This window comes from Panicum hallii, chromosome 1, assembly GCF_002211085.1.
Source record: "Panicum hallii strain FIL2 chromosome 1, PHallii_v3.1, whole genome shotgun sequence".
Taxonomy (NCBI): Eukaryota; Viridiplantae; Streptophyta; class Magnoliopsida; order Poales; family Poaceae; genus Panicum; species Panicum hallii.
In genome coordinates this window covers 45,765,197-45,831,710 of record NC_038042.1, presented here as the reverse complement: position 1 = coordinate 45,831,710, position 66,514 = coordinate 45,765,197, and the positions used below count along the sequence as shown (strand labels likewise).

General features: G+C 46.0%; 4 protein-coding genes across 7 annotated transcripts; 2 read left to right on the top strand and 2 right to left on the bottom strand.

The window, feature by feature from the left end:
* Nucleotides 1-14,199: 14,199 nt before the first annotated feature.
* On the top strand, nt 14,200-15,998 carry LOC112893725 (CEN-like protein 2). The gene is made up of 4 exons (XM_025961194.1): nt 14,200-14,502; nt 14,598-14,659; nt 15,010-15,050; nt 15,229-15,998. The coding sequence occupies exons 1-4, from the start codon at nt 14,302-14,304 to the stop codon at nt 15,444-15,446; spliced, it is 522 nt and encodes a 173-aa protein (XP_025816979.1). The 5' UTR covers nt 14,200-14,301; the 3' UTR covers nt 15,447-15,998.
* Nucleotides 15,999-25,385: 9,387 nt separating this feature from the next.
* LOC112896925 (probable sodium/metabolite cotransporter BASS4, chloroplastic) lies at nt 25,386-45,158 on the bottom strand. Of its 4 annotated transcripts, XM_025965083.1 has the most exons (14): nt 44,778-45,144; nt 44,592-44,682; nt 42,514-42,621; nt 42,369-42,436; nt 41,770-41,848; nt 41,556-41,614; nt 41,384-41,452; nt 40,662-40,775; nt 40,231-40,252; nt 40,071-40,138; nt 27,691-27,776; nt 26,635-26,764; nt 25,666-25,767; nt 25,386-25,585 (listed from the first exon to the last, which is right to left on the bottom strand). In XM_025965083.1, the coding sequence occupies exons 1-14, from the start codon at nt 44,952-44,954 to the stop codon at nt 25,517-25,519; spliced, it is 1,242 nt and encodes a 413-aa protein (XP_025820868.1). In that variant the 5' UTR covers nt 44,955-45,144; the 3' UTR covers nt 25,386-25,516. The 4 variants fall into 4 exon arrangements, 3 of the variants coding, with proteins under 3 accessions (XP_025820868.1, XP_025820979.1, XP_025821053.1); XR_003229566.1 differs by lacking the exon at nt 40,071-40,138 and having other exon boundaries at nt 26,522-26,764; nt 27,762-27,776; nt 44,778-45,158; XM_025965194.1 differs by lacking the exon at nt 40,071-40,138 and having other exon boundaries at nt 25,387-25,585; nt 27,762-27,776; nt 44,778-45,149.
* A 1,198-nt stretch (nt 45,159-46,356) lies between these two features.
* LOC112878973 (poly [ADP-ribose] polymerase 3) lies at nt 46,357-52,134 on the top strand. The gene is made up of 18 exons (XM_025943267.1): nt 46,357-46,946; nt 47,685-48,034; nt 48,129-48,321; nt 48,423-48,533; nt 48,619-48,676; nt 48,786-48,855; nt 48,968-49,142; nt 49,226-49,359; nt 49,447-49,687; nt 49,814-49,941; nt 50,127-50,203; nt 50,278-50,438; nt 50,525-50,734; nt 50,805-50,907; nt 51,013-51,095; nt 51,178-51,327; nt 51,413-51,595; nt 51,693-52,134. The coding sequence occupies exons 1-18, from the start codon at nt 46,944-46,946 to the stop codon at nt 51,762-51,764; spliced, it is 2,502 nt and encodes an 833-aa protein (XP_025799052.1). The 5' UTR covers nt 46,357-46,943; the 3' UTR covers nt 51,765-52,134.
* Nucleotides 52,135-54,670: 2,536 nt separating this feature from the next.
* On the bottom strand, nt 54,671-55,708 carry LOC112877883 (protein LITTLE ZIPPER 3-like). The gene is made up of 2 exons (XM_025942262.1): nt 55,564-55,708; nt 54,671-55,172 (listed from the first exon to the last, which is right to left on the bottom strand). The coding sequence occupies exon 2, from the start codon at nt 55,151-55,153 to the stop codon at nt 54,887-54,889; it is 267 nt and encodes an 88-aa protein (XP_025798047.1). The 5' UTR covers nt 55,154-55,172; nt 55,564-55,708; the 3' UTR covers nt 54,671-54,886.
* Between the last annotated feature and the right edge of the window lie 10,806 nt (nt 55,709-66,514).

The window sequence follows — 66,514 nt, the reverse complement described above, 5'->3', positions numbered from 1 at the left end:
ATCCACCTTGCGCCATGCTTCTCAAGGTCACAGTAGGTCCGGATCTTGAGCCCTCTGAGGATCTCAGCGTTGGCCCGCTCTACCTGGCCATTACTCCTGGGGTGCGCCACTGAGGCGAAACAGAGCTGAATGCCCATATCCTCACAGTACTCCTGGAAGTACTGGCTCGTGAACTGGGTCCCATTGTCTGTGATGACGCGGTTCGGGACCCCAAACCGGCATACAATTGACCTGAGAAAAGCAGTTGCTGACGCCTTGGTGATGTTGACCACTGGGGTTGCCTCCGGCCACTTAGTGAATTTGTCAATGGCAACATAGAGGTACCGGTACCCGCCAACGGCCCTAGGTAAAGGTCCCAAGATATCCAACCCCCATACCGCAAAGGGCCAAGAGGGAGGAATCATCTGCAGAGCCTGAGCTGGAGTGTGTATTTGCTTTGCGTGGAACTGGCACGCTTTACAGGACCTTACCAACTCAGCTGCATCCTGGAGCGCTGTCGGCCAGTAAAAGCCATGCCGAAAAGCTTTACCAACCAGCGTGCGGGATGAAGAATGACTTCCGCACTCGCCTCCATGGATCTCCGCAAGCAAGTCGCGGCCCTCTTCCTGGGTGATGCACCGCATGAGGACGCCGTTGGCGCCACGGCGATAGAGATCCCTTTCTACCACCGTGTATCGCTTAGCCATCCGGACAATGCGCTCAGCGGATGCTTGATCTTCAGGAAGGTAATTATCTTTCAGGTAGTCCCGGACCTTAGAGATCCATGCATCGGGACCTTCCTGAGAAACTGGGCGTGGCTCCCTGAGGTCTCCGGGTCCCTCAAGGGAGCACACGACCCTTGGCGGGCTCCACGGATGGAGCGCCACCGGGACCGCCAGCTTCGAGGTGCTAGCCCGACCCCCATCGCCCAGGTCGGCTGGCTGGGCGGAAGGCTTCAGCAGACGCCTTTGGAAGACGCCCTCGGGCACGGGTGCCTGAGTCGATGCACTCGCGGAGAGCGCGTCAGCTGCTGTGTTGCCTTCGCGTGGAACATGTTGCAGTTCCAGCACATCGAAGTCCTTCTCGAGCCTCTTCACATGAATGAGGTAGGCCGCGAGCTGGGGGTTGTTGCAGCAACACTGCCCTCGGACTTGCCTGATGATGAGTTGGGAGTCCCCTTTGACCAGGAGCTCCCGGACCCCCAGGGACAGAGCCGCCGTGAGTCCAAAGATTAAGGCCTCATACTCCGCCATGTTGTTGGTGGCCTCAAAATCAAGGTGCACCATGTACTTTAGCTGCTCGCCACGTGGGTCGATGAGGACCACGCCAGCCCCGGCCCTCCTGCTGCGGGCGGACCCGTCAAAGAAGAGGGTCCAGTGAGGCCTGGTGAAGACCGGAGCCCTGTCCTCCGGGCGTGGGGGGTCCGTCCCTTGGTCCGGTCCCCCGGAGGCGCTTGGTGCCGGCGTCCATTCCGCGATGAAGTCAGCAAGGATCTGGCTCTTGACGGCGTGACGCGGCTGGAAGTCGAGCTGGAAACCCGCGAGCTCTACAGCCCACTTGGCGATGTTGCCTGTGGCGTTGGAGTTGTGGAGGATGGCCCTCAATGGATAGGCGGTCACCACCACAATTTTGTGGGCCTGAAAGTAGTGGCGGAGCTTCCTGGACGCAATAAGTATAGCGTAAAGGAGCTTATGCGTCTCAGGGTACCTGGCTTTCGCCTCATGAAGGACCTCACTGACGTAGTAGACCGGCTTCTGTACGGTCCTGACTCTGCCAGGTGGACTGGATCCTTCGACTTGAGCTGGGGGCCCGTCGGCCCCCAAGCTGCATAGCACTTCTCCGGGTCGGAACTCGGCCGGGCCCTCCGAAGTAGGGCCGGTCACCGGAGCGGAGGAGGCCGGACCTCCTTCTCCTGCAGGGGGGTCCGCAGGGGCCCCCTGCGAGGGAAACTCGGACCTCTCGGTGACCAGCACCATGCTGATCACTTCGGTCGTTGCTGCAAGATAAAGAAATAGTGTCTCACCTGGGTCCGGTGCGACGAGGACCGGCAAGGAAGTAAGGTACTGTTTCATCTCTTGGAAGGCACGTTCTGCCTCTTCGGTCCATACGAATGGACCGGACCCCCTCATCAACTTAAAGAAGGGAAGCGCCCTCTCCGCCAGCCTCGAAATGAAGCGGCTGAGGGCTGCAAGGGACCCCGTCAACCTCTGTACATCTTTGAGGCGCGCAGGAGGTCTCATTGCCTCGATCGCCCGGACCTTGTCCGGGTTGGCCTCGATCCCCCGGTGGGAGACCAGGAAACCAAGGAGCTTTCCCGCCGATACGCCGAAGACGCACTTCTCGGGGTTAAGCTTGGTGGAGGTCGCCCGTAACTTGTCGAAGACTTGAGCTAAGTTTTCTAAGAGGGAATTCGACTCTCTAGTCTTGACAACGATGTCATCAACATACACCTCGACTATATCTCTAACCAAATCACCTAGAGTGATGTTCATTGCTCGAGCAAAAGTGGGTAGAGCATTAAGTAATCCATAAGGCATCACTATATAACAATAAAGACCATCCACTGTTACAAAAGCTGTGTGCTTCCTATCATCACAAGCCATCTTGATTTGGTGGAAACCAGAATAGGCATCTATGAAGGACAGCAAATCACACCCGGAGGTGGAGTCTACAATCTGGTCTATACGCGGAAGTGGATAAGAGTCTTTTGGACATGCCTTGTTTAGATTGGTGTAGTCGATGCACATCCGAAGCTTCCCATTGGCCTTTGGGACGACAACCGGGTTGGCCAACCATACAGGATGGTAGACCTCCTCGATGAAGCCAGCCTGCAGCAGCTTGCGGACCTCTTCACGGATGAAGTTTTGCCGCTCGATGGACTGCTTGCGTGGCTTCTGCCGGACCGGCCTGGCGTCGGGGTGGATCTTCAGATGATGCTCAATCACCTCCCTAGGGATCCCGGGCATCTGTGACGGTTCCCAAGCGAACACGTCAATATTTGCCCGGAGGAAGGCGATGAGCGCGCTTTCCTATTTCTCTCCCAGGTTGCCACCGATGCGGGTGGTCTGGGAGGTCTCCGCTCTGACCTGGACGATCTTCACGGGAACATCGTCCGTGTCGGACGGACGGACCTTCGGTGCCTTGGCCAGGGCCTTGGCTCGTGAGGTCGTGGGGTCGGACCCCTGGGTGCCAGCTGCAGGGGCAAGCCCCGTAGCCAGCGCATGGAGCTTTTCGACCGCTACAACAGCAGCGGCCCGATCGCTTTGGACGGTGAGGACGCCCGCCGGAGAGGGCATCTTTAGGACCAGGTACCCGTAGTGGGCAACGGCCATGAACCGGTACAGGGCCGGTCTGCCGATGATGGCGTTGAAGGGGAGGTTAACTTCCGCGACCTCGAACTGCACGTTCTCGGTACGGAAATTGTCCTCCGTCCCGAATGTAACCGGTAAGGTGATGGTCCCTACCGGGTACATGGGATCGGGGCCCACTCCTGAGAATGGGCGTGATGGAGCCAGCTTGGACTCCGGGATCTGCAGGTGCTTGAACGCCGCATAGCTGATGACGCTGAGGCCGGCGCCTCCGTCGATCAGCACATGGTGAAGGCGAACATTGGCGATGGTGGGTGCCGTGATGAGCGGCAGCACCCCTGCACCCGCCATGTTCTCTGGGCAGTCGGATGGCCCAAAGGAGATGGTAATGCCCTTCCACCGCTGGTGGGGCGCCGCCTTCGGCACCCCTGGTTTCACCGAGAGGACCTCCCGGCGAAGGGCCTTTACGTCCCGTCGGGAGACGAGCTCCGAACTGCCACCGTACATAACGTACAGCTTTTTGCGGCGCTCATCCCCGCCGGACTCGGAATCGGACTGCTGGAACAGTCCCTTGAGGTCCTTATTGGGGGTTTGATACCCCAACTCCCTCTCAGTCGCAGCAGCGTCGGCATCAGAGGCCTTCTCCTTACCGGACCGCCGCGGAGGGGAGGAGCCTTCCTTGGAGGCTTGGTCACGCCTCTTGCTGAGGCGTTCCGCGAGCTTCTGGATCTCGCGGCACTCAGCGGCGCTGTGGCGAGCCCCAGGATGAACAGGGCACGACCCGGGGTCGGTGCGCTGCTGTCGTGGGCGCTTGCCGCGGGAGTTCTGGCCCCCGGTCGTTGCAGCCGCAACGGCCGGACCCCCGATCCGTGACTTGTCGAAGCCACGGTTCTTCTTGTTCTTCTTCTTGCCGTTGCCAGGGGCAGCGACACTGGGCCCGCTCGTTTGAGCAGGTCCTGCCTGAGTTGCAGAGTGCCACGCACGGCCTTCTGCAGCTCGGGCGCATTTGTCCGCCAGAGCGAACAGGGTGGTGACGGCTTCCACCTGGTGGGTCGCCAACTTCTCTAGCATCTTCTCGTCTCGGACCCCCTGTCGGAAAGCCGTGATAATAGATGCATCGGAGATACGTGGGATGGTTCCACGTACCTTAGTGAAGCGGGAGATGAAGGCCCGGAGGGTTTCCCCGGGTTGTTGCCTCACGGCGTGGAGGTGGGCTTCCACGCCATGCTGTTGGTACGCACTGGCGAAGTTCGCCGTGAACTGTGCGCAGAGTTCTCCCCAGGAATGGATGGATCCCGGGGTAAGGTTCATGAGCCAGGTCCGGGCCGGCCCGGTCAAGGCTACATGAAAGTAACTTGCCATGACGACTTCGTTACCCCCAGCCGCCGTGATGGCGGTGATGTAGACCTGCAGGAACTCTGACGGGTTGGAGGACCCGTCATATTTTTCCGGCAGATGAGGCCGAAACTTGGACGGCCAGGCGACCACACGAAGGTGGTCTGCGAGCGCTGCACAGCCCACGCCCGATACCGGCGCCTGGGCGAGTCCTTGCGGGCTGGCCGCAGCCGCATCGAGCTCGGGCGCAAGGTCCCGACCCTCAATGTTGAGCCGTCGGTTGCGTGCTCGCTCGATGGAGATCCTGGCATCCTCTCCCGCATGCCTGCGGTTGAGCTCTGCCCGGAGGTCCTCAGTCCGTGCACTCCTTACTGATGGTGAGTGCACAGATCCGGATGCGCCGCCCTGGCGACGGCGCTGCCTGGATACCGACCCCCCCGCTGAGCCTGGGGAAGCCTGTGCCAGGTTGAGGAGGCGGTCGACGTCGTCACGCCACTGTCTGTGCGCGTCTGGCGACGCCGCCTCGCCAGGGGGGTTGCGGAGCAACTCCCTGGCTGCCATGAGGGGCCCGCTCGGTGGGAGCACCGATTGGGCCACAGAGGCTCGCACCGCCGCACATGGTGGAGCAGCGCGCGGAGCCACCCTGGAGGCGGGATGGCGCGAGGCGTGTGGCGCCGTCGACGCCACTTCTTCACCGATCAGGAGGTCATGGTGACCATTTTCCTGCGCCATTGAAGTCGCGAAAGTCGACCGAGCGCAAACCAAACCTAATCCCCCTACCTGGCGCGCCAAATGTCGGAGGAATTCTCCAGCCGGGTGGCGGAAAGCACCCGCCTAATCCTAGTTAAGGATGGGTTTGGAGGGGACTCAGGAACGCTCGATCAGTGGACCGATGAACGCAGGAAGGACACTAAGATTTAGAGTGGTTCGGGCCGCCGGAGCGTAATACCCTACGTCCACTTTGGTGTTAGTATTGGCAGCGTGAGCCTGAATGGAAAGCTGCATAAGCTTGTGTGTGTTTTTTCTTGTCCATTCTAACGAGAGCATTCTCCCTTTTATAGTCCAAGGGGAGTGCTTACACTGAGCGGGACCCCGACATGTGGGTCCGGCCAACAGGAGCTTGTTCTACGAGAGATATGGAGGTCATCTCCTCGAGCTCCTCTCCGTAGTCCTCTCGATCGGGAAGTTGATGTGCGTATCCACAGTCGGGATACGGCCGTGTACAGCCTTGTCTTGTACAGTGTTCGGTGTCAGCGTTGCCCAACAGTGAAGCCGTGCTGTCACTGTTGGGATGGAACCCCTAGTCAGGGGGCGTGCCAGCGCTGGCTCGTGCCATGCGCACTGTTACAGCGCAAGCCTTAGCACGCCTATCACAGACCATCATCACGCGCGCAGCACCGTGACGGGACTGTACACAGTCCGCGCACTGTGCGCGGTGATACGACGCGCCGCCTTCAGATCAGGCGGGCTTACCGTGGTGTCAGCTTACCTGCCCCGTGTGTCAGTGGCAGGCTGCACCTTTTGACCTTGGCGCGCCCAACTCAGCTACCGCATTAAATGCTGGTAGGTGGAGAGGCGACCCGTAAGGGGCCTCCGGCCGCAGGCACGCGGCGGGGTCAGCCCCGCTCCCCCCGCCGGGCAGCACATGGCGGCACCGGGCCCCTTCCCGGGGGAAAGAGGGGTCCGGGGGCCCCGTGGCCGGCCGGAGCGGGCTGGCCTGTGATGGTCTGGCCATCACACGTGGCGGCCCCGGACCTCCCAGGGGAGGCCGGGTCCGCAGGGGTTACCCGAGAGCTCTCCCGCCCACGTGGGTGTGCAGGGGCCCCGGACCTCACGGAGCTCGGGGAGGGTCCGAAGACCGTGGTCCCAGCTGTCAGGCCCGGAGGCCGTATGCCACGTGGCCCAGAGGCGAGGGGGAGCGTGGATTATGAGAAGTCTCAGGGCTTGGACACCCTAGCAGGAGGTACCCCTATCTGTATGTACCGACACTGGGTTTTATTGAACCAAGAAGTGGGGCCCACATATCATGGGCTCAACCATAACTTATGTAATGATATAAATATTTTATTTTACCATGTCTCATTGTATTGTTATTTTTTTATATCAATCAAACACCCAATTAGATGCGGTTCATGAAGGAACACTTTTTTTCTTCATTCCACAAGCACAGATATTTGCAGCAACGGCTAGATATCTTTTCCGTACTAGCCTACTAAAGGTCGTATGTACAGAGTCATATTGTTGCAGAAAATGTGCATACATGCGGTAAGAATTGTACCAACTGCTGTAATAACTACAAAACGAAGTGGTAGAAGTTTTCCAGTCCCAATCATTATTTTGAGGTGTGCATCGTACTCATGTTTTTTTAACGAAAGCTGTTCTGGGCACGAAAAACATTCAGATCCAGAAATAAGAAAGAGGAAAAAAATTATAGAAGAAAACCACGCAAGTCATGTTGTCTTGCCCCGTTAGCATCCGTCGACACTGGGTGCACCCTGCTCGTCTTTTTCTCCTGACATGACCACATGGGGAATTCCTGCCTGCAAACTTTCAAACTCGAAAACAGATTAATGAAAAGTTCAGCAAGAAAGCAGATTTTCGCATCACGATGCGCAAGCATCAAGGGTTTGTCTTTTAGTGAAAGCTGTGTCGCTGTGTGCAAGAAAGTCAGACTCGTGCATCATACTAGTGTTATTTTAGTGAAAGCTGTTCTAGGCACGACACCCGCATGATCTTAATACTCCCAACAGTCATGAAACCTCTTCTATATCGTCTTATTACTTTCATACCTTTACAGCTCAGTTTCCTTGTTGTTGTATGAATCAATGTTTCGTCATCAGTTGAATTAAAGAGCTGTATAGTCTCATTAGCAACTTTACCTTGCTTGCAACGAGGTTTTGAAATGCCTTGCTAGTTTGCTTCAACTGTCCAAATCTTTAATGGGCAGCATAAATCGAGATGATATCTTATTGTGGATACGTTGAAATCACAAGTATTGATAGGAATGCTTTATGCTCCCTCCAATCATGAAAACATGACGCTAGGACAAAATTAAATGATTAGTGAAAAAGACATGTGGTCATTAACTGGGCCTCCTCCACTCTTCTCTTTGGAAATTTGGCATTTCCCCTTTACCAGGTCTATTCTCTCCCTTCTTCCTTTTTAATCTATAGTGTCTAATATACAAATGCAATTACATATGAAATGTTAGTGCAAAAACTGTGATAATGTCAAAAAAATGGTAACACTCATCTTGTTATTCAGATTTTCGCAAAAAATATTTTATATATTACTAAAGAGAATTGATTGAAAGTCCATTCGTTGGTTTAATCATAAGCATGGTAGTAAAAGACATTTAAAGAAAAACGGTTTGTCTTTTTATGTTGATGACATGACCTTATTTCAGTTCTCCACAAGGCTGCCATATTGTGTGATAGAATCCTGAAAAAATCGATGTTCCTTAGAAAATTAGGAATTTTCCAGCCTTCTGTTTTATTTTTAAACCTCATTACACCTTGGTGTCGACCTCAGGGTGATGCTTCTCCCTTTCCATTGAAGATTAGTTCCTTGTATGTGGTGAAAATTGAAATACAAGTTCATCGATGATGTTTTGCCAATTGTGCAAGAAATAGATGCTGTTGCAAATCATAACCCAATGGTGAAGTGCAATAATCGAATCCCACCGTTGTCTGAAGAAATAAGAAGAAGAAAATGGAGTCAGCTTATTGGAAATATCATTTGGACAATTGGACATTGGGGTGATGCTGACTGGTTTGATGGATGATACACAAATATTTGGTCAATGGATAATGATAAGAGCCTTTCAAACTCTACACTAAATAAACTGAAGTACCATCTTGTGTGACTGCATGCTCCATGAGACTTATGCCTAGGAAGTTAGTAAACATAAAAGAGAGCACAGCGAACGCGCACGTAGCGCGCTGACGGTTGCAGCGTGATACGCATCCCCTGGATAGCCGGAGTTCGCGGCCTTTTCTCGATCCCGCGGACGAGAAGAACTTCTATCTTTTATGTCAGACCTCGAGGAGATCAATCCCCCAGGGATCGAGTCTTTTTCTTTATAAAAGAGAGCAAACTAACACAAGTGGAGCAAAGATAGAATTGTATATGAGATGTTGTCTGCTGAGGTTATACATAGGAAAGGGAGAGCACACCTAGATGCCGTTCATGTCTGAAAATTTTCTTTTTACTCCAGATCTTCGCAGTAAGGGATATCTCGTACATCACACATGTAACCTGCAAATTTTTCTAGGACTTCAGCTTCGATTATTGTTTTACCTAAATCCCTAGATAATATTGCGTTCTAAACAAATGCCGATGATTTGAAATATTGCACAACATTTGTAGATTGCTGCAACGACAAAAAAACACATCCGAACCAAGCCATGAAACATCCCCTACAGACTCGATCGTGTATTGTTTGCGTGGTATTTGACTACGTTTTAATTTGGAATTCAGAACTACGAGCCTGACACGCTGATCGTCTACAAACGAGATGATGAATGGAACGCGACGTCGCGACGTATTTGTTCCCTGCTCCATTCTGACAGTTCAGACTCGTTCAGGTTTCCTGCCATGCCTCACGGAGTCACGCTTGAGTGCCAGAGCGTTCGCCTTACGACTGCTGAAAAGGTCAGTTCTTTGCTCTGCTATGCCCCCAAACGCCCATTCTCCGAATACTAGTCATTAGTCAAGAACACAAGCTTACCACCAGATTCAACATCATTATGTCACCGCGATCGAGACGAGTCAATGCTTTCTTCTGGTCCTCTGTTACTACTAACCCTTAAGCTATAAAACAGGTCCTTTCCGTTTTCAAGTTGACCCGATCCCTGGCATGGAAATCATTCCTGATGACCGGCCAGTAACGGTCTGCCCTTAGGATTGATGCAGGTAACGGTCTGAACATGGGTCGTGCTTCTAGAAGAGGAGCGCGGATCAGTGCCGGTCTCAACTGTACCTACTGAAAGTCGCAGGGTAAGTAATATAGTCCTGATCACGGGGACAGTTCGTAGCATCTACGAATTTTGCGATGGAGTTCAGACTTCCAACAACTCAAGAGGAACCGCTTCAATGCCTGATAAAAGGAAAAACGACACGCAAACTCAGATCTGCATATCACACATTAAATTTCTTAAACACTCATTAAACTTTGATTATCAGTAGTTTTTAAAATACTTTAAAATACACACTTTGGAAACATAAACCAATTTTTATATTTGCCTTCAACAGTAGCTTTCATCATCTTATAAGTTCACCATGTTTCATTGAAAAATCATGAGCCGAAAGACAGTGAAAATTGAGGATTTCATCACTAGGAACTTTGAAAGACCTCCTTTTGGATTGAAGGTTTTCATCAATAAGAATTTTGAAAGAAGGAACGGATGTGTCAACGTTATTATGGATTTGCATTTCTATGACTCGATTCTATAGGAAAACAAGCATGGGTTCAAACCTCGTGTCTATGACTTTGAGAAGCCCAATGCATCTCTCTTTTTAACTCCACTCTGTACCTTTTCACTCCTCTAAAATTCCTGTATTTTGAAAGGTAGCACTGAAAATGTTTGCTGAACATTTGCTTCACCTGACCAAAAAAAGCTGTTACATTGCTCTAGGATCAAGCATCCAAAAATGGGAACAGAAAGCTAGCCAGCCAATTTCGGGCCTCTGCCTGTGTGGACTCTAGGACTGGATGCACATTGGCACTATCAATCCTGCCAACCATGGAGCCGGTTGGCATTGCACGCTTTGAACAGTGCCAAGACAACTTGCTCAAACAGATGCTAACAATTTTCTTTCATCGCAAGTCCTTTCATTTTTACTGGGCTTCTTTTACGGTGCACAATACTACCACTTGGTAATATGTATTATAAAAAAGATCCAACCGTCCATTAGAAGGGGTAAGATTGTCACCAGTAAGTTAATATAATTAAGAATAAATTTTATAATTTTTTACAATTTTATCTATTGCAATCATTTTTAGCATATTGCAACACTTTTAGGCTATTGCATCAGGGTGAAATCTTGCAGTGAAATAATTTTTCCCATATTATCTTTATACTATCTATACTACTTAGATATACTATTTCATACTATTAATCATATTTCAGTAGTATAGAAAAATTTGGACCGTCCGATATTTACATACGAGTCATAGTATATGGTTGTACTGTGAGTAAGTCTCTTTATTTTTCTTTCACAGGACGTCTGCTTTGATTGTCTTACTGGACGCACGGCCCAAATTAGAAAGCAAGTCTTGTGCTTACCAGTTAACAGGCCGAGAGGAGCCCAGCATGCAGGATGCTGAAAACAAACCTAAGCAGCAGAGGAGCCCGAAATCAAGCATCTCAGCGTTGATCAAGGAACCCTTTCCACCCTCTATATATGGTGGGGACTATATAGTACTCCACTACTATTCGCAAAAATGCATCCTAATCCTAAAGACCTTCAAGCAGACAAAGTTTCAGAACTAAACATCCCATGTACGGACCCTTCTTATAGTTTCGGCCCCGAACACTGGACGATTCTCTTGATTTCTAAGCCCTAAACTAGCTGAGAAGTGCAATGGGTGTCCTATTAACGCGGCATGTGCCAGTTACAAAACTCGTAATAGCACAGCAAAAACTACTACCATTGCCAGCATTGAAATATAGAAGACAGGATCAGGAATACCTCATATCAGTGTGCTGGCTTATGATTGGGTCAGTGGATCGATGCGTTCTTTCTGTGCAACTGCATAGGAACGCCCAGAGCAGGAACACCAAATGAGCTCTTCCCAGTTCCCACCAGTTTCGCCTTTTTCCAATTCTGAACAGAGACGATCATACAACCTGACAAAATTTCACAGAGAATGATTACATATGTATTGCAGATGCAAAGCCACAATAAAGCTTCTGCCAGTAAAAGAACCAGATGAAGAACGAAAAACAAGGATCCCTTTTTCTTTTCCAACTCTGAACAGAGCACATTCTGCAACCCAGACATATTTGCACATAGATGATCTACGATTCTACGCGTCATGGATACATCTTCTCGACGATTAAGATAACTAGGTGACGACAGTGTGAAAATTCGTCCTTTTTGGTTTAAGGAATGGCTTATTTTTCTTCCCCTGCAAATCAGCTCTGCTTTTTTCCATTTGAGAACGGAGAACATTCCCCAGAGCTAGCATGTGCCAGAAATGATAAAGCATTTTGCATTTTGCATCTTACATCTTGACGCTTTGCGGGGCGCGTGATTTCAACATCATGCATAGGTGTCCTTCAAGCAGTCTCAATTGAATCAAGGACTCCTCATGGGCAAGAAAACTTTTCCATTTGTACAACCAATCGCTGGTATTTAATCAACTAGTGAACAGCTTGAATTCTTCTCACCTGTTAGCTATCATATTATCTCGTCACAAACCAACTAGAACGCTACGCCAAAAAAAAACTAGAAGGCTTAGATCTAATGATGGATCATGTCCTTGCTAGTCCAAAAATGTATACTGCCAATAGGCTTGGAGCTTGGCTTGTACCGTGGCGCGAACCAGCCTCGCTCTACAGTCTACACTAGCACCCAGCGTATTTGCCTATGCTTGGCCTGTACTGTGGTCTCGGCCCCACTGCTTTGCGCAGCAGAATTCAATTACAGTTACAGAAGGTGTCGCGGTCCAGTGCCATGGTTAGACTGCAACACCAGCCTTTTCAACTTCCTTGGGTGCCCACTCGCTGTGAAATTCGGCACCATCAAACTCAATGCAGAGGGAGAGGGAAACTCAACTCGACGGCAACCAAAAGGATGGGCATGACATCTGCGGAATCTACAATTTTATTCAGTGGTTGTGGAAATGCTCTGCAATATAAAGGTATTCAACACATAAAAAGGATATTAAATTATTCCGGTGGTGTTCCGTTGTTATTTGTTAATGTTTTCTAGAAAGATGATCGAGATAATGTAAACTTGATCAGATCAGATTCGCTTGGGAGTTTGTTGCAAACAGATATCTCTTTCAGTTTGTTTAGCGATGGTTTGGCCCATATGTTGCCACTTAATTTCCTTGTGAGAAGAGAAGACAGGTGAATGAACCACCGCCATCATCTCCATCGTGCATATTAGATAGCTAGCAAGCATGGAATGCAACTATGCGAGCACGTATTTTAGTGCTAGAAATAGAGATTAGAGTACGCAAGGCAAAGGACATGCATGTACTTGTAGATTGATCCACTATTTATGGAAACAAGAGCACTGACCTTTGCCTAATGAAGAGCTCATAATTGAGGATCTCCTTTTCCGTCAATATAAGTGTTGCGATCGGAGCACTTTGATACAGGGCCACTTTGTGAAGTAGTGGAGGGGGCCTAGCCCACTTGAACATAGTTTATGCCCTCCTCTTGCTCCTGCCTGGCAGGAATAATCACCAGGAGCGGCAAGTTCGAGCAAGTGCAATGCTGTTTAGGGCATGTTCTCTTGCAGCTCATAGCTCAGCAGGGTGGTGATTCAGCGTGCCTCTCTTTTTACCTCAAGAGAAAAAGATACACCAATGGGTGGAGCTGCGCGGCAGCTTTCAGAATACCCAAGCTCACTCCAGCCGCAAAAGGCAAAATAAAATACAGTGTGTCAGCGCAAAATAAAATACATGTAAGCGAAGGGATAATCAATGAAGAGAATTTACATTAATATTGTGTGCTTCTTTAGAAAAGGATGGGCAAAAGACACAACCAAAAGAATTAGCATAATTAAGCTGCCATCTTTGACATAGTTCATACCTTCACCACCACACATTGTGTCTCACGGTGTTCTAAATAAAAATAAATGAAATTCATGTTTTAGTGAAGATTCTTTGGCACTCTACTAAGCATGTTCTTAATCAGCCCCGCAAATTTGAATACATATAAATGCACAGTTCCAATTTTGTGCCAAAAACATAAAGCTGTGAAGTGATGAGATGGATCCTTAGTATGTCGATCAACTTAAAGTTTTGCAAGGTACACATATAGATGAATCTCTAAACACATTTCACCTCCATCAATAAAGTATGCAATGCATATGAAATAGTACAGGCTATACATATTTCAAAGATATTCATTTGATATTTCAAGGACTTGTGCAGTTGATTTGACTCAACTCGGGAAATTATAATATGGACCTAAAGAGACTTTTCTTTTTCTGCCAAATGTGGATTCTAGGCACACAATTGATTATTCAGCTTGAATTCCCATAAATCTTCTGCAGAGAATAAATATCTTTAAGGTACTATATGTGTAATATATTGGATAATGAGGAACTTTCGTGCCGCAAGTGCCCCGATTCTATAATCCACACCTGAAGGAAAATGACCATGGGACTAGAACAATCTAGCATGTTAATCTGACAGCCACCGTACGTGATGATACAAATGCTCCAACCTGAACTTTTTCAGAACTTCTGTTTGAAATGTGTAATATATGGTCCATCACACTCAGTTCAGAATATAGGTGGCCATCCAGAAAGATAAGGCTCGTTTCTCACATCTATAAATAGATAAGGCTCGTCTCTCACATCTATAAATAGAGGCAGACTCCTGCTCTCCCAGAACACAAACACACGCACGCACAAACCTGCACATCACCATCTAGGAAGAAGCACGAAACAACACATACTGATCATCGCAAGTTCAGCTGAGGTTAAAGGGCTAGACATGTCAAGGGCGCTGGAGCCTCTCATTGTGGGGAAGGTGATCGGTGAGGTGCTGGACCACTTCAATCCCACCGTCAAGATGATGGTCACCTACAACTCCAACAAGCAGGTCTTCAATGGACACGAGCTCTTCCCCTCGGCAGTCGCCAACAAGCCGCGTGCTGAGGTCCAAGGGGGCGATCTCGGGTCCTTCTTCACATTGGTGCGCAGACCCATCCCTTGCTATATGTATGCTTATTATCTCTCAAACAGAAGCAGGTAAGACATGTTCGCGTGCTAACTACCGTGCTTCTTCAGGTGATGACTGACCCTGATGTGCCAGGACCTAGTGATCCATACCTGAGGGAGCACCTTCACTGGTAATTTAACCGATACAAAGCAGGACTGACTAAATAGAGTAAAAAATTATAGCAGACTAAACAAGGGTATCGCCTAGCTAGCAAAACTAAGAAGGCATATCCATGCAATCAACTTGCTAGTGTGCAGCTACTAACTAGCAAAACTAAGAATGAAGGCATGATTAGTGTTCATGCTACTACTTGCTAGTGTGTAGCATGATTAGTGTTCAGCAAGATTCGGGCATGCACATAGTTTACACGGGCGAGTTAGGATAAGCATGCATGGTCTCAATTTCCAGGCCTTTATTTATATATATAGAATAATATCTGAAGCTAATCAGGTGTTTTTTGATTGGACCACACCTTGGCAGGATTGTTACTGATATTCCTGGGACTACTGATGCTTCTTTTGGTAAGTCTTTTTCTTGTACATGCTGCTTTTGCTCTTGCTAGTTTTGAGGGGAGTGGGTACAGAGTACAGAGACGCAGGGCCAAACAAATGGCTGAAAAGGGTCGTCCTGTAGATATTAATCAGCAGTTCCTTGTCTTCTCCTTGTTCTCCTTCTGAAGCTTTTCGTGCATACATGCAGGGAAGGAGCTAGTGAGCTACGAGAACCCAAGGCCAAACATTGGCATCCACAGGTTCATATTCGTGCTGTTCCGGCAGAGCCGCCGGCAGGCGGTGAGCCCGCCGTCGTCGAGGGACCGCTTCAGCACCCGCCAGTTCGCCGAGGAGAACGACCTGGGTCTCCCCGTCGCCGCCGTCTACTTCAACGCGCAGCGCGAGACCGCCGCCCGCCGGCGCTAGCCGCTGACCAACAACTGCAGCTGAACGTACGAAACCAGACCAACCAAGGACCCTACGCACCTGATCTTGCATGGACAGACGAACCTACGATTTAATCAATCAATTAAGTTAGCTGGCCAGGCTTTTTCTCTTTTTTTCCCCCCTCTCTCTTTCTCTCTTTTAATGCATGTTTGTTCTAATAAGAAAGGGTAGTAGCTAATTAGCTGCTTGCTTGTGAACACACGAGCTAGCTAGCTAGCAGCAGCTACTATACAGCCTACTGCTAGTACTTGCTGCACATTCTAGTTGATTTGTGGAGGTAACAAAATGATTGGGAGGGTTGCCATGTTGACTGGGAACAGTGTGAGAGCTCAAGCAATGGCCATGGAGGAGTACGCGTCGAGTGGTGGAGCGGGAGGGAAAGCAACGGCCATGGCTCAGCTCTTGTATTCCCCTTCTTGCCCACTATTGTCATATGGGCTCCTCACTGGTGCTTGCAGTGTACTTTGTTTGATCCTGTCACTACAGCTTGCTGCTGCTTGTTTTTGTAATGCCATCGTGTTTACTTTCTCCTATGCTCTTTATCTCACTTTTCAGTGACAAGACGTGCACATATATACATCTATACACCTTGGTGTTGCTCTCACCGCCATATCTAGCTCAGCTTCCTCTATGGATCCTATCCACGGCTGGGAGTGCAGTATATGGAGCTGCAAACAAGAAGGCAGCATCTATTCTAGGCCTCCTCTTTTACATCATTTCAGTCGTTTTATATACACGATCTTGCAGTGCTTCATCAGTAGCATCTATACCTATAATGGCCGTCCGGTCATTAGGATCACAAGCACATTTATCTAAAAATTAAGTCTATGAACAAATATTCGTTCGAAGATATTAGGTCACAAAGCAAGCCATCAGTTTGGCATATATTAGACTCGATAAGAGTCACGTCAATAACTCTTTTCAGCTGTTCTCTTAAACAAAAGCGAGAAAAGTTTTTTTTTATATCAGATGATCTTTCTTGCATATGTGAAAGCAATTCATACACTACAAATAATCTCTGGCAAACCATGGCCTCTACAGTATAAACTGAAGTCACTGTAAGACCATGTCATGCAGAAAGGTTGTATATATAGGACAAGCTCAGGCAACTGCTGCACACTTTTTTTCATCAGAATTTAAAAGTGTTTAGTTATCAACTGATGGTAGCAACCCGAGCAAGTAATACGAGTCATTTTTACTCAAATTAAAGGAAGAAAGATTTAGCAACCGAGTGTCCGAGTCTGTCCTGCAAGTCGGTCACTAGATTGAGATTGACACCCGTGCCAATCGTACGATTCAGGTGGAACGGAAGGCCACACGAGTACACGGCCTCCCCACCACTAATGTATTTTGAGATTACACAGTATATCTCAGACAATGCATGCACACTCATCACTGTAAACATACGTACGTAAAATAATAAAAAAATATTGCATGCTAGATTTAATGCAGCAGTAAATCCGTACGGTTACCACAGTAATATCACACTCAAAATTCAGAATATCAGTAAAGTACACATGCGTCAAATCCCAACAATAAAACGCGAGTTGCAGTAACACCGTACCTGAGCCCGGTCTTTTCGTTGCCGGTAATCAGTGTCCACAAAATCCAGTCAAACCCTCTTCGCATGGTGATGACTGATAAGCCGTTGCCAGGGTGTCGCAGAGTACGAGTAACAAGTGAATGAAGCAATCACGGCCTGTAAAAGGGTTACACAATCTTTAGATATATGCAGAGAGCTACCGATAACACAAACAGCAAATGAGCTACCAAAAAGAAGAACAGGAGGAGGGAAAAAAGAAAAGATGAAAAGTAGCTGGATGGCGCGGCTAGGGCGCTACACAGAGCTACTAGATCTTGGGCTAGGAGTGAGCTCACGCATCGACGACACAACGGAGTAAGGGCCGGTCAGGGGTGATCACATAATATTTACAATGTATTGGATCTTCAACCGTATAACGTACATATATATTTGCCAGTTTACTAAAATGAAAGGAAAAAAAATTTAGCAACCAAGTGTTCGAGTCTGTCCTGCGAGTCGATCACCGATTGAGATGGACAGCCGTGCCAGTCCTACAATTCAGGTCCTCCCAACCACTAGTCTACTGTTCTATTCCAAAAATTAAAATTAAAAAAAGTTGCACGCCAGATCTAATGCAGTAATAAATCGAAATAGGTACCGTTACTACAGTACTATCACACTAAAAAATCAGAATATCGTAAAGTACATCTAGCCATGCGTCACATCCCAACAAGAAAATGCGTGATGTAGTAGTAACACGTACCTGAGCCGGGTCTTTTCGTTGCCGGCAATCAGTGTCTGGTAAGCCGTTCCCGACTTCCAGTGCCAGGGTGTCGCAGAGTACGAGTAAGGGTCTGATTCGGTGACTAAAATTCCCCTGGCATTGCATGTTTGATATTAATTAGAAGTATTAAATATAAATAAATTATAAAACTAATTGTATAGATAGAGACTAATTTATCAGATGAATCTATTAAGCTTAATTAATCTATTATTAGCATATATTTATTGTAGCACAACATTATCAAATCATAGACTAATTAGACGTAATAAATTCGTCTTGCGAATTAGTCTTTATTTATACAAATTAATTTTATAATTAACCTATATTTAATACTTTTAATTAGTATGAAACATCCGCTGTAACAGGAACTAGAGTTTAGTCCGGGATATCAACACCGTGCTAGTGAAGCAAGCACGGTCTAGGAAAGGGTTCCACAATCGTTAGATATATGCAGAGAGCTCCTGCTAACACAAACAGCAAATGAGCTAGAAAAAAGAAGAACAAAAGGAGGGGAAAAAAAGATGAAAAGTAGCTGAATGGTCAAGCAGAAGCAGCGCGCGGCACATCACGGCACTCACCTTCCTCCACGACCAGGGTGGCGTGACCCAGTGCTGTTGGAATATTTGGGCTAAGCCTATTTATTTAAATGATAAATAAATAATAAATTAAAAGGTCCACAAGTTAATGCTGGGAAGTTAAGAGGTGACTAATACTTTGTGAGTAATTGAGGAGAGTAATAGCTGATTATAATTGGTGATTAAAATAGAGAATTAAATGAATAGTTAATGATGCAATTTTATGGCCATTATTGTGTCCAGGGTCATCTTCTTCTCCTCTTCGATCAGCCTCCTCTCATTGATCTACCTCAGAAATACTTGACGATACCTTTCTCTTTCTCCCTCTATTTTTTGCTATCAGCATCTCCATCGCTAGTTCTGCGCGCACGGTTCTGGCGAGAGCAGGCTTCCGAAACCCTGCATGCTGAAGGTCCTGCACGGATAGCGGGCAATCAGATTTTCGAGGAGCGTTTTCACGCGACTGCTTGTTTGCTCCCTGAATGACTACTTCCTGGTGGCTATCGACTACTTCGTTCTCAAGCTGTACGACTACTTTATCCTACACGACTACTTTGTCTACATCTCCGACTACTGTGTCTACATCTGGTGGCCCGAACGACTACTTCCCGATGGCCGTAGCTGTGTTCCCCAAATGAACATCAATATCATCTCGATTACTTTCTAACGGCCATCTGCATTGCAACGACTTAGTTCGGCTACATGAAACAGCCCGGACCGACACCATGTCCAGTCCTGGGAAAGGTGCAATCGTGGTCCTATCTTAGGGTACAGTCTAAACCATCTCTGGTTTATTCCTTTGCTTGTGCTAGTTAATGAAATTAACTTGAACATAAGCACATATTTTGTTCTCACAAGATCACTAATTTTGTCATGAATTTGTGTGATATTGTTGATAGGTTTTTGGTAGCTCACTTTGCTGCAACAGTCAAACCGAATGTATTTGATGGTTCCAACTACAAACATTGGCGTGAGTGGCTTATATCGTGGTTGACAGTGATGAACCTGATGCATGTAACAAAGGAGAAGCCCGAACAGTTCACTCTAGAGGAAGGGAGTGCGTTCGATGCTTCAGATAACCTTTTCTGAGGCTGCATCATTAGTATTCTTGATGAAAACCTTGTGGATACATATATCCGGCTCGCAAATGGAAAGGAAATATTGGATGCTCTTGAGGCTCAATATGGAGTTTTTGATGCCGGCAGCGAGTTATATGTAAAGGAATAGTTCCTTGACTACAGGATGGTTGAAGATCGTTCTGTGGTAGAACAAACCCATAAGATATATACGCTAGCAAAAGATCTCAGGAATTATCGCAAAGACTCTCCATGTGTGTTACTCGACAAGTTTGTGGCTGGAGGTATTATCTCTAAGTTGCCACTTTCTTGGAGAAATTTTGCTACTTCACTAAAACACAAGCGACAGGAGTTCACCATCGATGAACTCATTGGAACTCTTGATGTTGAAGAGAAGATGAGAGCAAAAGACACGTGAAAAAGGCATTGCTGGGACTTCTAGCTCCATTGGTACAGAAGAAGAACCTCAATGTGTCTGACAAGAAGAAGAACAAGCCATGACAGAATTCGACAAAGACTACTCAAACAACCACTTTTAAGAAGAAGAAGAAGGGAGCTTACTATATGTGCAAGAGTCCGGATTACTTTGCTGCTAAGTGTCCAAACCGTAAAGGTGGCAAGAAATCTGCCAATATGGTCATTAGCGAGACTGGAGGAACATCGGGGTACAGTAATCTGTTACTTACAATTCTTTCAGTATGTCAATCATCTAAATGGTGGGTTGGTACTGGGGCTAATATACATGTATATGCTGATGTTTCCTTATTTTCTTCTCATCAGGTCGGAGGGACTTCCTCCTTGTTGATGGGAAACGGATCGCATACGCGTGTACTTGGTGTTGGTACGGTCGATCCGAAGCTTACTTCGGGAAAGACCTTGCATCTGAGGAACATACAACATATCCTTACCATCAAGAAGAACTTAGTCAGCGGCTCTCTACTATATAGAGATGATTTTAATTAGTTTTTTAATCCAATAAATATGTATTTTCGAAGTATGATAATTTTGTTGGAAAAAGGTATGATTGCGAAGGCTTGTTCCGCCTTTCTTTGTCTGATGAACGTAACAATTCTATGAACCATGTGATGAATACATATGATAAGTTCTATGTTTGGCATTCACGATTTTGTCATGTCAATTTTGGTTGTATGATGAGGCTAGCAAATTTGAGTTTAATTCTGAAGTTCACTTTTGTCAAAAATTCTAAGTGCTATGTATGTGTTGAACCAAAATAACCGCGCAAGCCTCACTTGGCTGCAGATGCGAGGGACTTGGCACCTCTAGAATTAATTCATTCTAATCTGTGCGAAATGAATGGAGTGTTGACAAAAGGTGGCAAAACGTATTTCATGACCTTGATAGATGATTTGACTAGATTTTGCTATATTTATTTGTTGAAATCTAAAGATGAAGCATAGCACTACTTTAAAATCTATAAAGTTGAAGTGGAAAATCAACTCGAGAGAAAGATCAAACGTGTAAGGTCGGATCGTGGTGAAGAGTACTTTTCTAATGTTTTCACTTCATTCTATGAGGAGCATGGAATAATTCATGAGAGGACACCTCCCTACTCGCCTCAGTCAAATGGGGTTGCCGAAAGAAAGAACCGCACTCTAATGGATTTGGTTAATGCCATGTTAGACACAGCGGGACTTTCCAAGGGATGGTGGGGTGAGGCTAATTTGACTAGTTGTTATATCCTGAATCGTGTTCCTATGAAGAATAAAGAGATAACATCATTTGAAGAATGGGAGAAGAAAAGGTTAACACTTTCTTACTTACGTACTTAGGATTGTTTGGCAAAGGTCAATGTGCCAATAACTAAGAAACGTAAGCTTGGACCTAAAACTGTAGATTGTGTCTTTTTTGGTTGTGCTATTCATAGCGTGGGATATAGATTTCTAGTAGTAAAATTTGGAGTACCTAATATGCATGTTGGTACTGAATCCAAATATGCTACATTCTTTGGGGACATCTTCCCTATGAGAGAGGAAGGTAGCACAACTAGTTCTGAATTGTCGGTTAATAAAGAACCTGCTGTTTTAATAGAACACAATGAACATACACATGAGAAAAATCCTAAGGAGGATGACAATGAAGCTCTTAGAAGGGGCATAACACAGAGGACTACAAAGTTTTTTGGTGAGGATTTCATTGTGTACCTTGTGGATAATACTCGTAAAACCATTGAAGAGGCATATTCCTCTCCAGATGCTAACTACTGGAAGAAAGCGATACGGAGTGAGATGGATTCTATTATGTCTAATGGTACTTGGGAAGTAGTCGAGCGTCCTTATGGGTGCAAACCTGTAGGACGTAAGTGGGTGTTGAAGAAAAAGTTTAGACCTGATGGTACTATTGAAAAGTACAAAGCAAGGCTTGTAGTTAAGGGCTATACTCAAAAGGAAGGAGAAGACTTTTTTGATACTTATTCACCTGTGGCCCGATTGACTACAATCCGAGTACTTCTTTCCCTAGTAGCCTCTCATGGTCTTCTCGTTCATCAGATGAACGTTAAGATAACTTTCTTAAATGTAGAGTTAGAAGAGGAGATCTATATGGATCAGCCGGATGGGTTTGTGGCAGAAGGTCAAGAGGGTATGGTGTGTAAACTGATTAAGTCTTTATATGGCCTGAAGCAAACACCTAAGCAATGGAATGAAAAGTTCGATAGAACTCTTACGTCAACAGGATTTGTTGTGAACAAAACTGATAAGTGTGTGTACTATCATTATGGTGGGAACAAATGAGTGATTTTATGTTTGTATGTGGATGCCATACTAATCTTTGGGACAAGCTATAATGAGATTAAGGAAGTCAAAGAGTTCTTGTCTCAAAATTTTAAGATGAAAGATTTGGGAGAGGCTGATATTATTCTAAATATTAAACTAGTCAAGAAAGATGATGGTGGGGTTCAGTCCCACTACGTGGAGAAGGTCTCGAGTCGCTTTGGTTTTAGTGACTGCAAGCCAGCTCCAACACCTTTGAACAAGGCTCATTCTAGCGGTGGTGCATTCTCTTCTAATCTGTATGGCAAGTTGGTGTAAACGTTAATGTGATCCAAGTGGCTCAGTGGAGTAGAGATGTTGGCCTACAGAACATCTCCAAGGATTGCACCTATATGGGCTAACTGCCAGTCACAATCTATGAGAGTGGGTGATCTCAAGATGTCCATGAAAAGGACTGGAGTATGACTTATAAGGTCCAAACCGCGGAGATTTTTTCGCAGCCTAGTATCAGTGAAGGGCTCTGGCCAACCTTGCTTGCACAAGATTGATAATTCAAGGCATAGTCCACTGATCAGTTGTGAATAAGTATAACCTTAGTTCTAGATGGATGTTCAAATTAACAGTCTCCATCGAAGTACTGGTATATCAAAGATTACGGTGGATTTGAGAGCATTTCTTGTGTGTTTTGAAATTCTTGGTGGGATTGTTGGAATATTAGGGTTAGGCCCATTTATTTAAATGATAAATTAAGAATTAAAAGGCCCACAAGTTAATGCTGGGAAGTTAAGAGGTGATTAATACCTTGTGAGAAATTGAGGAGAGTAATAGCTGGGTTATTAATTGGTGATTAAAATAGAGAATTAAATGACTGGTTAATGGCGTAATTTTTATGGCTATTATTGTGTCCAAGGTCATCTCCTTCTCTTCTTTGATCACCTATATAAGTAGATAGCCTCCTCTCATTGATCTACCTCAGAAATACTCAACATTACCTCTCTCTTTCTCCCTCTATTTTTTGCTGTCAGCATCCCCATCGCTAGTTCTGTGCGCACAGTTCTGGTGAGAGCAGATCCGAAACCCTGCACGCTGAAGGTCCTGCACAGGATAGCGGGCAATTAGATTTTTAAGGAGCGTCAGCTCGCTTGCTCCCTGAATGACTACTTTCTGGTGGCTATCGACTACTTCGTTCTCAAGCTATACGACTACTTCATCCTGCACGACTACTCCATCTACATCTCCGACTATTTTGTCTACATCCGGCGGCCCGAATGACTACTTCCCGGTGGCCGTAGCTATGTTCCCCAAGTGAATATCAAGATCGTCTCAACTACTTACCGATAGCCATCTGCACTGCAACGATTTAATTCGGCTACATCAAACAGTCCTATCCAGTTCCAGGAACAACACAACCGGTGCCTCCGGCAGTGGTCCCGCCTTGAGGTACAGTCTAAACCATCTTTGATTTATTCCTTTGCTTGTGTTAGTCAATGAAATTAACTTGAACACAAGCACATATTTTGTTCTCATAAGATCACTAATTTGTGCCGTGAATTTGTTACTAATATTCGGAATTAAAATATGCTGAAATTTTGCCTAAATATCTAACACCAAGTACAGAGCATTGCAGGCGAGGAAGCGCTCACAGAGCGGCGGAGCCAAGTTGGCCTGGCCGCCAGGCAAACATGGCGGGACAAGGCACGGACGGATTTGATAGGGTAAATTGGTCCTTGCCACAGGGCATCCCTCGGAGCCTAGCTCCACGCGAAACCCGGTGGCTCGCCGACGTGTCGACGCCGGGGAGCATCTCGGCAGCCTCCCCCCCATCCCATCGCCCGCCCGGCCCTCGATCGATCGATCGATCGAGAGCACCGGGGGCACGCCACATGCGAGCCCATGAATTGTCTACACGGATCCGTATGTACGAGGTGGATGCGATCTGCCTGCCTGGTCCCTTTATATTTCTCCTGTTCCCTGAGTAGGCAAAGAACCCGTTGTGTCAGTTGCAGCTGCAGACATCCTGGGCTCGCTCACAAGTGTATGGACGCTGGAGCGAAGATACGACGCTTCTCCGATTGGAGCTCGAAGTGGAGGGTGATGTAAAACTGCCTGCAACTCGTTAACGGTAGTGGCTCGAGTCCCTCAGCAATACCGCAAACGACTGCTCCACTCTTAGCCTCAATCCACATTGCTAACCCTCAAGTGCTGAAATGGTAGCCAACCAGCCATCCTGGAATATGCCGCGCCGCTCCGGTCCGCAGTTTTGTCCGCACAGGGGAGGTGGGGAACAGCTGTCGGCGCGGGACACAACAGTACACGCTGGAGATGATCATATGTGCGTACAAGATCATGTGTCAATTGTACCAATTTGCCCTGCGGTGGAAGTACCAGCACCGGAGCCTTTTTCTCCCCCAACAAGACCTGGAACAGCGGGCGCAGCATAGATGTCGGCTCCCCCACGGATCCGTCCGTGGCCACCGCACCACCATGCCCTTGGGGTACGCCACGCCAGGTGAACAATCAGGACACTGCACGGCTTGTCAAAAGCAGCAGCGGGCTGAATCTCTCGTCCCAGCTTTTGCCCCAAAGAGAGAGAGGGGGCACACTGGAGCTTGATGGGGGCGTGGTACCAGAAAACCAGGGGCTCGGGGGCGGTCCATCGACGTTCCCGGTTGCAATTGGTCACGAGCACCCATAGGAGACTGCACTCTGAAATGAAACTGATGAGATGAACAAGACAGTGATAGTGAACAGCAGGTTAGGTTCGAACATAAATGGGTGGCTACAAGAGTGAGTACCAGCCGGCCAGCCCTCTGTTATCTGCTCGAGTCACCTCCTTTGCGCAACAGCATTACCGTTCTACAGGGCAGCTGTAGCTGTCATGGCTCCCAGAATCCTATCAAACCGCATAAATCAACATGGTCTATGCAATGCCAGTCATCATAACAGTTTGCATGGTTTAGTAACATCCACAAAAAGAAAAAAAAAGTTAGCATGGTGGAGTGAGCATTAAAGGCCACCCAGAGGGTGATGAGAAAAATAGAAGTTAGTAAGATTCGTTTCTGAAGGATATATGATCTTCACAAATCAGCTTTGCAGTTAGCGATTCCCCCTTTACTGAACTTCCTGGAGGACAAGGACAATCAATGCTTTCATATATTATTCAACTATCCGAAAACGTTGAGTGGGAGGATCGCGGAGGCAAGACAGTATCATTCCTTCAGGCAAGAAAGCATTTCTGTGTAAAATAATCTCGATATGGCTGCTTTCATTCAGACTGAATATGTAACCTCATTTTGCATCAGTGTCACTTGAAACTTGATAAACATTGTACACTATTTTACACGCAAATTTCGAATTTTGATGTTAGTTTGCATTAGTAAATTGTTGATCCCTCTTGCGCCACCAATTTACTATAAAAGAATCGATAATGATCTGCAAAGTGTTTCAGACATCAGACATGACTCCCACGAGAATGCAAGTGACAAATAGCAATTCTGTGTTGCAATGAGAACCTGGTTAATGTGTGCAGCGACACCAGGGATGACCAGAAATCCAGACTCTCCGAGGGCTCCTCCAAGCTGATCAACCACAGCAACCAACACAGGCAATGTTTTCTACAGGAGAAAGCCAGTTAAAATATTTTGATGTCATGAGAACAGAAAAACAATTTCATCTTTAGCTATTAGTGTTTTGGAACAACTTCGATTCAAACTGTTCATTCCAAGCTGGTTTTCTAAGCTGCTTCTAATCCAGTTACAGCTATGTGCCTGTAGACATTCTTGCTGTAATTGGCCCAGTAATGGACAGACGCAAAAGTTATGGGAAACATGCCAACTCCACAACTAGCCCAGTTTCTGTCAACCCTAGCTCGTCCAAATAGGCAGTAACTTTCTGGTTTCTCTGTTTTCATATAGGCATATTTCTGATTTGTTTCTTATCTCAGTAGTAACATGCAATTGTGTGTTCATTATAAGAAAACATGAAATTGTGTGTTTATTTGCAATAAAAGTATGACATTAATCAGTTATCAAACATGAATACCTCACCCTACTGTTTCCCCTTCAATAAGCAACATAGACAAGCCCAGCTGACAAAAGCCTACCCACCCACACAACAGATGGTGTGCCAACGGTTAGCTAGCAAAGCTGATTACAATGACTTGTCAAGGGCTTGCTGCTTGACCATGCTATGTCTTGCCCATTAAGTTAGGAATTTTAGAGTTTGGACAAGTAAGGAAAAAAAAGATAGTTTAAATTGTTTGGATTCTGTGCGAACTGTGAAGTTCAATTTGTTAGAAGACCCCTCTAGACCACCCACTTTACACCAAAAACTACACTACAATCCAGGGCATGACAAAGTTGCCAATACCTTGGTCCGCGAGTAGAGGCCATATCAGACAAGCAACCATATGGTCACCAGCAGGAGTTTGATTAGTTTCACTTACAGGCTTTCTGTTTCTTTTAGTAATGATAAAGACTGACCTGACTGGCCACCAAAATGACAGCTCGTGCGTACTCTTTTTTAGCAAAGACCGACTCCCCTTTCTGTTCAAGACGTGACAAGATCTGCAACATCCCAGCATTGAAAGCCAACAGAGCAAGATGTAGAAGCCTGTGACAAGAAATGTGCTCCTGTTAGATGTTGAGGTATAGCTGAAGTGAAAGCGAAAGTAAGAAGCAGTTTATATTGGAGGTAAGAGAAAAAAAAAAGTCTGCCCAGTACTACTGACCAGCAAGAAAAGGTTAATAAAAAAACTTCAGTTAAGAACCGTTGAAGCAAGGTAATCTCTATTTATTTCTTTTCTTTTTGCTTGGGACTGAGAGTATTGACTCAACTTGTTTTTTAGTTACTTAGGCTTTGTTTGGATAAACTCATTCCTCCTCAGCCTCAATATATATGGATCGGAGTGAAAATAAAACAATTTCACTGCCAATCCCTCCTAATAAGTATGGATTATAAGGAATTATAAAGTATCCAAACGAAGCCTTAGTATGCCTCTGGAATCCAAGTAGCAAGTGTTCCAATCTAGTATGAAACCCAAAACAACACAGCAACGGCAGAATAAAGTTATGTGTACCACTACTTTAATATGACACTGAATAACAGTAGGTGATTTGATATATCAAACTACCAGCTGAGTCAAGTACTTTGCAAGCGTGCCTATCAGTAAAGGTGAACACATTGTCAAAATAAACTTGGCTATTATTTGAAATCAGGATTAGTTGTGTAATGATACATCATACTGTATGTCAGGTGGAAGTTGATTCCCTAAGCAAATTCAGAACATATATTTGTATTCAGACAGGGTCTCTTGTGAAGTTGTAATAACAAGAATAATTTGGTAGATAATTGTGAAGCATAGCAGTTCAAGCACAACACTTGTTCTGTAAAACTTCAAGGTGAACAATATCAAAAGCATAACTATAGATGAACAAGAAAAATAAGGATTTAAGCTTCATCCTCCCTCAATCATTTGATCCCATGTCCACATAGATTTACAAGCATTTCACTATGATAAAATCAGATGGTAAACGTACACTCCAATAGCAACAGCAGCCGCAAAAGCTTTTACTTGAACAGATAAGATTAGTGATCTTGATCTACTTACTTGAATCCATGGGACCTGTCAAATGAAATATTTTAGGACTGAAATCGAAAGATCACAGATGTGCAAACTTGTAAAATACTGAACACAAACTACAAGAGCAACATAAACTACAGAGGAACTCCAGAAATCTTTCTCCCATGTAACACCAAAATATTCTCGGTGTCTCTATCTGAACATGAAAGTCGATTTTTATATTTTAATTGTTATATGATGGGATCAACGCGGAACCCAAATAGGTATAAGTTTAAATTACCCCTTAAAAGTATCGAGGTTCATCTACTTAGGCCTCCCATAGTATGAAAGCAGGTATTATTGCTCTCGAACGACACAGGATACAAGAAAGAAATAATACAAGGAGAGGCCAGCAGCCAACTCCCAGATATGTGCAATAACAGACGCATCGCGTACATTAGAAACCGTGTATTACACACCCTAAGGTTTTCAATACCTTCTAAATAACCCGGTAGACCGGTTTTGTAGATGGTTTTGCCAACATGGCGCATTAGATGGACACGTGGCTACAATTCGTCATGTCAGACAGCCTCTCTTCTTTACTCTCCCTGACACTCTAGCCTCATCTGACATATCTTTCACCATTCTTCATTTCACACTCAGTCAAGTGCTGCTACTGAAGCAGTGACGCCATGTCGCAGGTGAGGCCATCGGCCATGCATGGATCAGGCAACACCGCACGGGCAACAGGTTGTCAAGTGCATGTAAACCAAGCAGCTCCTGTCTCGGGCAGCAAGCCGGGGATAGTTGTCGTGGCAGGCTGTGCTCTCACTGTCGGCGCAGCTTACGCAAACGGCAAGACGAGGACGGAAATATCAGGCAGCAGTACAGGAGTGGATCTGGTGCATGGCAAGCTATAGCCAATATGCCTGCTCGGCATTGCTGCACTTGGCCTTGGCTGCGTCCAGGAGATCATAGACAAAGTGATGAACTGAGTTGCGTCATGTCCCAAGAAGGAACATGATGAGAATCAGAAGAGAATGCTGTTTGTGGCCAACCGCTAAGCATTATCCAAACATTCCTTGTTCTCTCTCCTACATTTTGCTTCTGTGGCGGCAGCAATATTTTTCCGTGTTCAGTTCTGCAGGTGTGCAGCATGCATTGCGAGACTACATGATGGCCTTGATGGATAATCCTTTGATATTCTTAATCAAGGGTTTAAAGATGTAAGATTTGGGTGTTGGGAGGGGAAGTACAGGACATTGACCAGAGCTAGCATGGCACCAGGGTGAGGTGCATGGTGGAGCAACACAAGCACTTGTGTTCTGTTGCTGTCACTTGGAGGGACGGAGATGCTGGACAAGGAAGGGAAAGAAAAAAAAAGAGTGAGAAATATGACATGTGGGCATGGAGTGTAATAGAGATGAAGCGAGAGGGATCAACAAGATATGCTGAGTCACCTCCATGTCGTCATCCATGTGATTCACCACTTAAGCATCTAGGCCGATAGATGCATATGGTAAGTTTTGGTGATTAATGACAACCGTATGTGACAATGTATGTTTTGAAGAAATTATCAATTGTTGGTTATGTCACATATGAAATATGAAAGGAGACCCCTCAATTTGCATGAAAATGCGTGTCAAGGACTCAGACATGAAGATTAAGGACCTTTCTAGTATCAAGTGTCACAAGGAGATGAAGGACACTTGATTTAGTTCACGTTTTATAGTTTTTAGTCTTTGACCGTACTATTAAGAGGGGTTCTTGAGTTAGTAGCTTGACCTAGCGTAGTTTGGCCTTGAAATCATGCACACTTGCTCAAGCTCAGTCCTAGATAGCTCAAAGAAGTCAAAGCAACACTTGGAAGAAGAAAAACACGAAGAAAAAATCAACTCCAGGTCAGTCAATCAAGTTGGTGCAGAAAACAGGCGACCGGTTAAACCGACACCCCAGATTTTGACCTGATCGATGCCTTGGGAAGTTGAGATGGCGACCAAATGAAGAAAAGTCTACACAACCGGTTAAACCGACAGTTGCTGCTTTAACCGATGCTGTCAATGAAGGCGTCAGTGCAATGGAAAATTGCAATGACTATCTACACAGAAGCGCCAAAAGGTTCTGATCAAAACAGGCTTCAGCACTGGTTGAACCGATGGTACCATCAGAGCCATCGGTGCATTGGTAGTTTATTGTTACAATACCGAATTTGGAGTTGCGGTGTTCTGTCTAGAGAATTCTTTCAGCACCGGTTCAACCAACGCACATCGGTGTAAACCGTCAGTGCGATGACATCAGCACCAGAGGTAGTTGGGGTTTAACGGCTACTATTCACAACTCAATGTGATCAGTTGAACTGACACCTAAGACCGGTTTAACCGACAATTTATGCTTTTCGGGAAAGTTGTTTTCAACGGCTGTGGCTGGATCTCTAGCCTATAAATTGAGTTCCCCCGGGTCACTTGAGCTGCCTTTGACACCCTGAATATCTGAGGCCACTCCAAAGCACAAGAGAAAAACTTGAAGCCATGAGAAGAAAATCTTGAGAGTTGATCCAAAACCTAAAGAAATCATTCATTTGAGAGTGCAAGTGTGCTTGAGCTTAGGGCTAGCTTAGTTTAGGTCAAGTGAAGGCTTAGGGACTTGCTACTCTTGGTGTTTGACGGCACCTAGACAGTCTTGGTGACCCGGAGGCTCTTGGTGAACTCTTGGAGTTTGTGGGAGCCCCAAGAAGAGAAGATTGTACGCGGTTTGAAGCTCGCCGCTCCGGAGATAGAGAAGGAGCATTCTTAGTGAACACTTGCTTCTTGGTGATGCAAGGGAGCTCAACTCTTAGTGAACACTTATCGCCTAATGAGTTGAGGTTGATTCTAGAGGAATACAATGATGTGATCAAGAAGTATAAATCTAAATTCAAGTCTCTTGAAAGTGATCATATTAAGCTTAAGGCCTCACATGACGAGTTGCTAGTTAGACACAATGAGGTAGTTGAAACTCATGAATCATGTGGTGTCTAGCAAGCAACTTAGAGAGGATCATGACAAGTTACTTGCTAAGCACAATGAATTGCTTCTCAAGCATGATGAAGTAGTTGTGCTCAATAAGTCTCTTGACTCATGCAACAAGAAACTTAAGCTTGATTATGCTAACTTGAACATGAAGTACCAAAAGCTTGAATTTGCTTTTGATGCCATTGATGATGAGCTAGAAATAGCAAAGACCAAATCAATCAAAGTCAATGCATCTACTTCTTTTGAAGATCTTGTGGAATCACCTCTCTCTACTATATGTCACGTTGTTTCTCCTTCTTCTTCAAAGACTAACCATGATAGGGAGAAAGAACCAGAAGAGGAGCTTGAAAGCATGACCAAGTGCGTCTACACGGTAACAGGGAGAATACCTGCACAAGGAGATCCTCTTCCACAATGCAAGGCATTTTGGGACCAATGGACTTGGAACCTTCCCCAAGCCTCCAGAAAATTATCCCAAGTCTCCGGAGCTCAAGGAATGCTTCATCAAGGAAGTGGGCTCCTATTGCCAACATTGCTAAGTCACTGGGCACCACACAAAGGAGTGTCCAATTCCTACTCGCCCTCTTCCTACCTTGCCTCCTAAGTCTCAATTCAATAACCATCATTTCTTGTTGAGCAAGCTCAAAAGTGGCAAGGTCTAAAGTGACAATGACATGGAGTTCAAGAACACATAAGTTGAAGAGTTTTGCGACGACTTCGGCATCAAGCATGAGTTTTCATCAAAATACACTCCTCAACAAAATGGAGTGGTGGAGAGGAAGAACAAGACCTTGATCACCCTTGCAAGAGCCATGTTGGATGACTTTGGCATCTCGCAATGGTTTTTGGGCGGAAGCCATCAACACCACATGTCATGCATCCAACCGGGTGTATCTCCACCACTTCTTGAAGAAGACGCCCTACGAGCTTCTCATTGGGAGGAAGCCAAACATCTCCTACTTCCGGGTCTTCGGTTGTAAGTGCTACATTTTCAAGAAGAGGAAGCATCTAGGGAAGTTTGAAAGTTGTTGTGATGTTGCTTTTCTTGTTGGTTACTCATCAAACTCTAAGGCATATAGAGTATACAATAATGCTACTCGTATGATTGAAGAAAAATGTGACGTGGAGTTCGATGAAACTAATGGCTCCCAAGAGGAGGGTTTCAATTGTGATGATGTAGGTGATGAACAACTTTAAGATGTCATGAACAAGATGGCCGTTGGGCAAGTCAAGCCAAAGGAGGAGGATGAAGCGCTTCCCATTTCATCCACTCAAGTTGAAGCCTCTTCCAAGTATGACTCAAAGGTCGAAGAACCTACTCCAACATATTCTCACATACACTATGAGTCATCCGATGAAGAAGACGGTGCTTCACATCCTCCTCAAGACACCCAAGCTGTACAAGATGATGAAGAGCAACTTCCATTTCATGACACCCACATCACATTTGAACAAGCCCAAGCTCAAGCTGAAGATGTCGATGCACCACAAGCTACATCACCTCTACCACAAGAAAGGCAAACAAGGACAACCCGGAACCATCCATTGACTTAGTCATGGGAGATCCTTCTGGTGGAGTAAGAACTCGAAGACATCAATATGCCTCTTTTTGTGAACATTACTCGTTTATTTCTTGCTTGGAACCCACAAATGTAGATGAAGCTCTTGCGGACCCGGATTGGGTGATGGCCATGCAAGAAGAACTCAACAACTTCACCCGCAATGAAGTTTGGGTTCTTGAAGAATGACCTCGAGACAAGAACATCATCGGCACCAAATAGGTCTTCCGCAACAGGCAAGATGAACATGGTGTGGTGGTCCGCAACAAGGCAAGACTTGTGGCTAAGGGCTTTGCACAAGTTGAACAGTTGGACTTTGGTGAAACATTTAGCGTATGCTTCACATCACAACATGAAACTCTTTCAAATGGATGTGAAGAGTGCGTTCTTAAATGGCTTCATTAATGAGTTGGTGTTTGTTGAACAACCTCCCGGGTTTGAACACCCCAGATATCCTAATCATGTATATAGGTTGAACAAGGCGCTCTACGGGCTCAAGCAAGCACCTTGGTTTTGGTATGAATGCCTTCGCGACTTCCTACTTGAGAAGGGCTTCACGATCGGGAGGGTGGATACAACTCTATTCACAAAAGTCATGACGACGAGCTCTTCGTATGTCAAATCTATGTTGATGACATTATATTTTGTTCAACTAACCCCACTTTGTGCAAGGAGTTTGGAGATATGATGGCTAAGGAATTCGAGATGTCCATGATCGGTGAGCTCAACTTCTTCCTCGGCTTTCAAGTCAAGCAATTGAAGAAAGGGACGTTCATCCATCAAGAAAAGTACACGAGGGACATCCTCAAGAAATTCAAGATGGATGATTACAAGCCGATCAAGACTCCAATACCAACCAATGGGCGTCTTGACCTTGGTGAGGGAGATAAACCGGTTGACCAAAAGCTTTTATCGTTCTATGATTGGGTCGCTTCTTTACCTTACTGCATCTAGGCCCGACATCATGTTTATTGTATGTATGTGTGCTCATTTTCAAGCTAACCCTAAGGAATCCCACCTTAGTGCCGTGAAGCGGATCCTTAGATACCTCAAACATACACCTAGCAAAGGCTTATGGAACCCCAAAGGCACTAGTTTTACACTCTTGGGATACTTGGATTCGGACTTTGCCAGATGTCGTGTGGATCGCAAGAGTACATCGGGTGGGTGCCACTTGCTAGGGCGTTCCTTGGTCTCTTGGTCTTCAGAGAAACAAAATTCCGTGGCCTTGTCAACCGCGGAGACGGAATACATTGCCACCGGGGCTTGTTGTGCTCAAATCCTCTATATGAAGCAAAGCCTCTTTGACTATGGTATGAAACTAGATAGGATTCCGCTCCTTTGCGATAACGAGAGTGCCGTAAAAATTGCTAACAACCCGGTTCAACACTCTCGCACGAAGCATATAGATATTCGCCATCACTTTCTGAGAGATCATGTGGCAAGGAATGATATATCACTTTGTGGTGTTCGTTCCGAAGATCAATTGGTGGATATCTTCACAAAACCACTAGATGAGGCACTTTTTGTAGGTTGCGAAGTGAGCTTAACATTTTAGATGCTTCTAACATCATGTAATTGCCTTGTTATGTAGTTACATTTCATATGTACATTTGTTAGGGGCTTGTCTAACCTTGTCGAGATAGTGATGAACATGGGTTTTGTATGAGCCGGTGGTCTTTTTTTTCGCTCATGCAGAAGTTTGGTTCATCATGAGTAAGCCTGACAAGGGTTCAAACTTGACAAGATAGATTTAATTTTCACAATGCATTTTGCTTGTCGTATAGCGTGCATTCATATTTACTTTTTTGTCTTGCATAGCATTGCATCACGTTAGTAGCATCACAAAGGAGTAAATCACCCTTAGAGAATGATATTCATGCTCAATATGATATGTCAACTCAACAAGAGTGATAAGATCAATGTTGCGCTTTCATGCCTATTGAGTCATGTCCTAGCGAACTTAAAGCTTCAATCTCTAAGTTCATAGGCTGTATGACTCATACATACCTTGGATCTTGTGTTTATCCTCGCTTGGTTTTAATTGCCTATGTTATATAGAAGCTCTTAAGCAACTATGTGTTTGAGGGGTGAGGTTGTCTCTCGAAAATGGTCCAAATTGGGTGTTCATGCCTTTGGTTCTTTGAAACTTGGATCAAAAGTAGAGATTGTAGTTCAGCGCAGCAATTTAAGTAACACCGGTTACACCGACGGCATATCGATGCAAGTGTCGGTTCAACCGGCGCTTAAGGGATTTTCAAAACAGTGATCATAGCCACTGTTTATTGACCGACGCTTACACCAATGCTTCGGTGTTTCAACCGGTGCCTCTGGGATTTCTCTCCTAAACCTTCTGTTTTTGGCAATCAACCGGTTAGTTCAAAATGCAGGCCATCGGTTCATCTGGTTGCTCATTTTGCTAATGTTCAGCTTCAAACGACGAAATGCACCGATGCATCAGCGGCTCAACCGGTGTTCCTATCGTTGACTCGATTCAAATCCATTCAACCTCAATCAAACATACACCCAGCTTTACACCGTCGCTATGGTTCTTAGGCATCGGTTCAACCGGCGCCTCTCTGATCTGTGGGCCCACCTTGTCAATACTTCCTTATCTCTTTGCGGGTCCCACTCGTCAGTTACTCTTTCGCTCTTTCTTCCCCAAAATCAAACTACCGCCGGCTCCCACTCCTCTCCCGACTCCCGTGCGCCGCTGCCCGTACACGCGCAGCCGCCGTGACTCCACGCCCATGCATACACTCCACCGCACGCTGCCGCTTCACCACCGCACGCTGCCGCTTCACCACTCGCGCCGGCCTTCCATGCCGCCCGCGCCACCCCATCAGCGCCACCGCACACCGCCACTGCCACGACTCACCACCGCCGGTTACGCTCAACTTCACCGCACGCAACACCCCCTCACACTTCACCGCCGCTGCAGCCCACGCCGGCCCGGTTTTTTCCTCTTCCACCAGGGCATAGGACGCCCTCAAGGTGTTCGGTGGATTGCCTGAACGGAAATTTCTTCGTTTTCTTCTTGTGTTTCTCCTGATCTGCAGTGGTGAGCACCTATTTCCTGTTTTTCTCATCTTAAACCAATGCAGTAGATCTTGGTCTCTCACCTAATAAGCATTTGCTCATAAGACATCCACTATTCTTGCTATCATTTGAAAGTCATGATCTGTTCATGCCTAGCTTTACTGTTTTATCGCACTTGAGCACACACAGCTTCTACACTTCCTTATCTCATATAGTGTGTTACATGATAGCAGCTATCCACTAGAGTTTGTGCTTAGGCTCATATCAAAATCCATGCTTTGCTTAGGATCTTCTCGTCTCTAGTGCATGACTCTTGTACATTATATTAGCCCTAATCTTTCTATTATCTTTTACCATATTCTCTGGGCAGATGGCAGGTGATAAATAGGGAAAGGGTAAGGCAGTTGAGAAGCCCAAGAGGAAGCGGACTCGCGAGCAACGTGAGTGGGACCACACACTTGCAGTGCCAGATACTCAGGGACAGCCACAGCGTTCGATTCGTATCCGTGAGACAGTGGCAGACACTCAGGGGGAGGTAGGCTCAGGGTTAGCTGCAGCATAGAAAGAGTTAGCAACAGTTGCCGCTTAGGGCACCCCACCGCTACGCCGCTCAAGGCGTACACGTGCTTCAGCAGCAGCAGCAGCTACTCCACCACCTGCTCGTTCTGGTCCTCGTACCCGAGGTGGAGGCACTCAGAGGCTAGAGGTTCGTACTCAGCCACAGCAGTCTGACAGTGATAGCAGCTCTGGCTCAGAGGACCCGACTAGGGAGCGTGGTACTCAGGCAGTGGTGCCACCAGTGATATTGAGGGACTTGAGAGGGCTACCAGGGCCCAAAGTCCGCAGACTTCGTGCAGTGAGGTCTGATGCTTGGTGGCCAGCAGAGAGGGAGGCGAGGACGGATCCTCGCTTCTGGACACTTCTGCAGGAGAGCTTCTACTATGCCTACAGCCGGACAGGTGTTAGGTTCAGTGAGCACAGAGTCTTGAGCTGGGGTGCTCTCCGTGTGTCAGCTGGAGTTCCTATACTCCCGTACTTTGAGTAGTTCCCCGGACTCGTGGCTTTGCTCAGTGAGAGGTGGCAGTATGTCAAAGAATGGATTAGGATCTTCAACGCCATAGTGTTCGTCGAGGCCAAGAGGAACTATAATCAGTTCATGTTTGCTGGTGGATGTTGGAGGATGATTCGTGACATCTTAGCTCATCGTTTGGGAGTCCGGTATGTAGATGATCCTATGTACCTGCACACCCTGGCTTTCGGGGATGCTAAGGCTCCTTGCCGTGCTCACGAAGCTATCTTTCCACCAGAGGGGGAGGTCAGGGTATTGTTCACAGAGCCCTTCTTGTCATTCTTGTCAGGCACCCCGAGGATTCCAGACAGACTCACTCCAGTTGCATACACCATACACATGGCTCTGAGGAGTTCGAGGATGCTATTATGGATGGGATGATAGTGCAGCGACAGCAACCATTCGCGCACTGGATCAGTTGGCTTTGTGGTCGGGTAAATGATAGCGAGCACATGCACGAGCTTGAGCGTTCGAGGTCTCGCTTCAAGACATACATGTGCACCGGTCCTCGTGATGGTCGTCGAGGCCCTAGAGGCTAGCGCAGAGCAGAGCAGATCCTTCAAGAGAGGGCAGAGGCTAAGGCAGGAGCAGATCCTATGGCAGCGGAGACCGAGGCACTTGCAGTAGCAGATGCTTGTCTTCTAGCTTACCTTGCCACAGACTCAGAGGACTCAAAGGACGACGAGGACTTCATTCCTAGCATTCCTGAGCCGCTCACGACCAGGAGGCAGGGCCGTCAGGAGCAGGAGCAGAGGCAGAGCGTCATGACCTTAGTCCACCACCTCCTCCTCCCATTGCAGCAGCTCAGGTCACCATCCCGGACACGCTTGCTACCATCCTTTAGACACAGCAACAGCGTCGTTCCAACGAGAGGCAGGACAGACTTCAGGCAGAGCAGGCACATATGCATGAGGCCCAGAGGATCATGTTCCAGGAGATGAGGCAGCAGCAGGAGGCCACGAGGCAGCAGCTCCTTCAGCAGCAGCGATGCAGCAGCAGTAGATGCACACGTTCTTCTCTGGCTGTTTTGGAGCCATCTACTGTCACATTGGACTGCCAGAGCCTCAGATTCCCACTACTCAGCAGCTCCAGTTTGACCCAGCTGGCCCTCCTCCTCCTATTGGCGGTTACGTGCAGACACCTCTAGCATCGTTCCCGATGTCACCACTCCTTCAGACAGGGGTGTTCTCAGCTCCGGTGCCTTAGCAGAGTCCGATGAGCGAGCAGCAGCGTGCACACTACTTAGAGCAGCAGTAGTTTCTCCAGCAGCTTCAGCAGAGCACAACTCAGTCACGTCTGCCAGTTTCACTTGTTCTTTCTCTACCGGTCACGACTCTGAGCTTCGATGAGACTCCTCCACGTACACAACTGCTTCACCCTGAGGTCGTTCGTCCCAGCTCGACGGACTTTGCTCTCGGCACTTCACTCGCGGCTACACTTGCACCCGTGACGGAGTCCACGAGTGTCGCTACGGAGCCAGCAGCTTCGTCAGCTCCTACTACTTCAGCTGCTCCATCGACTACTCCAATCGAGACTGCTTCTACCGTCGACTCCTCAGACGACGACGATGACGACACCGACCAGTACATCACCATGTGCTTTCCTTTCACTAATGCATGCTTGTTTAGTTCGTTGTTTATCTCTTATCTTGCATGTGTTGTTGTTGAGCACTTTCATTTTCATATTATTCCATCTCTACTTTGTGTTGTCATCAATCACCAAAAATGGGGAGATTGAAGCATCTAGGCTGATAGATGCATATGGTAAGTTACGGTGATCAATGACAACCGTATGTGACTAACGTGTGTTTTGAAGAAATTATCAATTGTTGGTTGTCACATATGAAATATGAAAGGAGACCCCTCAATTTGCATGAAAATGCGTGTCAAGGACTCAGACATGAAGATTAAGGGCCTTTCTAGTATCAAGTGTCACAAGGAGATGAAGGACACTTGATTTAGTTCAAGTTTTATAGTTTTTAGTCTTTGACCGTACTATGGGTTCTTGAGTTAGTAGCTTGACCTAGCGTAGTTTGGCCTTGAAATCATGCACACTTGCTCAAGCTCAGTCCTAAACAGCACAAAGAAGTCAAAGCAACACTTGGAAGAAGAAAAACACGAAGAAAAGCTCAACTCCAAGTCAGTCAATCAAGTTGGTGCAGAAAACAGGTGACCGGTGTAAACCGTCGGTGCAATGACATCAGCACCAGAGGCAGTTATGGTTTAACTGCTACTATTCACAGCTCAGTGTAATTGGTTGAACCGAAACCTAAAACCGGTTTAACCGACGCTTTATGCTTTTCGGGAAAGTTGTTTGCAACGGCTATGGCTAGATCTCTAGCCTATTAATTGAGTTCCCCCGGGTCACTTGAGCTGCCTTTGACACCCTGAATACCTAAGGCCTTATCATAAGAGAAAAACTTGAAGCCATAAGATGATCTTGAGCTTGAGAGTTGATCCAAAACTAAAAGAAATCATCCATTTGAGAGTGCAAGTGTGCTTGAGCTTAGGGCCAGCTTAGTGTACGTCAAGTGAAGGCTTAGGGAGTTGTTACTCTTGGTGTTCGACGGCACCTAGACGGTCTTGGTGACCCGGAGGCTCTTGGTGAGCTCTTGGAGTTTGTGGGAGCCCCAAGAAGAGAAGATTGTACGTGGTTTGAAGCTCGCCGCTCCGGAGATGGAGAAGGAGCATTCTTAGTGAACAATTGCTTCTTGGTGATGCAAGGGAGCTCAACCCTTAGTGGGTGCTCCAACGTGAATTAGAGGGGAGCATCAACTCCTCGATACCATGCGAAAAATATCTGATTGTCTCGTGTCCCTCTCTTTACATTCAAACACTTACTTTGGTTTTACTTGTTCTTTCCTTTGTTTGCTTGTTTGTTGAGTAGGATCATCTATTGTTAGGGTGCTCTCTTGTCTAGGAAATATATTTGATAGTGTGATCTTCACTAGGCAAAATGTGCATGTTAGTGTGTTTACCTACCTAGGATTTCAATGTTAGTGTGCTCTAGTTGATAGGTTCAAAATTCATAGATTTGGCATCGCTAATTGTAGGTTAAGGATTTGGTAGAAATTGAAAAAGACCCGATTCATCCCCCCCCTTCTTGGACCACGATCCTTTCAACCACGTAGGCAAAACTGGTTGCAAAAACACCTCTTGAGGGGTTATTTAGATAGCTTTCAATACTTTGAGGGGTGCATCACCTGGTTTCATACATCAGGGGTAAGTAGACAAACCTCGATACTTGAGGGGGACTTATTCCGCCCAAATACTTGTTGTGCTCAACTTCATGCAGGATAGTCTAGGCAATAGGCATGCATAGCAACTCAGTTGCCCTCTGTCCCCGCTTTGCTCCCAAAAGGGTTGGCAGGCTTGGAAGCACTACATATGAACCCAACAGCATGGCATGCTAAAGGACTAATCAAGGATCCAGATGTTACTGATACATCAAAAAGTTTTATCCACTAATGTTGAATTAGCCTGACTACAACCAACATTTTCTACTGAAGCAGCATAATGAATGGAGCACCTGAATCAACCAATGCATATATCAACAAGTTTTTTTGTAAGTCCAAAGCTACTATCACTGGAAGCGGTTGTTTTACCTACTTGTGTAGAACAGAACAGCTCAATAAAAGAATCAAATTTACTTGTCAAATAAGTTTCGATTTGAGACATACTACACTGAGAAGAACAGCACTTGCAACTGAAAAGCCTTGTCGATTTCCATCAACAAAATCAGCAATACCTACATAAATGGATACACGAACTACAATTGTGAATTAACATTCATAACCTGGAGTTACTGTCAAATAAAGGAGGAAATTAAAGTCTGCACACCTTTTGAGGCTTCTCGAACAACCTGACAAACAACAAACCATCATAAGTCTCTCCAGGAAGCTCCAGTTATTTTAGGCTTGCACTATAGTATTAACAAAACATAGGGAGAGATGGTAAATTCAATCATTTCTTGTTTGAAAAACAGAGAGGAAGTAAATTCAAAGTTAACAGAAAACTATGATAAAGAACATAAAATAGACGAGTTCAAATCTGAAAGGCCATTCTGGTTGTGCTTTGCATATTCTAGTCAGATGATTCATGATAATATTCATCATGAAAGGCAATTACATGAGACTCAGAATGAGCCCTGTCAGTTTTCACTTCAAAATATTAAACTGAAAGGAGGTCTAAATATAATGGGTGCAATCCTATTGTATTTATATGAAATAGTTAGGTATGTGGGGAGTACAAAGATATGAATAACCACATACCTTCCCTATAATCAGAGGGATTAGAAGGCGGGTGACCAGACTTTTGAATAGTTGCTCAGTAGGCAGAGACACCCCAGCTCCAGCGCCAATGTACATTGCTAGAGAAAGAGGTACCTAATTCCATGATCACGAAGAAGAATGACCAGATTGCGCAGAATAGGACCAGATTGCACAGAGTAGGAATGGTTTTTGCCTTTCAAAATGCTGTACATAGAAATATAGGTGGCCCATTATCTAACATCTAATTTGGTCTTGGGTTCAGGGTTGACTTATTTCTATTATTTGACTAACACCGAAATTAGGAAGGCTAATGCTACTAGCCAGTCTGAACTCAGATGAATACAACTAAGGACCAGGAACAGTCCATGCTACGATTAAGTGAAGAGGTTTGTTGCATTTTATAATGTGTCTTTTATTCTACCAGTTTGTTCGCATGTTTAAGGACTAGTGGATTATATTTAAGTAACTATCATGTCCATTTATATTCACTTTACATCCATATACAAGAAATAAAGAACCACACGATTTCTATCACATTCAGCCAAGAAAAGCAATGTCTTTCTATGTATACGTTAGCATTTTACATTTAGTGAATTTGGAGGAAAGCTGCATAATTATAAGTACTCAATCAAGCTAAGCTTGTAATTTCATATTGGGTTAGTTAGCCCAATCACTGATGCCATTTGACCATCAAGAAAAAATTAAAGGAAAACTTTGCTTACAATGATAATGCCAAGTAAATTGGATACAACTGTCATTGTAAGAGCAAGTGCAGAGTTACCGCCAACAAGCTGCATAGTAGTAAAAAAAATATTGGATTGTAATGCTCGTGTAGCCATATGAGAAAATATGTGCAGTATTAGATGTTAGTGAATAAATGGAAACAAAAAGTACCTGTGTTAGTGTGACTCCACTTGATAATGTTGTTGGCATGCAGCAAAACATAGCTAACCCTGTAAGATGCATTGTCATTGTTAATATCAAACATACCTTGCAAAAAAAAAAGAAGTTAATTTCGAACATAGAAGCTGTAAGGAGCACAAAGGTTGGTAATACATGAGAACAGAAAATCCATATGAAAATTGTACATGTACTTGAACCTATTTACCAGTGATAAATTCACGAGGGAAGAGCTGAAGTTGCATAATAAACTGAGCAAGAAAGGGTGTAAACAGCAAAATAGAGGCCTGCAATTATATATAATAACAGAAGAAGTTAGCAAACTTATGCCCAACAGAAGTATGGGACCTGGCATCTCTAACAACAATAAATGGTACAGAATTTCATATGGAACAATATCTTGGCTCTAAATGTTGGGAGTAAGAACTTTCTTCAACATATTTACAGTTATGACCACATAATAATATTAGAATATTTTTTAATGTGCTACTCCAAGTGTTGTTGGAGCCTTGCTGTTGGTTACTGAGGAAATGCAGTGGTGGTGTATGGACAGGACCCGGAGTCTTTCCTTCCTAACTGCCCTAGTGCCAATGGGAGCTTTTATGCTTCGGTCGAGGACGTTTCTTTGATATATAATCACGGGCGTGAATATAATTAGTAAACTCTTGGTGCGTGGAGGGTTTGTTTGTAAGGGTATCTACACATTTCTTTATTCTTCTTAATACAAGCTCTACTGCATGGTCGATAGAAAGAAAAAATATTAGAACGTGCAACTCTGACAGCCACAGAGTAAACATGAGATCATACTAGTCCATATAGTCCAGCAGGCCAAGCTTCTAATGCTGCACCAAGCTCCTTGGTTCGCAGGGTCAGTCCTATACCGCCAAGAGGAAGATATTAACATACAGAACTAATAGGACAAGGATTCACACAAATAGTTAAGAAACCAAACCTGAGATCACAAATATCCCAAAAGTGCTGTACTTCGACAGGGAGTATTTGTGAGCAAGGCATCCAAGATTAGGATCTAGGAGACCCAATATGACCCCACCAACAAGAGCTTAGCAATGAGAAAGACACAAATCAGTCCATGTGAGGTCAAGAGCAGAGATGCTGCATGCTTTGTCAACTACACAGCAACATCATGCAACCAATTAGAGAAAACATCCCTATACAGCCACTTTATTATGTTTAAACAGCAGAATGTACAAGATTTACTCCAAAACTTTCTGCATTTGAAAACCAAACCTGTCTATCGCTCATGCTCTATGTTTCTGTTGTGTAGTAAAATTCAAGGATAATACGCTAGCAAGGCTATTCGGGAGCTGGAGCTAGATAATTGTATTTACTTATTGTCAATTGTACCTCAATTGGGTCGTGAAGTAACGGAGTCTCACAACTGGACACCTGTCTTCTGTGAGGTGTGTGAGAGCAAAGAACATGTCAAACAGAAATGCCCAATGATGAAAGCTCCAAAGATGGTTGCACAGTGGGTTGGATATGCAGCAGATGGTGAGGGGTTTTACCATATTCCGCATGCACCGATCAAGAGCACCAAGATCACTGTTGAAGGAGGCCATTTGAGTGCTGCACAACTCATTACTGATTTACAGCGCCGCATTCCTAGTTCTAATAACTGGATTTGGAATGTCTAGGAGGATGGCAAGACACCTTTATCATGCCGTAGAAAGATGAACTGCAGTGGGCAATCTCTTTTGGTGGAATGACTTTAAAAGATCGCGGCACGCATCTTAACTTCGCTGAATGGTCCAATGAAGAAGAAGGACTTTTAATCCCAAAAGTCTGGATCAACATCTTTAGAATTCCTAAAAAATTGAAAGAGCTTCCAGTGCTATGGGCTCTTGGTTCTATGATTGGAGCACCTCAGATGATTGATACGGTGACGATAAACAATAGTTCTTTTGGCAGAGTGTTGGTGTCTGTGATTGATTCAAAGGCTTTCCCTCAGAAACTTTGTGTTGTCATTGGGGATAGGTGGTTTGAATTCCCTGTCAAGGTTGAGTCAATCATTTTCGGAGTTTATCTGAAGATCGCATTTCAACCAATATATTCAACATAAGCGTCTTTGTGGGCACTAATAGGGATAGATTTAAAAAAGCGACTAAACAGATTAGAATCATGGAAACTCATAGGTTAGCCACATCACCAATAAGTAACAGTAAAGTTAAAAGGGACCTTACTAGAGATTTAGATGATGTGGAATCACAGGATGATGATGGTTTGGATCAGTTATCTCTATGCCATATTCATAATGACATTCTGGATGATAGCTTGGCTGAGGATAATAGTCACTTAGGTGATATTTATCAACTCGAGCCTAAGCAAAAATCAAAAGCCAGAACTTCAAAACCTTCCGAGCTAGCAAAACAAAAGACAAGACAAAAGAAAACTACAAAAGCAATATCAACAACTTTTGGTCTAGCAAAACAAAGGAAAGGACAAAAGGAAAAAACAAAAACAATTAGTGTCAAATGAAAGGCATCTTTTGGAATAGCAGAGGTCTTCGTGACTTGGCTAAATTTCGTTTTTTGTCGGAAACTACAAAAGAACAACAACTCGATTTTATTGCTCTTCTAGAAACTTGTAGAGCCAATTACACAGATATGGATAGCGTAAACACACGATCTTGCTTGCAGATCCTTTTCAGGGCTACTCACTGGATCAGATTCTGGGCCTTACTACAGAAGCAGGAGGAGCGGGAAACTATACCATGAGCTTGTCAAGCTTTGGAGACTACGGCGATCGATATCTTTGCGAAGAATGGGTGGCGCTTTGCTTAGAAGCTGGTTATTTTTAATTCCACTTTGTTAGCCATAAGTGGCCACTTTTGTAATAAAGGCTGGATATACTGCATTGTGATTTAGAAGCCGGGATATTGAATTATTCCTTTATCTAAAAAAAGGGAGACAAGCTTCTCATTGCGTACACAAAGGGCAGTCCAAAAATTGCCCGCCGCTACACAATTAAGCAACAGCTGGGACCGCATAGACCGTAGAAGCCGGAACTCACCAAGGGGAAGGAAGTTGCTACGCGCGAAGTCGAGCAGCGCGGCCCCCAGCGCGGGAGGCGGCTCCGCGCCTTTGCCTCCATTGCCACCAACCTGTGGAGGAAGCAGGCATTTACAACCCAATCGAAGCATGCCCCCCAAGGAGTAGCAGAGAACCCGAGGCGCCGGGGTTTCGGTTTGGGTGTTACCCGCGAGGCTCCACCGGCGGCGGCGCGCACAGGCCGCAGGCGGAGGGGCGGCGTAGGAGGCCGAGCCGAGGCGACGGTGGCGGACAGGAAGGCGTGGGCTGTTGGGCGCCGGCCGAGGACCCCGACGCGGCGGGTCAGGATGGGTGGCCGGAGCAGGGAGGGGTGGTGGGTCGTCATCGCGGCAGGCGGAGGCGGAGAAGCCGGCGCGCGTGGCCACCGAGTGGGGATCGGGAATTAAGGGGCTCCGACCAACGGCTTGATCCATGGAGTAGAGAAGTGTGGCCGAATTCAAACCCCAGGAATTTCAGGGGGGAAATCGATGTATTTCGGAAAATCTCTCCTCCGAAAGAAAACGACATTTTGAGAATGGGTACTATAAACAACTGGATTGTTTACTCATCACTGGCAGGCTGGCAGCCTCTTGATGATTTCTAGACCTGAGCAATGGTCCGACGGCCTCTAGTCAAATACCCTTATCCCTAGCCAACCGGGCGTGGCACATAATTTGACGGCTCGAAAAAATTCGGATCGGATGAAGTATAATAATTGCAATAATAAAAATAATTATTTTTTGGAAAAGGAGTGTTGGCCGGTCCGATTTGAACCCGATTTTACGGGCTTAATGGAGTGAATGGATGAAATTGACATGGATTTTAGGTCTGAAAGAAACCGGATTTTTTATCGAATCGGAGGCCGACCCGCAAAATGCTTAGATTTAATATCATGTGGAACTGCACGTTGAGATTGTATGAATTAACCTGGAATAGCTTTGAATCAAAACTTAAGGCAGATACATCTGTGAATAAATTATGCATGTACTAAAATGGAAAACTTTAAAGTATGTTTTGGAATAAACTTTGCCTTTTCCATAATCTTTGATTTTTTTATCAGATATGCACCATTAGATTTCAATCAAGATATGGATGCTTTGCTTCGTTATTTTGAAAAGGGTACATACTAACAACTCGAAGGATCAAATTAACAATTCGCACTAATTTGTGTAAGTATCTTTTTATGAGCTATGTTACTTCACCATTTACAAGTATACCGGTGGATCGTTTAGCGCACATCATACTCACATACATACACGTCTACTACGCATGCTAGAAAGTTTTCAAAATATAACACTTACCACCATTTTCTATTTTGACATTAGTCTCATAAGATATTCCAACCATGAACAATTTGTATTATACATATCCAAATAAACCTTTTCTTGTATTGTAAATATGTAATTTAAAAACATAGAACTAGTTAGCATTTGTCTCGAGAAATATTTTAATAAACTAAAAAATTAATTAGATTTATAATATTCAGTAAAAAATAATCTACCATAATATAATAATAATAAAATTTCTTGGACAAAATAAATATTTTTAGGAGGTACAAGGTACAACATTTGTCAATATTTTATTCTAACATTAACTTGCTCTTCTCTCTACGAAATTTGATGTTTCAAATAACATCCAATCAAATTCATACACACCACCGTCCAATCAAATTCATACACACATTCGTGTCTCTGATAAAAGCTAGAGAAGAGACTAGAGTACAAGTATGTGGATACATAAGCATTCCTATAGGTAAGCATGTAAAAATTTATTCAAATTCAGGATTCTATAGATTCCACAGCCCACACAGGTGCACAGCAGCACAGGGTTGGATTTCACAGGCGCAAATGGATTGATTTGTCTTGCACATTCCGCGAGGTTTGACTGGAAGAGGACACACGCGGACTAGAGAGTGGAGCACTGTACCTGCCGCCGCCGCTCGCTCCCCGTCCGATACTCCGACCGCTCCACCGCTTTCCTTCCATCTGCATCCGAGCCGCTCGGCGCCCTCCCACGCGGCCACATACCCTAACCTCCTCTCCCCACCTCCCGCCCCGCGCCCCCTTTCGTGTCCTTCCCGAATCCCGCCTCACGGAGCCCGAAATGCTCCGCATGGGAGCAGGCGGCACGCGCGACGTGTCGCGGCAGCAGGCGGCCATGGGCACACCTGGAGCCACGCCGCGGCGACACCCAAGCTCCCCCTGCCGAACTCCGCTCCACCTCCCCCACCCGCACTCGCCTCCGCCGGTCCGCCCCCGCGCCTATTTATCCCCAGCGACGGGAGCGGACGGGACCCTGATGCTTCTTTCTGCGGTCTTCTTCTCGTCCGGTCGCCATGGTCTGTTCTGGTGCCCTGTTCGCTCTTGCCACGCACATTGCTAGTCTAGAATATTTGTTTTGTGTAGTAGACTAGCATGTATTTAGATTTTTTTTGTCAATTTTTTGTTTTTCTTGGTTGACAATTGGTGGAGATGTGGTTCCTGGTGTTTATATTGCAAGAAGTTAAATCTACAAGCAGTTGGATAGGATAGTAACGAGGACGGGCCTTATTTTATAGAGCTCACCCAGCATGGTTCGCGGTTGGTGACAAGTGTGTGGATTATTCGTATTTGTTGCAATTTTAGTGGTTTTCCAGGTCACTGTTTCGTTCGTTCTGCTTCTGCCATCCTGGAATGCTCTCAGTTGTAACTGTACCTAGGATTGTCCCACCAATCATGATTAGTCACAGAGTCTTTGAACTGTACCCCCAAAAAAATATTGGAATGTTCATTGTCCATTTGTGTAGATTTTGCTACTTGCTGTGAAGCATGACCTGTTATGTTAGAACTGCATGTTGTATATCCTACTTCAAAGTGGGAACAACTGTTAGCTTCCTTCTAAAAGCATCTATCTTGAATCGATCAATTATGATGTGATATGCTGCTTCATATAAGATCCTTCTGATACATACCTGAAGTATAATGGTTCAATTTTTCTGTTACCATTTAGTTGTGGTATTTTCTTCCTGCCAATTCGTCATGTATAGTTTCTGAGTATTTGTGTACCTGAAGAATTTTGAACTCATATGTTCTTGGAGGTGCATGAGACGAGGTCACGGACGCATGCAGCTGCCCAGGAAGAAGGGAAGGTCGCCTCAAAAAAGCAGAAAATAGAGAGCAAAGACCAGGAGAGGGGCCAACATGTAACCTCCAAGAACAAGAAGTCTGCTGAGAATAAAGGGCAAGATGCAGAATCCGAGGCACCAACAAAGAGCAAGAAGCTCAAAGCTGAGGAATCTGAGCCAAATGGAAAGGGAGCAGCGGCAAGAGAGTTTGCAGATTTCTGTAAGGCCATAGGTGAACACCTATCTGTTGAGGACATGCGCAAGATCCTTCAAGCCAATGAACAGGATGCTTCTGGATCAGAGGATGCAGTCGTTCCACGATGGTACTGAACCTTCTGAAATTTTTCAAGTTCTTTAATTTGATATAAGAATCTCTTTCGCATGCTAAGTGCCTAACCATTTTCTTGATGTCTGCAGTGAGGATATGATGTTCTATGGACCCCTCGAGGAGTGCCCAATATGTGGTGGTCAGCTTGAGTTTAAGGAGTGGAAATACAAGTGCACTGGGAATTATAGCGAGTGGGCACGCTGCACTTTCAGTACTAACAATCCTTCAAGGAGAAGTCCAATAAAAATTCCTGATGACATAAAAGATGATTTTATCCACAAGGTAATGAGACTGTAATTTGTATATTTATCTGGTGCTGCATGAGTAGGGTCTAGTTAACTGAACTCTCATATGCAATCTGTATTTTGTTTATTGTTTTGCAGTGGCTGAAGCAACAAGAGGGAAAGGAATTCCCTAAACGTGATGCTGATGAAGAGGCCCACATCTTCTCTGGCATGATGATTGCATTGTCTGGACGGATGTCGCGGTCACATGTAATGCCTTTTAACGTTCTCACTGATACCACCTATGCTTCTGAGCTTCATGAATCTTATTTTGTTGATGCCTGAACATGGTTAGGGTTACTTTAAGGAACAGATAATGAAGCATGGAGGGAAGGTCAACAATTCCGTCCTTGGTGTGTATCATATATTCCTCTTTTAGTTGTGTCATGTATGATCTGTTTGGTGTTTGATAATTGCTATGGCAACAGATTCTTAACGATGTTGGTGCATTTCTGTTCTCAGGTGTTACCTGTGTGGTTGCTTCTCCAGCTGAGAGAGATAAAGGTGGCTCTGGAGGATTTGCTGAAGCACTGTAATCCCTTGCCTAATACACTTCTGTATTTTACGTGTCCTTGATCTGAGCTGTGATGGAAGTAGATAAGCACACTTCAATTAAATTTACAACTGATACTGTGCATGCACAGGGAGCGTGGAACTCCTGTTGTTAGCGAGAATTGGATAATGGATAGCATCGAGAAGAAGGAAGTGCAACCTTTAGCTGCTTATGATATTGTTTCTGATGTTGTTCCGGAAGGCCGAGGACTCCCTCTGGGCCAGCTCGATCCAAGTGAGGAGGCCATAGAGACCTTAGCTGCAGAGGTTACTTGCCTTAATCTAGTGGTCTACTCGTGTGTGTTTGTAGACTTATATAGTTTCTCAACAGAAATGATTGGACTGTGCAGGTTAAACTTTCTGGTAAGCGAGCAGTGCACGAGGACTCTAAACTTGAGAAAGATGGGGGGTGTATCTTCGAGAAGGATGGCATAATTTACAATTGTGCTTTCGCTTTGTGTGATCTAGGATGCGATATGAATCAGTATGTACTTGTATTCTCATATATACTGGGCGTCTCTTTCTGTGGATTGTACTTTGGTTGAAGGACTTCATATTTTTTTCTATGCAGGTTATGCATTATGCAACTGATTATGGTCCCTGAAAATTGTTTGCACCTATTCTACAAAAAAGGTCCAATTGGTCATGACCAGATGGCAGATGAAAGAGTCGAGGATTTTGGTAGCCGTGTGAATGATGCTATTAAAGAATTTGTTCGGTTATTTGAGGAGGTTACTGGAAATGAGTTTGAGCCTTGGGAAAGAGAGAAGAAGTTTGAGAAGAAGAGTATGAAGATGTATCCCTTGGACATGGTGCTTATATTAGCTCTGGTTTCTTTGCAGTAGTTTCATGCTTTCAAGATGAACTTGGCCCTTTTGGTGTTTCATCATGATTTCATAGATTTAGTAAGTGATTATTGTGTGTTTATCTTGTGGCAGGATGTTGGGGTTGATGTGCGTCATGGAGGAGCTGCACTTCGTCAGTTGGGAACTGCAGCATCACATTGCAAGCTTGATCCATCTGTTTGTTTTCTGATGAAACAGCTATGTGGCCAAGAGATTTACAGGTATCCAAGAGAATTACTTTCCTTATTGATGAAAATCCAGTTTTGTGGTTGGTGTTTTGAAACTTAAATGTCCTATGCTTCTTAGAGAAGTCATTTTAACAAATGCAATGCTCCAGTTGAATTTTCTAATCTCCCATCTCCTGGGAGGCTCATCTAAACCTGATTCTTCGTATTTTCTGTGACAGGTATGCTTTGATGGAGATGGCCCAGGACCTGCCTGACCTTCCCATAGGGATGCTTACTGATCTCCATCTAAGGAGAGGTTAGAACTTCAGTGCTTGTGTTTTTTCGCCATGTAGCCGCTAGCAGTTTGTCATCAATTATTCAAATTTTCAGGGGAGGAAATGCTTCTTCAGATGAGACAAGATGCAGAATCGATTCCAGAGTCTTGCCCAGAAGCTGATGCATTCTGGACAGAAATCAGCAACAAGTGGTTCACTCTGTTCCCCACAACTCGACCATACATTTTGAGGGGATTTGAGCAGATTGCGGACAATGTAGGTTATCTACTTCATTGAGACTTTCACAACTCTTGTGGCATGATCTATTTCATTGAAATGTTTGCAACTTATTTGGCATGCAGGTAGCATCCGGTCTGGAGACAGTACGTGATATAAACGATGCTTCTCATCTCATTGGAGATGTGTTTGGTTCAACTCTGGATGATCCACTATCTGAATGCTACAAGAAGCTGGGTTGTTCGATCAATCCTGTAGCTGAGGATTCAGATGATTACAAGATGATTCTGAGGTACCTGGAGAAAACATATGAACCGGTCAGCGTGGATGATGTGGTAAGATATCATACTCACCTACCTGTACATCCTCTTCCTCTAAATATGTCCAATGATAACTTCCTTGCAGGTTTATGGTGTGTCTGTTGAGAGAATATATGCTGTGGAGTCCAGTGCATTTCCTTATTACGAGAAAATAAAGGATCTACCAAACAAAGTTCTTCTCTGGTGTGGTACGTTCCCTTACTCGGTTCTCCATGTCCTGAATCATCAATGATAACCATGATTGAGTAGCGCAAACTAGTTTATTTAATGCGTGGCATTCTGGTCTCGCCCAGGGACTAGAAGCTCTAACTTGGTTAGGCATCTACATAAAGGATTTCTGCCTGCTGTTTGTCACCTTCCTGTGCCAGGGTACATGGTAAGCAGCCCATTCCTCGTGTGATTCAGTCCTGATCAGAAGTTTTGAATGCTTTGCTAAATGATTTATGTGACATTTGCAGTTTGGCAAAGCCATAGTTTGTTCTGATGCAGCAGCTGAAGCTGCCCGCTATGGCTTCACTGCAGTGGATCGTCCAGAAGGGTACTTGGTCCTGGCTGTGGCCTCTCTGGGGGATGAGATCACAGAAGTGACTGGCACGCCAGGGGCCGAGGTACTGGGCCTACATTGCTTCTGCTTCAGTAGGCTGAGTATGTTGCACTTGAGTGAACACTGACACTCATTTGTTTCAATAACAGGATGCTCAAGGCTTTGAAGAGAAGAAAATAGGTGTGAAAGGCGTCGGGAGGAAGACAACCGATGAGTCGGAACACTTCACCTGGAGGGATGGCGTCAAGGTCCCTTGTGGCAAGCTGGTGCCGTCCAGGAACAAAAATGGCCCGCTCGAGTACAATGAGTATGCTGTGTACAACCCAAAGCAGGTGTGTTGATCTGCTCCGGTTGGTCAACAGTGTGGTCATTTCCCTGGTGGCTCTCCCCAACTGCTATCGTTGTAAACTGAGATGCTTGGTTCTGCAGGTGAGCATCTGCTTCCTGGTGGGGGTGAAGTACGAGGAGCAGAACATGGAGGTGGTGGCCGACGACGAGTGAAGCTGGTGCCGGAACTGGTGGTCCGCCGCATTTTGCAGTGGGTGCGTGGTGTTAGTGACTTGAGAGCTGGTAGTGTAGCGTAATGCCTCCCGCGTTCGGGTGGCACCGCAGCGGTAACGAATGCTTTTGGTAACAACTGAGAGGAGGCTGTGTTCCATTTTGGGCTGCCCCATTCTGGTTGTTCTGTTATCGCTGTTGGTGTGTTAGGATGGAAACCAGTTGTGGTTCTATAGGGAAGTGCTAGTGGCGCCTGTTAAGGACGGTTTGTTGCAGGCCGTGTGGCTGCACCAGTATGTAAATATCTGTGTTGGATGTTAGCACTGCTTCAGTTTGGCACTCTTTTGAAATATGCTTCTGAAATTTCTTCGCATCTTTTGAAAACAAAAACACATGTCCAGTGCGGTGATTCCTTCTAGGTGAAATCGCCACCCATTACGTTTTCGAGAGGATGGGAATTTGTATGTTCCGGTATGAGTATGCTGTGGCTGTTTCTGTGCACGCTCGGTCCAGCACTTTTGAGCTTCGCATCCGTTCGTATCACCCATGATCATTGTGCTTCGGAGCAGCACTCGATGTCTTTTGGCACTTGGCATTATGATGATTCATGATCAGGTGCTCCACGGATGCAAGCGTACAGATTTATACCTGGCTGGTTATGTGTCGATGCACTCAAATAGTCTCATACTGGTCCCTGGCAACATGCTCATTGCAGCAGTTTTTCCCCTGAAAATTTGAGAGGACAACCACCAGATACTGGGAGGCGTATGGCTCCTCAGTGTGCCAGTGTGGTTCCATCCTATCAACTCTAAGCGTGAGAATGTATCTTGTGCATTATATATAGCCTGTATCTGTTTCTTCTTCATTTTGCAAATGAGTTCGTAAATTTGTTTTACCTGCAAACCAGTCTTCATGAATAACTGCACGATGAACGGAGATGGTATATCATGCGTGTGTGCTTGCGAGATGGAACCATTTCCTGGGCGATGATGTGGCAGTGAGATCTAAGTGGAGACGGCTGGATCATGGGCATAAGTGTGTCCGTGACCGGTGGTTATCCAACTCCATCTGATCCGATCTTAGCCATCATCTCGTTCTCCTGCTGTTTCTGAAATTTTACCGCAGTTCAAGCTAGTTAAAAGAACCTTTTGTCATTGTAAGATCAAATGTGATTCCTCGGATTTTCTTGATCGAATGCCACTGGTGCAGGCTGAGTTCATACTCAGGAGAATGGTTGTGACCCCGATTAGTCATTTTTATCTTCAATTTTACTCGTTTAATCTGCTCATGTGTCTGAAGCAAGCGACATGCCAAGATGAATGAAGCTGGCAAGAATGATATTACTGGTCGATGTAAAGTTTGGATAATGTGTTTATTTCTCACCTACAAAATTTGTGAATCTTGCAAAGTAGGTAATATTGGACGGGCCAATTTATACCGAGTTCCTTTTTTTAAAAAAAATCAATCATCTATCTATTTATCAAGTTAATCATTTATCTTTATAGTTTACAAATTTTTAAGGGAATGAAAAGGATATATAAAGCTATAGGCACATCCTGAGGTGTAGTTAAGGGTTGTAATATATCAGGGTGTTCTAATGTACTCTTCACAGTCCAACTCAATCCTTCATTATCTGCGGTTCAAATATATATAAAATATGACTATATGAGTCTAGTTTTTTTGAGTCATATTCTTAAAATTTTTAGACTTAATTTCTAGGCCATTTACCATCCCTAGGTGTAAAGTGAGCATGAGACGTGATCAGGGAACAGGGGTTCGAAATTCATGCTTTCAAAGCGTTAATTGTTTCTTGTATAAGTATTAAGTAGGCAGGACAAATGAAAGGGACAGTAGACCATGTTGAATGATGATGGCAGTGGCATGTGCATCGCAGGAATCCTGTGGAGTGCACCGTGCACTGCCTTGGACCTATTTGTAGCCAATCATCGTGTGGTGACAGCTAGCAGGTGAAAACAAAAACGAAGTGAAACTGATGAGTCAAATATGCACCCCTCTAATTCAAGATATATACCGCCTTAGTCAAACTTTTTTACCTCGACCATCGATATATAAAGAAATTATACCGACAATAAGATCGATATCACTAGATTGATCATGATAAGCATTTTTAAATATTTGGTTATCTTTATTTAAGATATCACACTTTCATAGGAAGTGCAAGCTTGAGTGTTACCCTGTAGCCTGTACTCTATATGCTGATTTTATAAATGTCATATGTCTTGAGCCGGAAGGAGTATCTTAGAATGAACAATCAATGCAGTGACAGAATAATAATCACCTTTTGACATGTGAACTTGTTTTCTCTTAATTGATCGGCAGGATTCCTGCATTTTGTTTTTTTTAAAGTACAATTATAATCAAATTTGGAGTAGTTGATCTGAGTTCATATAAAAAGAGAAAATTCATCTAAGAATGGTTCAAAATTTTTTGAAACTTGCCAGATTTCATTCCACGATATACTTTGTCACCGAAGTTGAGGTTCAAACCAGTTTTAGTTTAATTCATACAAAATTGATAAATTTCAAGCGAATATGCACTAAGGACAAATCGCCACTGTTTTCAAAATCTAGGGCAGGCCGGGCTGCCCCTGTAACCCTTACATGTGCTTTGATGTTCGTGCTAATTTTCAAAAGGGTCTGAGCAGTTCAATACTACAGTTGGTATGAACTACTGCACTGTAACCATTCCGTCCTCCCGAACATTGATGCGTACAGACAAGATCTTGAGGCACTGTTCGAGATTGCAGGACGCGACCATCCGAAAAAGGACAAGAGAAGGGTAACCTCATGCAGGACAGGAACCACGCCGTGAGAAAATGAATTCCTCGAGCGATCGACTCCTCAAATCACTCTGAAGAAAGCTCTCAGAGACACCCATGATCTCTCTAGTCGTCATCCATTCATTACAAGGGCATTTCTGCTACATATCAGTGCCCGTCGGGCAGGACTCTTGAGATTTCCGTCAACTGAAACTAAACAAACCTTCCTGATCAACATCCAGGCCTAACTGACTAAAACCGACGCCACCTAGGACACCAGCTCGAGCAGACACCGCCGCGTATGCACCACCAGCCAGCTTGTGATCGAGCTGCGATGATGAACTGCCTACTTGGGCTTGGGGGCCGGCTTGCCCTTGCCGCCTGCCTGAGCCGGCGGCGCGGCGTCGATGCCGGGCTTCGGCGACGCGCGGTTAGCCGCGGCCGCTGCCGCGTTGTTGTTGCCGCCGGCGGCGGACTTGGCGAGGCGGTGCTTGAGCTCGGAGAGCAGGGCCTGGTTCTCCTGGTTGAGCAGCAGGGCCGCCTTGCGCAGCCGCTCGTTCTCCTTCATGATGTAGCAGTTATGCAGGTACAGCTTCGTGTTCAGCCTCTCCATCTCCCGCTGCAGCCTGCAGCTGCGCAGCACAAGCACACAAGAAATTGGGGAACAGAGAGACATCAGCCGCGTCGGCATGTAAAAAGAAAGAAACTGGAAAAGATGCTGCTGCTCGTCACGATTACACAATCACCGGCGCATTAGAAAAAAAAAAGCGAGCTGTCGTCTCAGACGCACTAACAAAACCTACGGATGCACCATGCATACGAAAAACAAAGCAAACCGCAGAAACGAACAAAAACGAACGAGGCATCCATCTCTCGACAGAAGAAGAAAATGCGTGTGATCGACGCGCCAATGCCGCCGCCATGGAAGCCAAGGAAACCCGTTGCCAGGTGCGGTTGCTGGTGCGGGCACGAATGGAGCAGAGCTGAGCAGAAGCGGTAGCTGAGTTGGGGAGCATCACCGACCTTGCGGTAGTAGTGGAGCTGGTGGCTGCCGCCGTGGAGTTCCGAAGCTCGGGAGCTCTGGTGGTGGTAGCACGGCTAAAGGCGGAGAGGCTGATGAGACTGTCGGATGTTTGTGGGGGGCAGGGGAGGCGGCAAAAGGGCGGGGTTTGGGGGGTGGTTTGTGTGCTCGGTGTGTGGCCGGGGCGGTGGTGGGGCTTATTTATAGGCACATCTCTCCTACAGTCCTGCCAATAGACGGCGCCGTTCCAGAGTACGCGATGGTCCGTGGGGCTGCCATGTGGGCCCTCGGTGGCTATGTGGTCCACGTCTTAGCGGTAATGCTCATGATCAAGAGGTGGTGCTATAGGGCTTGTACAACGTTTAGTAAAATGTGCATGACCATAGCAAACTAGTGAAATCAAAGAGATTTGCAACATTGTGATGAAAAATATAAACCCCGAATGTATTTTAGACATCATTTCTGTCGCTTTATAGTCGAGAGGGGATAACTAAATCCCAAAGGTGTCTCCGTTTTGATGTTGGGGTGGCCAGTCCTCTACCCTCCAACCGTTCTTTCGGATGCAGGAGAAAAACTTGAACCGTAGATTAGTGGCTTGTATACGTTATACTACAGATTAATTAGCGGGTAAGATTTCTTAGCCGCAACGGGCTAAAAGGGTGTCCAAGCATTTACACTTATATATACACTTTTAGTGGTGAGACCGGTCGTGCTTTCGCAACCATGCACAAGTGAACTAGTGAAGTTAGCACCTGCGCATCTATTCTTCCAACAACTTGACGCTACACACATAACAACACTCTTTAGTCTATTGAGTGGCCTAAAATTGAGATTTCTTCCTATGTAGAGTAATATTTTCTCTTAGGGTGTGTTTCGATGTCAATATTGGAGAGTTTGGTATTAAATTTGGTTCAATATCAATTCAGCTATGGTATTGAAATGACCCAATTCGAATTCTATTATTTGGATAGCTATTGCATTCCCTTTTGGAATCGTTAGAAGCAGTCAAATTCAATTCACGTTTGGATGTGCAAATCGAAGATATTGGAATGTTCTCATATATCCTCCACCATCCGACCCTTTGCTCGACACGCCGCTCATCCTTGAGCTCCTGCCGCCGTCCTTGAGCTCGATGAGCACCTGCTGTCGCCGCTCATCCTTAAGCTCTAGATCTGCCATGCATGGAGCAGAGGGAGGGCGCAGCCCGCCGGTGGAGGGAGGGAGGGGGAGGACGGCGCGGCCCGCTAGTGGAGGCAGGGGAAGGCGACGCGCTCACCGGCGGAGGGAGGAGAGGGCAGCGCGCCTCATCAGTGGAGGGAGGAGAGGGCAGCGTGGACTCACCGGCGGAGGGAGGGAAGGGCAGCGCGGCTCACCGACGGAGGGAGGGGGAGGGTGGCCCGGCCTACCGACGGAGGGAGGGAGAGGGGAGGGCGACGGGGCAGCTCAAGCGGAAGGAAGGGACGAGAGAGAGACACGAGGGACAGGAAGAACCGGAGGGGTCCGGCTCGGCATTGAGGATGAGAGAGAGAGAGGGTGAGACGAATACCACTTGGCATTGTTATTGATTTCCAATTCTAAATTTTAGGATATTCAAACAACTAGTATTCGGAGCTGCCAATGTCAATTTCAAATTCCAAGTTTGAATATTTACATCCAAACGCAGTGTTAAACTATTATTGAGAAAAATATTCAAAAAAAACTTAAGCTATATTACGACAAGGAAATATTTTTCTTTAGGAATTTTGGGGCCAAATTGCCAGCACTTGAGAAATGTAGGGCAAAATGGGCATAAAACAAAAGAAGGTAGGGCAGAGAGGGCTTCGTGATGATTATGGGCCTTGGCGGGCCCAAGATTCGTAATGATAGCTCGCCTCCTCGGTCATCGCTCATCATCGCATCTTTATGTTCTCTTGTGGCTTCTTTCGGGATATTTATTCATAGCATGTACGACTAGTCGTCGTATTATCACATATATCCGCTGGAGATAACGATATTCCAGAATAAAATAAAATGATTCAGAATAAAATAAAAAGGTTGGAGATAATAATATTTTAAAATGTTTTTATCGTATTTTAGAATATTTTATTTTATTTTAAAATATTATTATCTCCAGCGGATATGTAGGATGATACAACGTGCGATGATGAATAGACATCCCCTTCTTTTCTCCTGATCCCTTCTCATCTTTTTCAACCAGACCTGTCTGCTTTACCCTCTCTTCATGCATCATGATGAATCGATGATCAACACCGTCCAGTGCACATGAATTCTAACAATTCTGAATTTTCTTCCCCACCCCACCTCACCACACCGCACCTCACCTGATATTTCGCACTGATTTATTTTTGTGAACAGTTTTGGACAATCAGTTACGCTAGTGCAGTTCAGCACTTTGGATAGTGTCTCTCTAGTCTCTAACAGTGCAGTTTTAGCTGCTGCTAGTAGTAACGAAGCATCAGCTCTTTGCATTGGCTGCTTCGTCACAGGCCCAGATACGTTCCGGATTGCGGTCTTGACCCCGGTGATGATTCGACCGTGGACGATGAATGAAACCTTGATCTGAACCACCGTTAAAAAAAAAAGAAATCCTGACATGAATTCCTCAGCTGCCTTCATTTCGCCAGTAATGCACAGCGCTCCTTCAGCAGTTACCCCCCCCCCCCCCCCCAACACACACACCCACCCACCCACCTTTGTTTAGACCCTGGCAGCAGAACACTGCAACCTTGACCGCAAACACTATTGCTGCAGCCTTGCAGGCACTGCATCCATGGACATCATGTAGTAGACGAGCTAGCTACAAACAAGATCCCATCCCAAAGGGAGCGCGAGCATGATTACGGAATAAAAGCGAGGCCATCATTGTACGCTGTTACTAGCAGCAGTGATTGTTTCTCCGATCCGCCATCGATGGATTGCCTCGCGGAGCTCTGCTGATGCCATTGCTGCCGTGCCAGCAGGGTCGGAGCTTTCTCGGCGACGGTGCCGGTGCCGCCGTCCCGTGCTAGGTAGCCGGGCAGGACGCGCAGGGCAGGCACTCGATCGCGTGCAGCGGAAATCGAAAGGGGCTCTTGCTCGATTCGGCGGGTGTTGGATTCTTCCTCGTCGCCCCTTTTCGCTTTTTGGGGATGGATGAGCAGCAGGGGTGAAGGAAAAGCCGGGTGGGGATATCTGTATAGGGACGGGCGATGCTATGATGTAGTACTTGGTGCTCTGTGCAACTGCATCATGGTGTGGCTAGCCATCAGTATTCAGTAGACATCAGCTATAGTAGCTAGCTTCGTGCAAGGCAGCTTGCTGCACATCGCCACAATGTCGTTGAAGGCTTGTTGGGTTAGTTTACTTATTACTTGCATCTGCCTCCGTTTTTCAAGTTTTTTTTTTGTTCCGTTAACATTACAGTTGCTAACATTTGCAATTTACATTATTATGTTACGGCAACGAAACTAAATTAAAGATCTAGCTAGCTCCTGCCAAGGCTGCAACTGCGACAGGATCTCTTTTGAACGTCGAGGAGGAAAAAAAAGGAAAGGAACTCCTGCAAATATTAGGCGAAACACTAATGAGCTGCGTGCGTGGTTTCTCGGAGCGCATGATGGGACGCGCGCAGGGTGCAATGAAGTGCATGAGCAGAAAAGCTACCGATGGTCCGGCTGCAAAAGGAAGGAGAAGATCAGAGTCCAGAAGAAGTAGCAGCAGCAGCAGAGCCTGCCATGGCAGCAGGTACGTGATAGGTTGATCCCCACCCAGATGGATCTAACGACCGAGCCAAACTTTATCTCGCGCTCTGATTTGGTGCGTCCAACCCAACTATGGTTGGTGGACCTCCATCGCGCAGCGTGATAGGGACCGGCGGCGTACGGTACAAGGTTCACTGTGTGCCACTAACACCCCACCGAAAACGGGAGTGCTGAAGCGGTGGAAAGCGCCGCAACCTCTGCACCGCGCCGCTGTCATCGTCGACTACATCCCCGACCTCAGCCGCCGCTCCTGCGCTGCCATCGATCTCGGCCTTTACCGTCGGCCACTTTGACATCGCCGCACGGACACTACTGCATCACCTCCACCAAGCCCGAAGGTGCTACACACTCTTCTCTCTCTATCTCTCTCGCAGTAATCCAAGAACGTTTGATTTATTCATGAGTCAATATAAGAACCCGCTAGATCTACCCCTGGAGGTCCTGTTTTGTGTTTTTTCTAACAATGGTATCAGATGCCTACACTAGCGTGTAGATCTAGTCGGGTAGAAGAAAAAGAAGAAGAAAGAAGAAAGAAATTCAATCTCGAATTGAAGAAGTAAAAGACAAACCTTAACCCTAACCCTATGGCCAAGGGACCTACCTGCGCCCACCACTGCCGGCCACCGCCGCGCGAGAAAGACACCAGAGCCGCCGGCTTGCCGGCGCACTACCGCCGTTGCGCGGGAAGAAGGCTCCCGAATTGCCGGCTCGGGGAACTCTGTTGTGCCACGCGCGCGGGCCCAAGGCACCGCCGCAAGGCCGCTCGATGGCGGCGCGCTCACGCACAGGCGAGCGCGCGCGCCAGCCAGGGGGCCAGCAGCGGCGCTGCCATCTCCTCCGATCTGGCTCGGGCGGCCACCGCTCGATAGGAAGCTGAGAGAAATGGGAGGAAAGAATGAGGAGCTAGCGTTCCGGGGGAGCTGGCCTCGCCGGGTTTGATCTGGCGCAAGCGGCGGCGGCCGTTGGATTCAGATCGAAGGCCAGGAGCGGGCGTCGTCCTATGGGCCAGATTTTAGCCCAGGTGGGGTGCCACTTTCCCAGCCCAAGCCCAGGTTGTGGCCTGGTGTGCGGGGTGGCACGCGCGCGGATGGGCCGTGGGCCATTTTCTTGGCCGGGCTATATGCACGGTAGCGAAAGGACTTTAGTTTTATTATTTTTAGAGGTATTTTCTTGATGTTTTGATTAGTTTTGATCTCTAATTTATTTTCACCAACGTGATATTGTTTAGAGAGTATATAAGTACGCTAAATGCTTCTGGAAAAGTAGTTTTATTCATATTTTCGCATCTATATTTATGTTTATCTTCTAATTAAATTAGAACCAACGGGATAATTTAATTAGAAGAGTAGTTAATTTTTCAAGTTAATTATGATATTATTATTTTTCTGACCAAAGTTGATGATAGCAGTATAATAATTTTATTCATGAGTTTTTCATACATTAGTTCTATTTCTGCCCAACGGACCAAGCCTATGCTACTTTTGGGAATGCTGATTAATTTCCCGAGCTCATCCCCTTCTCTATACTACTCATTCCAATCTCTTTTCCAACTGGTTAATCTGATGTAAGATTAATGTAGCATTAAATATTGTATGTTTTAATTTTGACCAACGTTAGATTAAAACATGCAAGTGTTATTATTAAATATCCTCAATTCTTTTTGAAATTGTTGTTTGCAGTCTACAACCCAATATCATCTATCTCATCCATCGAGCCCCTCAATGGAGGGAACTATAGCTCATGGAGAGAGAAGTTTGAGATGGCACTTGCGTTGTCCGAGATTGATCTAGCACTGACCTCACCCTGTCCCATGAAATCTGTGGATTTGGTGAGGGGAGAAAATGAGACCGATGCAGCATGGACCACTCGGACATGTGAGCATGCACCAATCATCATGAAGTTGTTATCGCCGTATTTTGACCGGGCCAGAAGTGGGCCATGGAGCAAGATGGGCTTAGAAGGCAGTCGTTACAAAGCTTGCAAATTGGGCCCCGTGCGGAAGATGGAGGCCATAAGGCCGTGTAAATTAGGAATAAGCAGTTAAGATTCGTGTCGTGTTAGGTTAGGGTTAGTTAAAGAGAACAAGTCTACGGACTATAAATATGTACCATGAATAAACAAGAAACAGAATCATTCATCATCAACTCTCGGCGTATCGCCTCCCCTATTCTAGGGTTTTCATCGGGTAAGTGCCATGCGACCTCGATCACGCTCTGCGTGATCGGGGTAGTGTCACCCTTGCTCGTTCGTTCATACGTTGCTCGTGCTGAAGCCTTGTAGATGGCGAGTAGCGTTGTTTATCCTGGCATGCGTTGAGTAATCTTTTCCTTTTGTGCTTTAATCGTGCTTTATATGTTGCTCTCGCATGTTTGATCGTCGTGTCCGTTCATAGATACGATGGTTTTGTCTTGTTTCGTAGTTATCAGTAGATCCAATCTGTTATGGCTGGTTTCTATTTATTTAGAAGCTTGGTTCGATATGTGCATGATTAGGCCTTGCAAACGAGTTGAATGATCCGATAGTATGCTCTGTATCGGCTTATCGCTTGAATGGAGGTTGTGTCAGGGATCGGCTTTCAGTTGTTTCCTTGCTCTCTGTTTAGATTGTTTTGTCGATGCTTTCGTGTATTTGTTAGGCTCAATTACGTGTAGGATGTTCCGATCGTGCAGTGAGAGCTTGGTCGTCGTAGATTGGATTAGATTGTTATTTATGAAGCAAGTTTTATTTGAATGAATACGTGTATATGTGTCTATGTTGCCCGTTTCAAAGATCCAATCCGGCATTGATGCAATCGGCTCGTCATAGCCGATGCCGGGGAGGAGATGATGAGCCGATCACGGCTCGGACTAATCTTTACACATGTCTGTGCACACAGGAGTACGACACGTCACACCCTCCTGATCGGGTGCAGGATCAGGTGGCACGCCTAGCGACTCTCAGCCAGGGCGCGCGCCAGATCACTGGGCCGTTGACCGAGGGACCGGGGTCCACCAGCCATCCCGGAAGCCTCCCGGCTCCTCGTGTTGCCTGTCGCTGCCCGCCGGCAGGTTTTGACTGACAACACATTCTGGCACGCCCAGTGGGACATTCTTCATCGACTTCTCCATCATCATCGGCATCATCTTCATCGACTCCGTTGTCTTCGTCGACTCCGTTAGTGGTGGTCAATAAGATGGCAAGGGAAGATCCGATCGCTTACGAGGAGCTCTCTGCTGAACACAAGCAGAGGTACGACGAAATCAAGACTCAGTTTGAAGCCGATCTCATCGGCTCTTTCGAAAGGACTCGCAACCACGGTATCAGGTGGAGAGGTTTTTCACCTGAAGGTGCTCTTGATGGAGTGGATCTGTCTACCCCGTCTGAGAACCGTACCAGAGCTTTACGGCAGGAGGTGAATTATGCAGTGGCTCATTCGTTGCACCGGCATTCTGAAAGCTTGGTTAATGCTTTTGAGGGTGTAGCTTTACGAGTGGTCCAAGAAATTATGAAGCATCAACATTCTCCGACTGGGCCTGCTCTGGGAAGCCACAAGGGAGAGTTGCCATTCCAGACCAGACCTCCTTTGCCTTATGCGCTTGCAGCGGCGGAATCACATGGTGCTCCAGCTTACGTGGTTTACAAAGTGGGAGGTGATCCCACAGATCACCAGTTCTTCAATGAGCCACCCAAGGAAATCCCACATGGTTACATGTGTGCATACATTCCGGATAGCAATAACCCAATGCATCTCTCACAGAAAGTAGCTGGAGGGGTTTCTGGAGCTGACGCGGATAAACAAGCTTGGCTAGCAACTTATGCCACAGGGCCGAGTCATGACAGTGTGCACTCGGCCCCCGGGTTACAAACGGCGGAGCAAATTGGTGCCATCCTAAGGGATCAATTCGGCATTTTGCCGAAAAGGAGAGCGATCGGCTATACAAAGCCGTATCCAAGCGATTATGACTTAATTCCATTGCCACCCAAGTATCGGCTCCCTGAGTTTACCAAATTCAGTGGGGCAGAAGGTTCTAGTTCTATCGAACATGTGAGCCGATATTTGGCACAGTTAGGCATGATTTCTGTATCGGATCCGTTACGAGTAAGGTTCTTCTCACAATCGCTTACGGGATCGGCCTTCGGGTGGTATACGTCATTGGGTCCTGACTCCATCCGTACATGGAAGCAGTTGGAAGAACAATTTCATATTCAGTATCATTCAGAAGCTGCAGAAGCAGGTATTGCCGATCTGGCGCAGATGCGACAGAAGCGTGGAGAAACCGTGGCAGATTTTATTCGACGCTTCAGGGAGATGAAGAACAGGTGTTATTCAACACGGATCTCAGAAAGGAAGCTGTGGAATTGGCGTCTCTAGGGTTATTGAAGCCGATTAGAGATCTGGCTTTTCAATTGGAATTCACTTCGTTGGCACATCTCGTTCAGAAGTTGACGACGCACGAGCAGCGTCACCCTGAGCTGTATCAAGAAAAGTTCAAGCGCCAAGTAGCGCTAGCTGATACTGAAGAAGCCGATGACTCCGGAGAAGAAGCGGAAGTATCGGTTGCAGAGTGGGCTCGTGGTGCAAATCCTGTATCGTGCAAGTGGGTAAAACAAACAGGACCGGCAAAGGGGTTTGATTTTGATGTGAGCAAAGTGGAACAAATTTTTGACTTATTGTTAAAAGAAAAGCAGTTGAAGTTTCCAGAAGGGTACAAACCCCCTACGGCGCAGGAATTGAAAGGAAGATCATATTGCAAATGGCATGATTCTTTTACCCACAGCACAAGCGATTGTAAGGAACTCCGTCGGCAGATACAATCGGCTATTGAACAGGGCCGATTGATCCTGGGCCAGACCGCCATGAAAGTCGACACTCAGCCGTTCCCTGGTGTCAATATGGTGGAAAGTAACGATCGGACGGCAAGGCGACAACTGGACTTCGCACTGGGCATCAACATGGCGGGGGTGGCATCACGCCGCCAGATCAAGGATGGAGAGGCCGATTCGAGCAATCGGCCCCAAAATGAAAAGGATGAATATGTTACAGAAAGGCAAGTAAGGTACGTAAGGAATCAACGGCCAACTTCTTCTGATCTTCTCAGGAAGTACGAGTATCAGTACCAGCAGCGCCTCCATCGGGAATCTGAGGAAGAGGAGTATGAGCGCCGGACCGGGAAGCGCTTGAGGAAGCACGAAGAAGCCCGCGATCATTGGCACTGCCCGTTCTTCAGGTACTGTTGGGATTCAGGTATGAGCCGATTGCCTACAATCAGGGATTGCCCAGAGTGTGGACCAACGAGACCAGAAGCAAGGGATTCGGTTTTCCAGCGGATAGGACCTGCCCCAATCCGGCAAGTGTGGGTTCGGTCACCACGAAAGGAAGACGAAGAAGAAGACAGGTATCATCATCCTCGTTGGTGCCCCGATGGACTTAGTCGTTCCCAGAAGCGCAGGGTTCAGCGGCTGCGTAGCGTGGAGGAGGCCGAAGCCAAGTACATCGAGACTTTAAGGAAGGCGCGACCGGATTTGGCAGAACAAGTTCATTATGTGCAGGAAAAGGAGTCGCACCCGCCCAGGAAGGAATGGCGGCCCAAGTCAACAAAAGCCGATAGGAAGGTATCGGCTGATGCACATATGGTTTTTGTGCTTCCTGCAGAGTTCCACGCGAGGCCTCAGGAGGAGCCGTCGGTAGCCCAACTTGATTTGGGACCTCGGCCGGTGATATTCGAGAAGCCGCAAGTTAAGAATTACAAACACCTGAAGGCTTTATATCTTAAGGGGTTTATTAATGGTCAGCCTGTGAATAAGATGTTGGTAGATACGGGAGCAGCGGTCAACATTATGCCGTACTCGGTCCTGCGCCGTTTGGGGCGGTCCACTGCAGAATTGATCAAGACCAATGTCACCCTAAGTGATTTTAATGGGCAGACTTCAGAAGCCCAAGGTGTCCTCAGTGTGGACCTCACCATCGGAAACAAAACCGTCCCGACTTCGTTCTTCGTCGTCAACAGCAAGAGCACCTACAATGTTTTACTTGGCAGGGATTGGATCCACACCAACTGTTGCATCCCTTCCACGATGCATCAATGTTTGATCCAATGGGATGGAGACGAGGTGGAAGTGGTCCAGGCAGACGACTCGATCGAAATTTCACATGCTGCCATGAGCATTTGGGATGCGGAAGACCAAGAGCCGATTTCAGGAATAAGCCTAGAAGGGTGTGATCGCATCGAGGCTACAAAAAACGGAGTAAGGCTGGTCTTATCCACTGGCCTCACAGAGTAAAGGAGCAGGGAGCGACATGTTGTAGCAGAGCCATAAAGGCCGATTCTTGCAATCGGCCCCGGAAGACCGAAGTTGTAAAGACAAATGTGTTACGTAGTCGTTATGAAATGGCCAGCATTGGCAGCCGGCCTTGTTCTTTTTACAAAAACTTGGAAAACAATGGGATGTGTGGAACGGCCGACCTTAACGATCGGCCGAGTCTTTTTATGCTGTGTCCTTTCTTCATCTGCAATGTTGATCTAACGGAAGAAGAAGGGAAGTTAGGATATGGTTTCACATCGGCTGATGAACTTGAGGAGATAGACATCGGTCCTGGGGATAAGCCACGACCAACCTTCATAAGTAGGAAGTTACACCCGTCACTACGAGAGCCGATAATAGCTTTGCTGAAGGGATATGCCGATTGCTTCGCCTGGGATTACACAGAGATGCCCGGACTGGATAGGAGTATAGTAGAGCATCGGCTTCCCCTTAAGAGTGGTTTTCGACCGTTCCAGCAACGGGCACGGCAGATGAAAGCCGAAGTCCTGGTTGAAGTAAAGAAAGAAGTAGAATAGATGCTGGAAGCCGGATTTATCAGGACTTGCAGGTACGCTGAATGGATCTCGAGCGTCGTGCCCGTACAAAAGAAAGATGGCCGATGGAGGGTGTGCGTGGACTTCAGGGATCTCAATAGGGCCACTCCGAAGGATGAATACCCGATGCCCATTGCAGAGACATTGATCAATGCTGCCGCCGGCCACAAAATTTTGAGTTTCATGGATGGTAATGCAGGATATAATCAAATCTTCATGGCCCCTGAAGATATACACAAAACTGCGTTCAGAGTGCCTGGAGCGGTGGGTTTGTTCGAGTACGTGGTTATGACTTTCGGCCTGAAGAATGCTGGTGCTACGTATCAGAGGGCTATGAACCATATCTTCCATGATCTGATCGGCAATCTAGTAGAAAT

Bases quoted from the DNA above. Each gene is read 5' to 3' on its own strand.
- LOC112877883 (XM_025942262.1), bottom strand. From the start codon at position 55,153: ATGGAGAGGCTGAACACGAAGCTGTACCTGCATAACTGCTACATCATG.
- LOC112896925 (XM_025965083.1), bottom strand. From the start codon at position 44,954: ATGACGACCCACCACCCCTCCCTGCTCCGGCCACCCATCCTGACCCGC. The intron at 42,437-42,513 runs GTTTGGTTTCTT...TTGGCGGTATAG, and splicing joins TGGGATATTTGTGATCTCAG to GACTGACCCTGCGAACCAAG. The intron at 26,765-27,690 runs GTACGTTTACCA...TTCTTGTCACAG, and splicing joins GCTGCTGTTGCTATTGGAGT to GCTTCTACATCTTGCTCTGT.
- LOC112893725 (XM_025961194.1), top strand. From the start codon at position 14,302: ATGTCAAGGGCGCTGGAGCCTCTCATTGTGGGGAAGGTGATCGGTGAG. The intron at 14,503-14,597 runs GTGCGCAGACCC...GTGCTTCTTCAG, and splicing joins TCGGGTCCTTCTTCACATTG to GTGATGACTGACCCTGATGT. The intron at 14,660-15,009 runs GTAATTTAACCG...ACACCTTGGCAG, and splicing joins CTGAGGGAGCACCTTCACTG to GATTGTTACTGATATTCCTG.
- LOC112878973 (XM_025943267.1), top strand. The intron at 48,856-48,967 runs GTAATCCCTTGC...GTGCATGCACAG, and splicing joins GGAGGATTTGCTGAAGCACT to GGAGCGTGGAACTCCTGTTG. The intron at 50,439-50,524 runs GTAGGTTATCTA...TTTGGCATGCAG, and splicing joins TTGAGCAGATTGCGGACAAT to GTAGCATCCGGTCTGGAGAC.